At 41.1% G+C, this 72,089-nt stretch overlaps 1 protein-coding gene across 1 annotated transcript; it reads right to left on the bottom strand.

Moving 5' to 3' along the window:
* Nucleotides 1–37,429: 37,429 nt before the first annotated feature.
* Nucleotides 37,430–44,986, bottom strand: btbd3b (BTB (POZ) domain containing 3b). The gene is made up of 4 exons (XM_026189324.1): nucleotides 43,541–44,986; nucleotides 42,534–42,624; nucleotides 40,694–40,812; nucleotides 37,430–40,020 (listed from the first exon to the last, which is right to left on the bottom strand). The coding sequence occupies exons 1-4, from the start codon at nucleotides 43,849–43,851 to the stop codon at nucleotides 38,988–38,990; spliced, it is 1,554 nt and encodes a 517-aa protein (XP_026045109.1). The 5' UTR covers nucleotides 43,852–44,986; the 3' UTR covers nucleotides 37,430–38,987.
* Nucleotides 44,987–72,089: the final 27,103 nt, after the last annotated feature.

Raw genomic sequence — 72,089 nt, 5'->3', positions numbered from 1 at the left:
TGTCTGTGATATCTTCCCCGAGTCTCCCTGTGTTTCCTCCGTGGTCCTTCCTGTGTTCCTTCCTGTGTTCCTTCCTGTGTTCCTTCCTGTGTTCCTTCCTGTGTTCCTTCCTGTGTTCCTTTGCATGCCACTATGTGAGTTTTGGCTTCATGTATTTAGGTTTTCCCAGTTTAGTTATTTTAGTTAACCTCTGCCTGCACTTGGATCCTCACTTTATCTCCACACGGCCTGCCGCGCCAGCCGTGACACTATACCAGTTTGTTATGCAAATATTCTTTTATCAAGTCTTTTGAGTTTCACAGTAATGTAACATATATAAACAAAATATATCCAAGCATATTATTAAGAATAAGCCAAACGGTGTTAACCATCCAGACCTTATTATAGGCACAGTTAACTTTTTACATCTCATCTCATGTCCTACTCTTTTAGTCACACAGTACGTAACTCTATACGAGCCCTGTTATGCTTTACTGCTTTACGTAACTTGCACCACTTCTGTGTTAATCATAATTACAGCGAGCACTCTGAGAATCTGATTTCAGTCTGTAAGTATGAAAGGCTTTTTAGGAAATTGTTTTTCATATTTCAAATGGTGTTAGGAAGCGATGTGATGAGTCAGACTCTCATACCCATGATAAACAGTCAGGATTCCAAAGTGTGCAAATTAATGCGATTAAAACATAACTCACAGTTATGTTCAGTTCGTGTCGTCAAGTAGCGCCATTCTCAAAGAGACGAGGGAATATGGTGTGACAGATGATTCTAATTTTATGAAATACATCCAGTAATTCAATGAAGGATGCATTTGGTGAATAACATCCCGACTTACATAATGAACATGATAGAAGAGCACTCGCTCCTTTCTCTTGAAATCACTAGTCATAGACTGTGGTTGTGTAATTACTGTGTTCTTAAATCATTAATTAATAGAAAGTTTGGCATGCACATAGTTCTGTGATTTAATCTATTAAGCCTTGGATTTCAGAGTTAAATCGCTGTGCCGTGAAACCACTTTAAATTTTAATTTGTCCTTACACAAGCTGTTGTTAGCGTTTACATCTCCCCTTCTCGCTTACTTCGTCTGTCTCTCTTTAGTTTGGGTTTAATGAAGATTTTGAGGCTGGAGCTGATGACGAGTCTATTTTGCTGGACTTGATTCAGCTGTTTCTCCATCTGGCGTTTGAGCACCTGGGGTAAGCCTTCCGCTGCTTTTTTCCCCGATACCAGTTTTTATATGCTTTATATTTCTTATCGCTCCCTCTGTTTTTGTTTTTGTTTTTTTCATTTGGTTCCTATGCACTCTCTGGTAGTTCTTAACCCTATTGTGTGTGTTTTAACCATGATATTAATATAATGAGAAAGCATGACTTATTTATAGAAAATAGCATGAGCTCTCCAGGGAACATCAGTAGTTATTTATGAAAGGATTCAGCAAAGCGTAAACTGGATCTTAATGAATTTACATTACATTTTCTCTTCTAAAATTAGTCTAAAGGCTATTCAAGTTCAATTTTTGATTTGTCCCAACATGAATCTAAGCACTGAGCTCTGGAAACTTGCTTTGCATACTGAGCAGCCTGGGAAGTCAGATTTGTTAACACAGGATAGCACAGGGCTCCTCGGCTCTAATGAACACTACAGATGTGTCAAGCGGGGGAGGAGGGGCATGCCAAGGGCGGTGTAAACATCAGCCAATTACCTGCCTGGATGACAATTCTGTACTCCTGCTTAGTGCACGTGAAGAGGCCAGCGCATCTGTTGTGTGACGCCAGCAGCAGTGTACCACGAGCACTGGTAACAACCACAGATCTGCTATTAGGTACGTTGCACATAAGCATTCTGTCATTGTTACTGGTATAGTTCTGTTGGTGTGAAGAGTAGTGACGAGCCAAACATGGAGAAGAAGACAAAATAGAGAAAAATGTGCTGGGCGGGTCCTGATCAGGCAAGATTTGCCGATATGAAGGGCGGCTCAGCCATAGATACCATCTAGCTTGGTTTTGTTCTGGTTTGTAAAAGTTATATAAGACCTTTACTCAAGGTCCTCTTGATTCCACTTTTGGAACCACATCTTGAATGTTTCATCCTCCTAAAAAGCTTAATGACATGCAAATACATACACCGTTTTTTACATTTAGCAGTACTTTTTGCTTGTAAAATCTATGCAATTTTTCCATTCAAAGGTTTGATTTATTAGTTCACTTGCCAAATAAAAAGAAGATCATCTTTAAAAATTAATGCATCCAAATTAAAAATGACTTAAATAGTTAATAAATTTAAGTTTTAACATTCGATGCTCTTTCAGGGTGAGACATTATGCTCAGATAAAGCTGCAAGACAACTGAAATCAACTCAGTCCTGTATACAATCTCAAAAAAATGGAACAGTTATATGCATAGCACCTGGTATTCCTTTTCTCTTCTCCATTCTCCTCTCTAAATGAGTTCCTTATACATGCACATAAATGCGGAGATGTTCATATGCAATTCTGTTGCACAATTTTTCTTGTTTTCCTGGCTGCCTGCATGCAGTTATCTAGTTGTATTTCATTTAAAGTGCCTGAAAGGCAGCATAGCTTTCATTTCGTGTGGTCAGGCAGTAATGCATGGTGACGGGTCTTGACTGAAGGGAGTTCATTATACCGCAGTATAAAATATAAGAAATCAATGTTAGTGATGCCTGGATTCCCACCAAAGAGTAATACAATGCTGCAGCAGTCCTCTCACTTTCATGTTCACAGTGCAGTGCGTTTAAAAAATGGAAAATGTGACACTTGGTACAGGTAAATTTAAGTTATATGGCTTGAGAAAATTACAGTGTGCTTATCAGCGTGGAAGGGATGTTTGCTGAGATTCATCTGTTTGAATTCAGTGAGCTATTATTGCAGCAAATGTGGTATTTTGTCCTGCAAGGGAAAGTGGAGCTAGTGAGTGCGCTATTGAGAGATATCCTATGTGACAGCCAAAATATCACTGACAGAAGGAACATGCCTCTCTGGAGTCCATAATCATTTCTCAGTGTAATATGTGGTGATTCTGATATTATGTAAGCCTGATTTGTGCTCCTAGGCTGAACAAGGGCGCCACTGTCTCAAGGGTGTCCATACTTTATGATGCAGAAAGCCTAAATCTCATTACCTTTGAGTGCTGTAATACTGAGACATAAGTTGACACAGTCTCTGCTGTGTGTGAAGCCAAACACACCCAGAACCGAAGTGGCCTGACTTTGTTCTGCTGGGACAAAACCCAGTGCCCAGCCAAGTCTCCCAAGGGTTTAAATTAGTTACACCCCTGGCCTCTGAAACTCTTTATTTTTTACTGCATAGGGTAACACTGCATCTCTAGTGGCAGGTCTGACTTAAAGCCCAACCCACATACTGTACTAAGACATGAGCTATCTTTGAAAATAACCTTGAGAAAGTAGGGCTGAAGGGGAGGGTTTTGGTACACTTGATTTGTCTCCTCTATAATAAGACTACATGATTTGGCCTCTCCAGAGGGCCCATCAGAGCTTTTGAAGCTGAATGCAGCCTCCTAAAAGTGTTAGGGGGCAACAGCGCTTTAAAGGCTTGGCTTAATATTATATAATGTGTGGGTGACAAGCAATGTTATTAAACTGAGAAATATTTGTATTTTTAAAATGATTTAACAGGATCCAGTCACAGTAAGCAGTATGCTCGGTCTTCATAAGGAGGACTATTTTAGAGAGAAGCTTTGCAGGGGACTTTTTGTATAAATGGACGTGACGGGTCAACATTCAAACCGCCTTATGAAGCCAAAGAATTTTTCAGAGACTTTGTTTCTGCATTAGATAGTTTATTACTCTTCATATGGTGTGCACATGCCTGTTTATAAACTGCCCATACTACTGTATGAATACTAATCCCCCCCACCACTCTATCACCCCACTCTACACATGCTTTCTTCTGTCTATCAGAGCTGCCCTGTGGCCAGCACCGCTGTCAGTTCTGTGACGTTTGACATGAAATATTCACTATACCATGAGTCAGGTTCTGACCGCAGGGAGAACTCTGCTTACTATCCTGTTCCCACATCAGACCTGGCTAAGAGAAGTCACTGTTCACTTTGATCCTTTGCAAGGCCTCCAGACTACAAGCTGTCTCTTCCCATGCTAAGCTATTTCCTTAAACATCGCTTCCTTTCTGTGATGCTATGAAGGCATCATACTTATATCTTACTTCAGCAGTGACTTGTGGCTGTGTTGGAACATTCCTGGATATTGTAGGGTGTTGTAAAGCAGTAAGAAGCTTTGCTGTCATGAAAGCAACTATATTAGCCCTTATGCCTTATTTATGTCCAGCCCATCTTCTTGTTGCTGAGAACATTTGCTAAAGAGGCGCCTAAGGAGCCGCGCATGATTAGTGGCAGAGTATGTACAGTATGTGAGAGGCGTGATGTTGGTTCAGGGTCTCAGTGGTAAAGAGACCATAAATTACCAGATACAAAGAACATCATCCCCTTCAGCAGCAGTGATTAATCTCACTTTAGGCTTTTAGCTCTGGAGCTGGGTAGCAGCATGTTCTTAAGTCGGGCGGCATTTGCTTGGCCATTTATTCATTAGAGGGCCCCAAAGAATACCCAGAAAACACCTCAATTGCTGTTGTTGAAAAAGCGGCTCTTATGTTTTGCCCCTCATTAAATCCACTGCCACATGGTATTTAAGTTACGTCATGCATTTGAAATTCACATAGAAACTATTGCATAGACAAGCACTGGCTTTTTATAACTTACCTTTAATAGTAGAACAGTACTGTACATGAATGCTGCCGTGTTGCTGGTGAATCGTGCACACAGCTAGGTCCAAATATACTTGGACACTTACACAATGTTTAACATTTTAGCTCTGCTCCCAAATATATTAAGGTTAAAGTTATACAGTGATATATATATATATATATGGGCTTAAAGGGCAGACTTTAAACTTTAATTCAATGGGTTGAACAAAAACATTTTCTTAATCACTCAGGGAGTTGCAGCCAGTCCAATATTTTCAGGGGCTCAAATGTAATGCACACACAATTCACTCACTCCAATAGCTATTTCATAGACAGGTGTGCTCTTCATTTGTTCTTCATAAATGACGGTTGTGAAAGGTCTGGGGATGATTCAAAGTGTGCCAATTTGTTAGAGAAAAGGTCAAAGCCTGCAAAAAAAAAAAAGAACCCACAAAAAAAAAAAACAATTAGAGAAATAGCAGGAACAGTTAAAGTGTCCAAATGTGCAGTTTTGTGCATTATGAGGAAAAGAAGAAAGATTTGGCATCATAAAAATGCCTGGGGTCTACAAAAGAGTGCACAGAATGTACACACCTGCACGCAGTGTTCAATTTATAAATGTGCACACATGAATGAGCCTTATATCCTGCCCTCTACACTTTAGAATTTGTTGATTTGTGAGGCTGGTGATGAATGGTTCTTCAGTTGCAAAGTTGTGTAGTGATCGCTATCATAAACTTTCAACTTTTGCATAACAAAGTGGTGTAAGCCTCTTTCAAGTGCTCTTTTGTGCATAAGCTACATTTGCAAGTAAAACTGCTGGGCACCTATAAACGACAGCAATGGTGGATGATCACAGAATCCTTTCTATGGTAGAGCAACACAAACAAAGCTTCAGGACATCCAGTTGAATGAAGAAGACTGCATAGCAAGGCAACATTTTCAAAGTTTACCATACAGAGAAAACTTGATGAGAGCAAAAAGAGAAAAGAAAAACACCAAACAAACCAAAACAGACCACAAGGTGTAAACAATTCACCAGTATGCAGAACAGAGAGGATGGATTAGATTCTGCCAGGAAAGCATCTAAGAAACCAAAAAGCGAGACTGTCTCTGAAACATCGTTCTTTGAACAGGTGAAACAAAGTTTCATGGCGGGAAGATAAAAGCATGAGGAGGCTGAAAGCCTTTGAAACATAATTTACTTTTATAATCAAGGTTTCATTGTTTTCCTTCTTCAAAATAGGAACAATCAAACATACAAAGACAGACACATGCAGACGTGAAAAACATCGTTGTCAACATTGTCTGTGTGCATCAGTATCAGTGTCAGACTTTCATATTGTGATACATTCCTGTGTTTTACTTTTCATCATGTCCAAATCATGTATTACCGCCACCTGAAAAACAAAAAGAAATTTTGGATTTTATCCTGTTGTTGTTATTGTGGTAGTGCTGTTATCACTTCATATGGCTTGCTTATTCTATTATTCCCCCCACCTGCTCAATTCAGTTTTCAGTGTGTTGTGCTCTCAAAACAGTGCAGGCACAAAGTCCTGCAAGGACAAAACAGGAGCACCCGGAGGCTTCACAGACAGTATATTTTTTGTCCAAGATAGTGGGCTAATGACTACTTTAGGATTAGATCCAGGCAACCTTAGTGTCTTTACAAAAAGTCCTCTACCTTGTCAGCTCCCATTTGTGAACTGGTAAAGGCCGGCAAACTAATCAATAGAATTTTCTCGCTGTGTTTCTGTGAGCAGCTGTGTGAGTAGGTATACTTTCTTGCTAATCCTTTGGTCTGTTGTGATATGTCCTAATGTCATGAAATAAAAATTGATTCTGATTTTCATTCTAAGCCCCCATGAAGAAGAAAAGCTTTTATTTTTTTGCTTTGAAAGTCAAAACTTTTAAAGAACACTGTGGCCTTACTTTTTTATCCTCTGGTCTACTCTGAAAAAGTGGCTGATATTGACTTTTAGAAGAAGAATGTCAATCAAGATGAAAAGAAGGAGCTTTGCATGCTTGCGACATGCAAAAAGACACTCTAGCCATGAGAGCAGAGGGTGGTTATTGAACCTGGCACTTTCATCACAAGAGAATTGAGATGTTAGTGCATGCTGTTAACAGACACTCCTAATCAATAATGGACAAAAACCAGCAATTCCCAGCAGGGGCTTTGACCAAGCAAAGACATCTTGTGATGTCCCTCTGAACAGAAACAAAAGACACCTTTCAAAACACAGTTTAAAATCATTCTCCACACCGAGAATACAATTAAAACTCTAGGGGTATGGTTAATTTGACTTGATTTTTAAACCATTCCCAAACTTGTTTGAATTCTTTAATAGCACATAATTATATAAGTGTCCTTATATTTGAATGGCCCTAATGAATGTAATTTGGAGCAGTTCTCCTGGCATCAAGAGCCTGCGCTGTTGTTCTTTCAACACCTGCTACCCTCGGGAGAAATGGGAAGCCCTTTCCAAAAACGCTCTACTAATAGAACCAATTAACTAGTTTGACAAGATTTTATAGCAATCACCAGTAAATGGTGATTGGGTAGCACTTAAACTCAATCAAAGAGACAGGGAGTTGGAAGTTGAAAAAACCATTAAATGTTAGCCTTTAGATGGACTGACGGTCTGCTACAGAGTAGATCAGAGAAAAATGTAATTTTGACCAGTGGAATATAGTTTTATATAAAGATGGATATTTTTTCTTCTGTTTTATCTTCTTTTTCGCTATCTACTTTTTAATCTATGTAGTAAAAGCATACAGTACTGTGCAAAAGCCACCCTGCATTTCTTTACAGGGGAAAAATGGGTACGCTGTGTTTTAGTGACATTGAGTGAACATTTATGTCCTCCATAGAGGACAAAAACAGAGTTTTTAAAATTCGGAGAAACCTGAACGTGAATATTTGATACCTACTTTTATTCTTAAACACAGCATGAACTCTCTTAGACAAGCTTGTAATTCTTGAAAGTAGTCTTTAGAAATAGTTATTAAGGCTTCATGAAGGACATCGGAAGCTCTTCTTTGGATCTTTACTGCCTTTTGTTCTGTTCTTGTAGAGATTATCCCACACTGCTTCAACAATGTTGAGATCCGGGCTCTGCAACTCCGCACTCCTGGTCCTCTCTGCACATGTTGAGAATGATTTAAATGAAAACTTTAGAATTTGGATTCATTACTTGACTTTGTTTTTTTTTTAATTTTTTATATAGACATGACTACCAGATACTGTTCATGTGCTTCAGGACAAGTTTTTCAGGACACATTGCATCCTACTCTGAGATATATCCGTTTTTGACTAATAGTTCTTTGGGAATCGCTTAGTTGGAGAAAAACTACTGTTTGGTAACAGATTTTTTTGTTTTGTTTTGTTTGTTTTTTTGCAACAGGACGCTGGTGCCCAAGTGTCTAAAGATACAATTTAAAGTTGATCATTACCAACCAAAAATACCAGGCCTGACAAATGTGGACAGCAGGAAAAAAAATACAATCTCCTGTCTATGATTTCTTATTTTATTTTATTTCTCTTTAAATCCTTCATTTTGAGCTCAATGTGCTCTAACTTTAAATGTTATCTATAGCTTTTTTTAAAGCATTTTTTTTGGCATTTGCATTTTATGTAATCTGTAAAATAGGAGAACAAAGTTCCCTCAGAGAAGCTGATGAATTAAAGCAAAGACATGGATGGGAACAAAAGACGTGCTCAAAAATCCCTCAGAACTCCAAAGCATGACAAAAAATAGCATCTCCTGATACGCTATGAAGGTAAGTGACTTTAAGGCTTAAGCACAGCATGATGAAATTAAAGCAGAATAGATTAAAGCGACAGAATAAATACATTTTGACATAAATAATGCCAATTCATTCCTACAAAATCACAAAGTTTACTCTCTTTTTGCCCCTCTTACAGCTAAAGGTAACAAATGCTCCCTGTAAACATTCTCAGAATGTTATTTGAAAAAACGTGAACAATATATGTTGTTTCTTTCTTTTAACTCGTATGCATGACTATAACAGTTGCAGTGATCAAGGTCAGTACTCATCCTCCAGACCTGACTTTTCTTGTCGGTATTCCAAGCACCTCAGAAGATGCTGGCAGCACTTTTTACTTGGTAGATACCTCCCCGACCCAGTAGGGCACATGGATGAGACGCACACTGAATAGTCGATTCTTCCAGCCTATGGTCAGCATTCCACATGCGTCCCTTGGAGCTAAAAGCTCTTCCTCTGCTCTCCTTTTAAGCACACTGACAGGAAGGATGTGATATTGCACCTGGCCTCTTTCAGGGCTCCCTACCCCCTCGCCTCTGCTTGTCATGGAACTGTTCCACCACTCTACACTAATTGTTCATTCCTTCTCTCCTACTTATTCCGCTCTGACACCTCCTCCCTGTAGAGCTCCACTGCTCACGCCTTATGAAAAGAGGACAACTCGTTATTCAAACTGTTAAATAGTTCATAGGCAAAACAGCTCAGCACACTAGCACGCAGAAAAATAAACCTGCTATAAATCCGCTTTGATCTGGGCAGCAGTTCAGTGCAGCAGTCCTTTCTGATGCCTGAGTGATGAGCATAAGATTTCTCAATAAGTCAGTGTTGTTTAATGAAGCCCAATCAGCGGGAAAAACCTGGAAAATATCTTAATCAAACCTCATCTTCTTACATAATGACTCCCTGTGGGACTTACAGGTCCTGGCCTGATGCACCTGATGGGTCTAGCTCCAAATCTGTCTTTTCTAATGAGGAAGGGCTTGACTCAAATGTGAACCGCTAATTTGTGCTCATTAAACTGCACTAAATCAGACAAAAATCACACGCAAAGTATGCTTTGTTTAGTTTTTAGGTAAACATTTGAATGGCAGTTGAAAATTGTTACTGAAGTCAAATGAACAACAAGAGCTAAATCCTGTTAAAATTGTTGAACAAGCAAACATGTGAGACAGTTATCCATATACTCCAAATACTTAAAACAAATCACTTAAAATTGTTCAGGTGCCTTTTTAAGACTAGTTTTCTGCACCATTACACAACCTTGGTAGTAATGCAGGTGGATAATTAATTCTGTTTTTTAGGTCACGGTGAAGTCAGCACTAATGTAATTTGTCACCTTTAAGTGTTTGCTTCACTTTAACCAGATGCTAGGACAGTATTTAACATTCATTAAGCAAAAGTAAAGTAGCAATGTTATAATTATTTCTAGATCTTTGTATTAAATGTCTGTGATCCTCCTGCCACATACGAGACCGATTAGGGATTTATTAAAACATGGTCTGTCAGTGCTCAGCCTGTGTACATATGTGCAGTGGATCAATGCTGATTCTCCACCAGCACGGAGCCTGGTCTTGTCATGTGGAGGTTGGGGAGGGGTGGGGGGGCTGCAGGGAAGGAGCGGGCAGATTAAAGCAGCTTTGTCTGTGCGTAAGTGGATTATCAGCAGGTAGAGTGCTCCCTGTGTTTCTCTAGCAATTGTGTTAGTGCACTTCCTCCCTGGCCACAGAGAAGACCATCTGCCATTTAGCTCTGATGGATGGTCCCGAGCAAACGTCAGTCTCCTTCACGCAGAACACCTGCTGAATCCTGATCAGACATTTGGCTCATATTAGTAAAGCCTATCGCTTTGTCACGATAGCATCCGCGTCTTGCTGCTGAGGTTCAAACAGCAACAACTGCAAACAGACACACACGCACACACACACACACACACTCTTAAACCTGTAAAACAAGGTAAACAGATTCAGGTGCTTAATCCACGTGGCACTATTCCAACTCATACTCCACCAGGCAAACATATAAACAAATCTCATTATGGACAGCATAATATCCATTGTTTAATATATCAGTGAACAGACTGTAATATTTTGACTGGCATCAAATGGACGAGGCTGTGCCAATTTCTAACAGGATTGTGTGTTTTGAAGCAGAAGCTCACCCAGTGACAAAGTACAGTGTGTCTACTTCTTCACATGAAAGAGAGAGCGAGAGAGAGAGAGCTAAAACAAAAACCAGAAGGGGAGAAGGAGAATAAATATAAACTCCCATATATTAAGAGAACCCTTACTATAACATTAAAATATCGGATTATACAAGGGATATCAAAGAGACACATTTAGCCCACAGATCTGACCAGCAGATCATTCAGATAGACACCAGAAAACTCAAAAGAGGAAGAAATAATGGCCTTTCATGTGACAAGCTTAAAGACATGAATGAAAAAAAATCCTTACATATTTTTAGAAAAGAGAAAACATTTCAAAGTTGAATTCTTTGATGGCAAAAAACTATCTCAGGTTGCCAAGTGACCGTCAACAGCTGCAAGATGGAAAAAAATGTACAAATGGAAATCTTTTTACCACCCAAACTTTGATGGTACACATTGTGATACAGTAGTAGATACCACTTGACAGCTTATTTATCATAAGAATATGCAAAATACTGCATATTCTGCTCTATAGCGCTGTATTGAGGTCCTGTCATCCAGATACATGTTTGTTAATAGATAAGAGTGAAAGCTCTAAGGTGCTACGATAATGTTTTCTACCACTGTCACATTGATTAGTTTCTTTCAGATTATCCAATATTTAATACATTTTCAATTTTCACCTTAAAGGTTTTTTTCCTATCAAAAATCCTCAAATCCTATTTCCCATTAAGACATTGATACTCAGCAGGAACTATATATGTGGTGACTCAGTGTCAGTCACCGAACAAAAACCGGTTTTGTTGCAGTTTGAGGGCTATTGAACCTTTCAGTGTGACAAGCATTGCTCTCAGCCAGATCCGAACCCCTGATAGCCACCAGAAGGTACAGAGAAGAAAGAACGTGTCTTCTCCTGACAACCTCCTTTTACCACGTGTCACTTTATCATCATCAAGCTTGACAAGGAATAAATGGGAACACACCAAATGCGGGGGAAACAGAAGCCGTGTCCTCGGTGACACGCGTGTTATTGGCTGACAGTCTTGTTTTGCTATAAGTCAATAATTTTATGCATGTGCATTTTAAGATTGTTGACAGCCGGATGCACACTTTGGATGTGATATTGAGATGGTGCTGCCTATTCAAAAATGATATTCCATTATGTTGATGTGATCTAGTGAGTAATTTCACTTTTCATACATGGACGCGGATTTCATGGGAAAAAACTTACATCCTTGTTATGAAAGTCACCTTGAACTGCTTGCAGATAAAGTTAATAAATAAATAAATAGGAAGAAATACACTTCTATGACAGTAGATGTTTCAAAATAACATATTATTGTTATGTCTCCAATTCCTCACAAAGTATAGTATGAAATAATGTGACCAACGGGAAGAACAGAGCTTGGCAGGTAGCGGTGTGGCTGGTTAACGAGACGTACATTTAGCAAATCAAGTGTGATGTTCACTCATTTTTGCCCATTAGGCACCGTTAGAGTAATCAGGTATGGGTATTTTTCCTGCCCTCCGGCTTCACTGGGTTGTAATGAGCATCATTACAGCTTATTGCAACAGAATAAGGCAAAAGAAAAGTATTTCAAAGAAAAAAAAAAAGACTTTAAAGAAATCTACCTGGCTTTTTCAGCAACTTGCTAACTTACTCGAGCCTTTCTATGAGGAATTAGAGATATTCATGTTTCTCAAAAACATTCAGAAATAGTGCTGAACAATTACCATCTAGTCTTTTTTTAACAAATGCATAAAAGGAGAAGTATAAAAATGTACACCGTTACTACTTTTACAATTGCTGGCTAGCTATATTAGCACTAATGCTGTTCAAAGTAAATAGACAGAAGCACCAGCTGTCTTTTACTTCAACATCACTAAACTGGAATTTCAACAAATTTATTCCGAGACGTTCTTTAGCAGATTTGCGTCATTAAACAGAGAATTATAGAAAAAAATTAATAAATATCTGTTTTCATGTTAAGCTAATTAACCCTAACAGTTTAACTATGGTCTTACAACTGTCTACATTTTTTGCACTTCGCACATGTGTAAATGAATTGAATGAACACTTTTTTCTGTCTACTGCAGATATAAATTGTTTAACTATGTAAACTGTGTACACGGCCTAGACTCTGCATGTCTTATATTTCCACTATATTTGGTTGGAGACTTAGAAGGCTGGGTGATCTCTAAGCAGACCTGCTTTTAAATTTAGTCACGACAACCATCATGATGTGAATATTAATTTATTAAACATATTTTCATCTGGAGGCAAATTCATAAGAAACCTCAAACCAGAAGGTGAATGTAGAGATTCCTTACAGCACTCTGGCTTCCAGCTGTTCCTGTAGCTTTGTAAACCTGGTCACCCACACTCACAATAATAATTTCTTCTCCTTCTATTCATTTCCAAATGTTGTTTATTTGACCAGCCTGTGAGGGAAATGTGTTTTATTCAGTCCAGCTAAACAAATAAGTCTGGGAACCGAAATATCCACTCATGGATTTTAGCTTTCTTAGCAACAGCATGTAGATAAGAGGACGTTAAGTAAGATCATGAAAATGTCCTTTTTTGTGTGTAGCTAAAATGATACAGAACAGTGTTTCAGTGTCTTTCTGATCAGACAGTCTGCGTCCTACTGACCATTTGTGTACTCTGTACACCTATGGTACCATCCCAGAATGCAAAGCATACCTGGGTGCAGAAAGACAGGAAAGGCATTTAGCTCAAACTTGCAGCATACACCTGCTAGTTGGGTCAGATGATGTTTGGAGACAAGGTTCAGCAGAAACCCCAGACCAGAAGGTGAATGTGCAGACTCTTCATAGCACTGAAGATCTCAGTAAACCTGGCAACCCACACGCACAATAATAAACTCTGTAACTGAACTATTTTAAATTCAGGGAATTTAAAATAGAAAGTAGCTCGTCCACAGAAGGACTGGTAGCTCCCCTTACGATAAGGGTTCAGATCGCGCGAACAGGTGTGAAATGTGTGTGTTTAGTTAGTTAGTTTGTTTGCTTGTTTTAATCAATTTTAAATCATGCTTTTTATTTGTTTTTGTTTCTAATGTCTCTGTAAAGCACTTTGAATCACCTTGTTGTTGAATTGTGCTATACAAATAAATTTGCCTTGCCTTGCCTTGCCTATTATTTCAGTCTTGTCATGCTTATCTGGTGCAGCAAAGTGATTGTAACTCCGTGCAATCAATCCTGTAGTGGAAGTCTCCTGTCTCACACATTTGATATAAAATCTATACCTGTGTGTCTGCCATTCAGTCAAAACCTTATATCTTCACTACAGCCCTCCATTCAGCTCTCACTGCCTCAGGCATTTATATTTTCAAATATGAAAGTAAGTAAGTTAAATTTATTTATAAAACACAGCATTCACCAACCAAAGTGCTGCGCCGACTGTGTCACACGAACACAAGCATTTAACTGCATTAAAAAGTAAAACGTGCATATTTAGAGTACACAGTCGAAATGGGCCTGTTTGGTCTTTCGCCACCTGCTGTGCTTTCCACTGCCCTTCCCATGAGGACTGTGGCATTCATGAACTGACGTACACACCCACTGCCGTAATGACAGACCGCTGGAACTGGTGACACTGTATTCCGGTAATGTGTTGAACTGAAAAGTGCAATTTTACTTTGTTGCCCCATAATTCTGATTTCAAGTCATCCCAGAGAATCAGTGAACCTTTTGAAGCTTAACCACAAGAGTTCATGCTGAATGGTGAGAGTCACACCCAGCCAGAATCTGAAACCAAAGGGTTCTGGGTCTCAACCCTCCCCCCTTTCCTCTTTCTCCCCTTCCATCCCTATTTGACCCAGTGCTGCTTTCATCTTCTTCCTCCCAGTACAAAGTGAATGCTGTGCTGCTGCTGGGATCCAGCCAGCCAAGGAAGGACTCTACCACGCAGACACTACAACCCCCCCACCAACTCCGCCCGCCTCATCTCTGTCTCGCTCTTCTTCCTCTCCCTGTCTCTCTTTCCCCAAGCTCATAAATGCTCAGGCTTCCATTTTACAGAAAATACATTTTGCTGTAACTGCTGTGCTGTTCGTTTTCAGGGCTGCAGGATTACAGGTTATATCCAGGCCTTCAGATATACACTGGCAGACCAGTGTCCCACTGACCCTCCAAAGCCTGCAATTTAGCACAGTTATTTATGGAGCGAGGAGAACACATCCTTCCCTCCTGCCCCTGTCTGCTTTCATGATGCTGGACAGCCGCAGAGGCGTTCACACTTGTGCCTCAGCCCTTCCCTGCATGGTAAGCATGGCACTTTCTCTGTGAGTCACAATCCTATTACCCCTCTGCGGCCTCGTGGTGGGGCGATAAGAACGGCCCGGTGCACTGCAAGAGTGGCAGTGCTGAGCCTCCTTTAGCTGCGGTAGGTGGCTTAACCATGAGAAGAATGCTCGTCAGAGCTTTCAGTGGGAATTAGCTTTTTCAAAGATGTCCGTATGTTTGTTAAATATGAAACCGCGTGGAGAAAAATTAACTAGAATACGGCTGTCAAAACATCTGTAGCATAAAGATAAAAATAGGATGGGAATCAGCAATGTTGGTGGAATTGCTTTTCAGTTTGCAAAAAATAGAGCAACATTGTGGTTGAGGAATACAGTGGAGCACAAAAATCCAAGAGAATGAAATACAGTTCATTTTTCATTGCAAATGATGTGACCACTTTTCATATGAAAAATACATCAGATTCAAGGGAACATAGTACTTATTTTCTCCTTTTCGCTGGACTGGATAAGAAGTTAAAGCCTAATAACCCATGATATCCTAGAATGATTTTAAGTGTAGTAGTTTCCTCTTTTGCCTAAAATGTGAAAGATTCCCGATTTGATCCCAGGAGAAGACACAAATCCCTTTGTTTAAAAATTCTGCCAAATCAAACATGCAGAGGTACCCACTGTGGCAACCACTTGTGAAAAAGGGAGAAGCTGACAGTAGTTTTATCCTAGAGTGATTTGACAGTTCATAAAGAGCTACTTAACATCTTGGGAGTACTTAGGTTTTGGGGGTCGTTACTGTATCCATAAATAGTCCATGATTTTTAGGTCAGGTGAGTGCGCTGGAAAGCCAGTGACACTTAGTTCTTCCAGTGCCTTGAATTGTGTTTGGGGTCATTAACCTCTTCTAGTCCTTCTTCTCGTGGATGCATACCACTTGCTACTTTGTTAGGGTGGCTTTGTGCGACTCACAGGTAAAAATAATCTTATAATGGACCTTTATACAGCCCTGCAGTTTAGCAATTTTTTTTGGGGGGGGAACAAGCCATTAAATGTCTTTTCTGGCTTTAAGCCAGGTTTCTTCTGATAAGGGGTCACTTGCAAACAAAAGGTTGGGTGGGGCTGCTCTGTACATAGCCAGAACCTTGTGCCTGAGAAAACCAACCAAAGAAGTAAAAACGCCGCCTCAAGCCTCATCTCCTGAACCGATGATGTCTGTAAACCTGCTTATTTAGTCTCGATATTGTTACAGTCACCAGATTAGACAAACGACCGTGCCATCTCTGGGCCAGCTAGACAACAACAACATCTATTTATAAGCTATAACATTATGCCAGCTACTGCTTACAGAGAGTCTTTTTACATGCAGTGACTTCATTATGTGAAACTTTGGTCATGAACATTTACCATGGTAACAGAAAAGAAGGAAATCCATAAGAAGCCTGCTTTTGATTGCTGCTCCAAAAATAGTGCAGAATATTTTCTTCCTTGGTTTAAATGTTGCATCCGTTCACTTTTTAAAAAATATTTCTAAATAATTTTAGAATAAAAAAAAAAAACAGTATTTAACATCAACTTATATATATTTTTTGAGCAAATTTGTGAGACAAAGACAAAAGGTCGAGCAAAGACAAAGCGTGTGACCACGTCTGTGCAAATGTCATCAATTTCTGTCAAAGCCCTGAAAGATACAGTGGACTGCACCTCCTCATGTGCTACAGGGGACAGTGCTATAGATGTATTAAAAAAAAGCAGACTGCTTATCTCACCTTCCTATCACCAACCACTAGGAAATTAATGTCACTAACTGAAACTAGCGCCCTTATTTGAGATGCCTATATGCTATCTTGGACTACCCTCTGTTCCCTTCATTTTGAAAATGCACCAAATGCAGTAGACATTGATCACTTTGAGATATCTTAATGCAACAATGCATGTGCTGTCCCAGTCCATATTAAGTGGTCTGTCTATATGATTAGTATGCAGGTTTTAATTGCAGCTGACCTTGTGATTCTTTATAACATATGTAACTGTGAGAGTGCTGACGGTGCTCTTAACTATCTCATCAAACCCCATCTTTCCCCTGAACCTCTTCCCCTCCTCCTCAGTCGGGCCTTTATGTGAGCATCAATCCCTGTTCAACCATGTACATTGTGCCTAATTATTGCAGAGGCCAGCATGTGAAGCAGAAGCAGAGCCTTCACCATATGACTGTAACCCTGTCAGAGCAAGAAAAGGGAATAGGAGGAAATAGGCGGATAATTAGGAATTTGGTTCGTATTCCTTTTCCACTTTCACTCCTCTTCTTCTCACCCTGCTTCATCTGCATTTTTCAGAAGGCTTCTCCAATTACTGAGGCAGTACCCCCAACCATTTCTCCATCCGCCACCAGGGTGGAAAGTAGAAGGGTGTGTGACGAGATGAGAAAACGATGGGTTTCTGGGAACAGTGTGAGTTCAATTTAATGGATGAAATTAGCAATTCTATAGGATAAAGTAAACCTGCAGGAGAAGGATATCTATTATATACAACTTGCAGAGTTAGTAACAGAGTTTGAAGATATTTTATCATTGATGGCTTGATGCTGTCTGGGAAACGTCTTGAATGCACTGCACTTTAAGTGCAGCTAAGTGTTGCGTAGTGTTGTGTAAATGTAGATATACATTTATGCAGGTAATTCATTTGTATGTAGCACTCATTGACTATCTAATAAATGATTGGTTATCGGTGTGGACAACAGTCATTAAATGGCAAAGCAGTAAGTTCAATTATATTCACTGAGTAGAAAGGTTTGAGTTTTCAAACACTCACCACCATATGTTTAGGGAGTAGATTACTACACAGGTAGACACACACACACACACACACACACACACACACACACACACACACACACACACACACACACACACACACACACACACACACACACACACACACAGGTGGAACCACCCTCACGTCGTGTCTCATTTCTCAATTTTGCAGAATCAGCTGTAGTAGAGCTGACATTATCATAGTGGTGAGAAGAGGATGGTGTAGAGGAAAATGTAGTCCTGGACAGTGTAGTGTAGTTTTCACACTTACTGGATTAAGTGCTAATAAAAAAAAACCCCTCATGAATACCAGCTTTGAGCAGCAGTGGCTCAGAAGGTAGGAGGCCGTGTACCAATCAGGGAAAGTCTACGTGTCGAAGTATCCTTGGGCGAGATACTGAACCTCGAGTTGCCCCTGAGTGTGTGTGTGTGTGCCACTGTTAGACAAGGTGTGAAGGTAAAGAAAAAGTGCTTGTATGAATGTGAATGTGATTGGGTGACTGAAGATTGTAGAAAAAGGTGCTTGGAGTGGTCAGCCTCAGAGTAAAATCTTTATCATTTACTAGTTAAGCAGTGCTGCCACTTCTTTATGAATCAAGGAATTAACAAAGCTAACAATTGAAGTTTTGTTCATTTTTAAATAGAACGATTAAGGATGAAGGCACGACAGCAAAATACAACGTTTTTTTTTTTTTTTTTTTACAACATCTTCAATTCTTTCCCTCATTTCCCAGCCTTTAAGTCCAGCCTGGAAATTCTGGATGTGCCTAAAAAAGGAATTAAAAAACTGTTTTAACAGCCAATTATTACACTCTATTAGCCCTAGCTGTTTAAAGTGTCAGCTTGGATGGAAAATGGTTCTTTGATGGAAGAGTTAGGTGCACTAGGCTGAATGATAATAAAGCATTTGTGGCACTAAGCATTATCTTACATTTTCACCTGTAACAGATTCGTACATGTATCCGGTTCTTTTGCTCCAAATCTGGAGTCATTGTTTGGCCCTTTAGTTTGTGCCTTAAAATAACCTCTGTAGCTAATGCACTTCTTCCTCGTTGGGCAGTATCCCCCACTTCCTTGCTGTGCAGCTCATTTCCAGCAAAGATAAGGATTTACAGCATGAATTCACTGCTCTTTCAGTGGCTCCAGTATAAAATGAACAAGTGTGATCCCTCTAACCAGCTCTGCTTGCTACACATCCACAGATACCATATCATTTTATAAAATTTCAGTTTACCCCATGTTGACCATGATTTATACCTGAGAATTGCTACATATATCCCCTCTGCCACTCTGCATTCGAAAACAGAAACCAAAGAGAGGCAATGTTAATTATATGGATAACATTATAGAAGTTTCATTTCAGCCATGTAATGTTGCTGTCATTCCTGCTTCTCCTAGCCCAATGTGTACCTCACTGGAGCAACATCCCCCAGATCCCAGGTGAGCAATCTCATTCTCACACAGCCATAAGTCGTGCAACGTCCTCAGAATATGAAATCAGGCACCGGGGATGGAAACAAAATTGCCACTGGGAGGGTATCCAAGGCAGTCCTGTTAAAAACATACTGTGGTCATGGGAGGAGTTAGTGTGGTTACAAGGTCATGGTGGGGAAAAACTCATTTACTCTGGGTAGTAAGGTTGACTTGGAATGAGCTGCAGGGTCAGGCTCACAGTGCCTACCTTTCAGTAGTGTGAGAGAAAGCATCTCCACTAAGACCTGAATATCATGGCATTACTAACTGCTAAATGGCCTCTGTGGTAGCAGTATGGATAATGCCCTTTTACAGATTTGAACCTAATAATTGAGCCAGACAGTGTGGCAATGCTTGGTGCTCTTATGTTAAAAATAATATGTTGCATTACAAGAATTAAAAGCTTAAAAAAAATAAATGTCTAGCTCAACACACATTCAGTTTGTTTTTCACAACAATGTCTATCTACAAATGTGAAATAATAACACTTCTCATAATATTGATATAATCACCATGATGTTACCCATTTCTTTTTTGGATTTCTGTGATGGTTTATGGATTGTTATCTTCTGGCTGAAGGTATTTCCTGTTTTATTTTGTGATCTTTGGTCCTTGTCTGTTGCTGTCAGTTTCAGTCCTTTGGCGATTGTCCACTTGAGTTGTTTCAAGCCTTCTAGCGCTCTGTGTGTTCCCAACAGTTCCTTTTAGAGTTCCCACTGTTACTGTTGATGTGTTTCTGTTTGACCTTTTGGACTGTTTTACAGACTTTGACTTTGCCTGCTTCTCTTTTGAAATTGTTTGCCTTGCTGGCAGCTTTGTGGTTTTGACCTCTGCCTGTTTCTAAATAAAGGTTTGGATTTATTTTATTTAATTGTGGTTCCAAGTGTCAGGCATTTGGGTTGTTTCCCTTTGAGTTGTCACAGATACGTCGCACAGCTTCCATTTCAGCTTTATGATCACCATCATCTTGGTTTCTTGAAACCAGAAGTGACCACATATGAGATTAGGGGCTGAAATAAAACATAATCATTTAGAAAGGTACAGCCACAGACTAAAGTGGTGCAGTTCACATGCACGGATAAATACGAATAAAACAAGCACTCCGAGAGTGCAAGCCTCTGCCAAGGCAGCTCACTCTCTGGGCAGTGTTTACTTTTAATAGTATTGTATTTTAAAAATATTCATTCTTTTTCTTTTTAAGTGTACTTAAATAATCAAAGAAAGACAAATCTAAAATGTAAAAGTGAGATCAGAAGTCAAATGTGATATGATATTTGTACGCAAATATGATGTGATATTTAGAATTCACACATATCAGGATCATTTACTAAATGTTAACAATTCAAACAATAGTAGTAAGAACCATCGTTTTAAATACCTCTGTAGCATTATTATCACTTTGACCTTCAGCTCAATCTATTAACCTTGAACAGGAGTCAGAGGTCAAATGTGACATGTTATACGACATAATCTTCATACGGCATTTCCTATATGTTGACAATACACATCACACTTTTGCCAGTTCAACCTATAAATCATTCAGTTGACCTTGAAGAGCTTGTTAGACATAAGACATATTTTAATGGATTGTTAACATGACCCCACTCTACAGCTCAATATCAATATTCATTGAACGTTTTTTGAGTCATCATGTTTACAGACACATGCAAACACTAACAAAAATACTAGAAATTCACTCACCAGAGCTATACCCCAGACTTCTTGAGTTAGCTTTTAGCTTGGTTAACTGCACAGCAAGTCATCTTAACGATTAACTGCAACGAAAAAGTATGACTCTCCAAACCAGCGGACTTGAATTAGCTAAGGTGATGCCTAGCTATAACTATTGTTAACTGCAGTTAGCAACCTGTCAATAAATCCTCTTAAAACGACTTAACGTTACGCCTTAATACAAATTAAACAGTTATGTTATACAAAAAATACAAAATCCCTTCTGCTATTAAACATTCTCTCTGGAGACCAAAACAGGTTTTTTTGTTGTTGCAGGTTTTAAGTCTGTTCTGATGGACATTTGGACATTTTAACATGGGAGTCTTTGAGGATTGACTTGCTTCTTTAGTTAACCTCAAGTGACCATTCAAGCGTTCAGCATTTCCACGCTGGCTTCTTTTTTCACCTCAAGAGGTGCAGACTGATACTTCATTGACCAAGGGACTGTCCTTTCTACTGTCTCACTAACTGAGCTACTCGTGCATGCTGATACTCTCCACGCAGGACTGGATATCTCCTGCTACGCAGATCTGCTAAGAAATAGGAGAGAATAAAATGCAAAGGTGAACAGAATGCAAAACCGTTGACCTTTGCAAAGGTTCATATGTATATATTTCATATATATTTGGTGGTTTAGAGCAACAAAAGGTTTAGGTGAATGTGGTAACATGTTAACAGTCATTGCCTGTTCACAAGTGATAAAATATAAAATAGCAGTTTCCTCAACTGTAAAACTACATTAAAAATGGAATCTAAGTCCTTAGAAGTGGGTAACCTCCAACATGCCACTATGTCAGAGCAGCGCCAGCATATGCAGTAAGAAAAAATAGTGAAAACCACAGAGAGGGTTAGTTTTAGACAGTGCAAGAGATTAACAAAGCACCATATTAACCTTCAGGTGCATCTAATTGTTGGGAAATTGAATGCAGCTCTCAGTGAAGGGAGATCAATATATTGACCTGGCCCAGCTTACAACCTCTAATCCTGCAAATCTTCTTGAGGACCTGAAGTGGTGTATTGAATATCTTAGTGACTTGGATAGCATTGCCGAAACGCAATTTATATAATACATCTGCTGTTTCTGCGTTCGTTCCAACTGGTTCTCGGTGATTTTTCAAGTTCAGTCAACCTTTACCTCATCAGAATAGATTTAGCTGCAGTACTCAATGAGGCTGTGGCACAAAAACTTTGGACTTTATTTGCTGCTTGTCAAGACGATTGTGTCCAGGCCGTCTGAACTGTTCAGACCTTATCTGGATTACCTTTATCTAAATAGTAATTTTACACAGCTACAGCTACACATACAAAGCTTATGACCACAGTTGGTTCTGCAACAGAGAAAAAAAGAAACCCAATATGGCACAGAGAATCTGGAATATCTCATTTCTTAAAAGCTGTGCAAAGCCTGCACATATGCTCTACCTCTCATAACCATAATGGTTAGCATGAAAACAAACTGCCGCTTCTCTTTTTAGAAGCTGCACTGGTCCACTTGCTTCTCTTTTCCTACATTTTAAATGATAGAAATTAATTTCAAATTTCTGTTTGTTCACACACATTCGTATCTTCGCGCTCCTAAATCCTCTCATGGTTTGCAGGTTGACGCTTTCCCAAATCCTACTGTCTGTCCCTTCAATCACAGGTTAGCCCGCCACTTGTCATCTGCAGTCAGGCCTGTTATTGAGAGGCTTCCCTCAGGTTCGCTCTTTGTCTTTAGTGCCTCGATTAAATTAGAGTGACACCTGGCATGCATCCTCAGCAGTAATGGTCCTTCTTTTCATCCCATCCCTTTTATCAACTTAATATACCTCTGATGAAATATTGCAAACCTACAGCCTCTTCTCTGTGCCTGACTAAACTCCGTGTGAGGCAGAAAGAAACAAGTCACTGGTTAATCAGGCTTTAATGATATAGCATGTTAAAAGGATGTATTCAAATAGGTATGAATAACATCAAGAAATAGTAGGCTGTCATCCTCACATATTGTATTCACCGGATGAATTACTTTTGAAATTACATGAGCACTCTAATCACATTAAATGTGTGGTTAGTGACTCATGCACATTGGTGGCGGTCGTGGGTGGTGATATTTTTAACCTGAGTAAGGCAATGGCAACAGAGTTTGATTCCATTCCCGAAAATAGACGAGTGTTCTGGGGTAATCTTCTTGTGGTGGTTTACAGTTACACTTATATATAATGAATTTTATACACCTTTGTTATGCAAAAGAGGCATGATGAAAAGGATTTCATCTTTGAGAAATGAAATTCCAGCTGCCCCTCCTCCTCGGTGTTGCTGGAGGTGCAGCACTGCACACTGGAGGAAAATCCCCTCCACTCCAATCTCTTGAGCTCTGACGTCTTTGGCCTTTTGATATTTCATGTTGCTTTTCTGTGCACTGGAGGGATAGATGGGAAGATGCTGAGGGGGGGAGATGTTCAGAGCTGGCAACCTTGCTTTAAAACCCATTTAGTGTAATGGAAAACTGAGAATACAGAAAATGTGTAAGAGAAGAAACTCCAGGATGCGCCTTTTCAATGATCCCAATATTTTAAAAAGGGGGGAAAAAGTACTTTATTAGTATTAATTGCTCACATTTTCCTTGTACCGATGCACATTTCTGGACTGTGCACATTTTTTTTCACCTTTATTCACAAATGCTAATTCTGAAATCGGCAATTCTATTTCAGCAGCAGATGCTGGCAGATGTTTTGTTCTTGCTCTGCTTGCTTTAGTGCTGCCTTGGGTGACAACACAAGAATTGATACTATGGTGGAACAAGATGCATTGCTGTTTGGTAGATATTACACATGACTGCATTGACTTTGTCTTGCCTTTGGGTGGACAAGATCTTCTTCAATACTGAGAATCCAAATAATTCATTCTGTTAGGTTGAAGCCATAAGCAGAAGCAAATCTACAAGTAGTAATTATACTGTATACAGTACTGTGAAAAACCTTTGAACCCTTATTTCTTTACATTTTGTTTCCAAACAGCCAGATTTTCTTATATTTTTTAAATGTCATGAGTAGTTCTCAAGGCTTTCTAAAGGTCTTTCAAAGTTCAATCCGGTCCTTATTCCTGACCATTTTCAGAGAGATGCTTTGAATTAATGTTTGTTAACCCACTTAAGACTGACCTATGAATCACTGAAGCATCGCTGAAAAGGCCCCTAACTCAAGGGATGAGCAAGTGTTGTCTACGCATGACAGACAACTTAGCAAAGAACCAATTTTAAATTGTGTCTTTAGGCACTTTGGTACTAGCAGCCTGTCACAAAAACACATCATTTGTTGCCATTTCTCAAGTTGAATCTATGATAAATGCCAGTGATAGCACAGTTTGACGGGCATAACAATCATTTTGCAGTAATTTTAACCATGATACTGTAAACCTGAGAGTTTGAAAAACGTTCATAACATAAATTTAGATCTCACTTTACTCCTTGTTTTATTTTCTTTCGTCCAACTTGTACTTTTTACTTGACAAGCATGACATCATCGTGGGTTCAGCTGACATGCAGCTGAAGTGACATCTGCCCACAATCTGACAGTTACATATAGTATGTTCAGTCCTTTACAACCATGTGAAAAAGCATCTGTTCATCTGTTCTGTGCACATGTATGATTGCCTGCCAGCATACAGTAAACATGCATTACTCACATTCATGGGATGAACACTTCAAGTCAGGGTCTGATGCTCTTTATATGTCTTTCCTGTGTAATTGCATTGTCTTTGTAGGTCCTACAGTATGAAGGCCTGCATTTATCAGAGCTGTCACCTGCCTTTCTTTTGTACAAAGCATAAATAACGCATTAAACTAAGGGTAGACAGCCAGGAGGAGAATACAAAACACATAGTCAAGGAGGAAAACTTCTACAAACAACACTCACATTCATCTCATGTCCTGTGATTATTTCCAGCAGCTCACACAGAGAAAAGCTTTGGTATCTCAAAGGGAAGTGAAAATAGGAGGAAGGTGAGGCACAGCAAAGCTTAAATTGAGGCCATTATTGAGGGCAGAGCGGGAATAGTTTCAAGTTTTACTCAAAAAAAAAAAAAACCTTGGGAAAAAAAATACTTTTAGTTAGGTCAGATGTACGCTGATGGCAGATGCTCTAAATCTCTGGAATGATGTATAACACTGAATTTTCCCCATTACCTGCCATTCTGACAGACATCTGGTGAAGTGCAATAATTGAATATCGCTGTGCGTTTAATCCTTGCTGATATCATTTTTCATCTGACTTGACACAAAGAAATAACTTATGACAGCTTTGAAACGGGTTTTCTTCCTGACAATCGAGGCAGCTGCGACTAATGATCTGCGTTAACGCTAAGACGAGAAGCGATCCTTTGCTTCGCCAACGTCGGATTCATCACCGGCTTGACAATAAGGCTCGAATCGTGCAGCTGCGAGGATGTTCGTGTAGACACAATACGTAAATGTGGAGCAGCTGGGAATGCGGGTGTACTGCTCCCAATCCTCTCTTTGATTGGATGCTTCAAAGTTTCAAATGGATTGTATGACACCAGATTTTGAAATTAGACCATATTTGTCTATGTTATGCCTTTTTGAACTGCTAATCGCACAGATTTTTAGTCCCAGTCACTGGTGCTTCTTGCAGTAAGCAGGACATAAAGAAAGGGCAGAGGAGCAGGAGATAGAGCAGCGCTCCACTTCTTAAATTAGGCCACAAAAGCAGGCTGTTAAGGCTAGGCTTCTCTATAGGTGTTATTGTACTTTTTCCAATAATTCAGATGAAAATTGCCATTGTTGGAAAATGTTCGGTCACTTAAAGGTTGAATAGTGAGAAAAACGGGCATTCAGTGGATATAATTCACTCCTGTAAAAGGATATTCAGGGATACAAAATGTATTCGAGCGATACTGTTAAATTGTGCTGACTCCCAGATGGTTTGATAGTTCTGATTTGTTTGACAAAAGAAATACCTTGTTGCCAGTATAATGTCTCTGTTGATTACCAGGCTTCCCGCTGCCAGGTGATAAGATCCTGGAACAAGATAATCACCGAATATGAGAAATGGCAACGTTAAACTATTACCCTGACAATAACTGCAGAGAATATTTCTATTCATGTGTGTACAAATGCAAACCGCGAATGCAATCATTTAAAATCTGTCGCTTCACGATTTTCTGGGGAGTTTTTTGTTGTTTTTTTGTGCATGCAGGAAATAATTAAACTGGAAATCCAGATTTCTTGTGTGACTTCTGAATGGATGCACATGAAGCTAGACTACTGTGCCACTCTGCACTCTTTCTCCATCTCTCCATTGCTCTCTCTCTGCCACGCATTAAAACACATTAGCCCTCCAACCCCCCCAACCCCCCATGCGGCGCACAGGAGACAGAGCGAGAGCATGTGTACAAATGAATCAGCGCTGTTTGTTGTACTGTTTCAGACTCGAGCCATTTCGAGTAGCTTATTTGAGAGAGCTGCAGATCATGTTTAGTAAGCTTACTCTCATTATATCAGACCCTGGGGAGAGGAGGGCCCTCTCACTCCATACTATCAAAGCCACGGAGCTGCCTTAGAGGACATGCTTCAGTGTGAATAGAGGCTCTAGAGTACACACAAAAAAGTAGCATGCTCAGCCCACATCACCTCTCTCGGTGGGAAGCTGCCAATGTGGTGGATCATAAATTTGATTAGTTTTGAAGTTGTACATCTCTGTTCCTTATATTTCATGTGATGCCCTTATTAATGTTTTATTTGTTGCTTTGACTGTTTTCGAATAGAATATGCAGTGGGAATATAGAGGGAGATAAGCAGTGAAAGTTTTGCCTGGGTTGATTGTGCGTCGATCCATTGTTAATGCCTCAGGGCTCCAGTAGGTGGGTTCGCACGCTGCCTCCTTCACCCAACACAGACGAGTGAGAGTGAGAGCTGCGTGTCTGTGCCGTTCTTTCACCTCTCCTCACTATTTCCCCTGTTTAAGGGCACAACATTTGGAGGCACCGCTGGGATGATTGATTCGAGGACCATCCCTGACCTGTAAGAGAAATCCTCTCGTTGATCATCCCCCCCCAGACGACCCAGGTATCAGAAAGGAGCATAGTAAAGCAGCAGAGACATCGCTAGACCTACGTTGGTATCTGTATCCTGAAGTGAAAAAGTGGCCACTAGGGGGCAGTAAAAGCCAACTAAGTCTGATCATTTCTCAACTGACTGCTTGTGCTAACTCCTCTGACAACATGGAGTCTGAATTAGAAAAGCTACAGCTGGAGATTAAAGGAACACTGTATCAACTGACTTTAGAGCAGCTGACTAAATTATGTGATGTACTTCAAATCTCAGGACCAGGAAAAGAGTTTGTGATTAATAGAACGCGCAGTCAGCTAGTCTCGCATTTAGTTAAGCACCTTGAACGCACAGAGCTGGCTACCCGTGAGGACGAAGGTATGTCAGAACTTCTTAATGTCCAGGACATTATAAGTGACATACAAATGGATAAAAAACAAGGTGTGAATGAAACAGTGGATCCAGCTGTTCAGGACCAGGAAAGTAGCCAGGAGGAGATAGAGACATTAAGACTGCTCTTACAACAAAAAGAGGGTGAAATGCATGACTTGATGAGGAATAGCATGAATCCTGCCTTAAGTCCTCGCATCCCAGTGAGAAACATTGTTCCAACAGCACCAAACAGTTCCATGTGGCGCAAAGATTTTAAGATATCAGGCCAAATAGGAGAGCCGGGGCAAAAAGACAGGCTGACATTCTCCAGTCTGGCGAGACAAATTGAAAGCGGGATCAATAGAGGCTACCCAGAATCAGAAATCACTGATGCTGTAATTCGTGCTATCACGCCAGGCTTGCAGCTAAGGAGTTATCTTGAAGGAAAAGAAAACCTCACATTACCTGCTCTTAGGAGAATCCTCAGGTCTCATTACCAGGAGAAAGGTGCCACAGAGTTATACAAACAACTTACCTCTGAGGTTCAGAGTAGTAAAGAGACACCCCAAAATTTCTTGATCAGGACAATGGACTTGAGACAGAAAATCCTGTTTGCTTCTCAGGAAGTTGAGTCCAGTCTAAAGTATGATCCAGCACTAGTCCAGAGCCTTTTTATGCATACTGTCCTGACTGGCCTTCAGAATGACAATATTAAAAGTGACCTGCAACCTTACCTCCTGCAAACAAATACTTCAGATGAGTTGTTGCTCGAGAAGGTAAATATTGCAGTCGCAAATGAAAAGGAAAGACAGGACAAAAAGAAACATGCCGCTCCATCACGAGTAACAGCTGTAAATACTGTCCAGTCTAATGATTCCCCAGTGGGAAAGAGAAGCACAGCTCAAGAGAAACCAGCTCCTCTACCCCCTGATCTTCTAACAGAAATAAAGGAAATGTGTGCTGACATGGTGCTGCTGAAAGACTTGAGGGCTGAAGTTTCCCAAATCAGAGAAACCATTCAAAAGACAACCCCAGCACCTCAGCAGCCTTTCCCCATTAAGGCTGAACAAAACTGCATGCCATTTTACCACCAGCACCCTCCTGCAGCAGCACAGGAACACCACTCAGCATATGGACCTGGGCATGTGTATGGGACAGCACAGTTTCAACAAAGATTCGCACCACAGCGATATTATCCCTCACCAAGTCACCGTCCCAGATGTTTTGCATGTGTGCAGGCAGGTGAGGCATATTGCCAGCATTGTTTTAGGTGTGGGAGTAGTGAGCATTTCCGTGCAGGTTGTAAAGCACCTAGACTGACAAAATCAGATAAAGGGAGCCCTTTAAACTAAGGGAGGTTGCTCCCACGGGACATGGGGCAACCGACAGCATTGAAAAGTCCCAATATTGTGCTAACTGTGAGGGAAAGGAAGAGAGTATGAAGTTAAAATGTTGCTCTGTTTGTAAAATAACATTGTACTGCTCAAAAGACTGTCAAGAGACACACTGGTCTGTGCACAGAAGGTACTGTAAGCCACATACATGTTCATCTATTAAGAAACAGGAAACACAGTCAAGTTGCAAACCAAAGTGTAGGAAAAGAAGTAATCCAGTGAAGATGCCTACTGTAAAAGAGCTTGTAGGAGAGAAATGTCTCATTCAGTGCTTTCTGCACAACCAAAGAATCCAGGCACTTTGGGACACAGGTTCACAAATTTGTGCTGTAGATGCGGCCTGGAAACAGACCCATTTGCCTGATGTCCAACTAAGAGATATAGCAGAACTAGTAGACCCACTTGAACCACTGCAACTTGAAGCAGCCAATGGGACGGAAATACCATATATTGGTTGGCTCGAGGTAAGCTTCAGACTTACTGCTAATGATAAAGATCTGCTAATACCTGTGTTAGTGTTAAAAGGCAACCAACAGTCATGCCCCATAATTGGCTTCAATGTGATTTCACACCTAGTTGCAAACAGAGTACAGGATAAGACAAACAATAAGAATAAAGAGAAACTCATGAAAACAGTAAAAGTAGCTTTTCCTCACCTCAGAAAGAGTAGGGCAAGAGCTTTTGTTAATGCAGTGACAGTGGGACAGCCATGTGAGCACAGTGTAAGAACAACAAATGAGAGAGTTGAAGTGCCTAAACAGAGTTCCATCCAAATAGAGTGTCGTGTGCAAGCCCCGCCTTTCAAAGAAGATAGAACCCTGATCTTCGAGCCTCATGAGAACCCACAGTGGCCTGAAGGACTCGAGTTCTGTGATACCCTTGTTTTAGTAAAGGCTGGTATGACACCAAAAATTGTCATTAGTGTACAAAATCCCACCAGCCATGACATCACACTGCCAAGTAGGACTGTTATCGGAAATGTGCAGTCTGTTGCATCAATATATCCTGCTAATGTATTCAAAACTGACTGCCTCCCTACTGCATCGGTCCGTCCCATCCAGGCTAAGAGCTCAGGTGAGAACACACCTAAAAGTGAACAATGGGACCCACCTGTCGACTTGACTCACCTGAATGACCACCAGAGACAAGCTGTTAGTCAGCTGCTAAGAGAAGAGTCAGAGTCATTCTCTAAATCTGATGACGACATAGGCTGTGTTGAAAACTTGCAAATGAACATTTCGTTGAAAGATAATGAGCCAGTCACACGGACTTATCTCTCTGTACCAAAACCCTTGTATCAGGAAATGAAAAACTACCTACAGGACCTAATAGCTCAGGGGTGGGTGAAAAAATCAAACTCATCTTACTCCTCTCCAGTAGTCTGTGTGAGAAAAAAAGACGGTACATTGCGCTTGTGTATTGACTACCGAGAGCTGAATAGGAAGACTCACCCAGACCGCCACCCTATTCCCAGAGTACAAGACATCATGGACAACTTAGGTGGCAACACTCTCTTTTCACTACTGGACCAGGGTAAAGCATACCACCAGGGGTTCATGGGCAAAGACAGTAAACACCTAACAGCTTTTGTGACCCCCTGGGGCCTGTATGAGTGGGTCAGAATCCCATTTGGACTGATGAATGCTCCGGCAGCATTTCAACGCTGCATGGAGGAGTGCTTAGAAGGGTTAAGGGATGAAATATGTGTGCCTTACCTCGATGATGTCCTTGTCTTTAGCAGAACGTTTGAGGATCATGTTGAGGATGTCAGGAAAGTGCTGCGCCGACTCAGGGAGTACGGAATCAAACTCAAACCAAGGAAGTGTGACCTGTTTAGGACAGAAGTGAGGTACCTTGGCAGGATTGTGTCAGCAGAGGGAAGCAGGATAGACCCCGCAGACACTGCTGCTGTAACAGCTTTGAAAAACAAACGGCCAGGTACTGTTGGTGAACTAAGAGCAATGTTGGGCCTACTAAGTTATTACAGACAATACATCAAGGATTTTGCCAGAATTGCAAATCCTCTGTATGACTTGCTCAAGGGACCTGCAGATGCTGAAACCCAGCGAAACACAAGATTAAAGTGGAAAACAAAGCGAAACAGGTGTAGTGTCCCTTCGAGTACACCTATTGAGTGGACCGACATGCACCAGTTAGCACTAGAGCAGCTGATAGACTGTCTAACTCAGCCCCCTGTTCTAGGCTTTCCAGAATTTTCACAGCCATTCACCCTTCACACTGATGCGTCAAACCAGGGATTAGGTGCCGTGTTGTACCAAAAGCAGAATGGAAAGCTTCGTGTGATTGCTTATGGTTCCCGCACTTTAACTGCAGCTGAGAAGAATTACCATCTGCATTCAGGCAAGTTAGAGTTTCTTGCTCTCAAGTGGGCTATCACAGAAAAATTCCGTGATTACCTATATTATGCACCATTCTTCACCGTGTACACCGACAATAATCCACTTACCTATGTACTGTCCACTGCCAAACTGAATGCAACAGGGTGTCGATGGGTAGCAGAACTGGCAGATTTTCACTTCACAATTAAATATCGCCCTGGTAAAGAAAATGTGGACGCAGACAGCCTCTCCAGGATGCCGGTAGACATGGAAACGTTTATGAATGAATGCACAGAGGAAATGGCATACGATGCAATTGGAGCAACCACACAGGCAGTGGAAAGGCAGGATGACTCCAATGTGTCATGGTCCATGGGTGTCTCAGTCAGGTGTTCAGCCATGGCCACAGATGTTTCCATCATTCCACTGACAAAAGGCCAGATCAAACAGGACCAGAGAAGTGATCCGACTATTGGACCTGTAATTCAGTGTAAACTAACACAGGAAAAACCATCACGTTCAGAACTAAGAAAACTCAGCCCACAGGTCATATGTCTCCTGAGGGAGTGGGACAAATTGGAGATGGATGAGAATGGGATCTTGCACAGAAAAACAGCAAACAGAAAACAGTTGGTCCTACCAGAAATACACAAAAGTACTGTACTAAAGGAGCTACATGATGAAATGGGCCATCAAGGTGTAGAGAGAACATTGTCACTGATACGGGACCGGTTTTACTGGCCCTATATGCAACGGGAAGTAGAGGATTATGTGACCAGAAGGTGTGTTTGCATAAAACAGAAGAAGCCGTGTCATGAGAGCAGAGCACCACTGACTAATATTGTCACTACTCACCCATTTGAACTTGTCTCAATTGATTTCCTGCACCTTGACAAGTGCAAAGGGGGTTATGAATACATCCTTGTAGTCATTGACCATTTCACACGCTTCGCCCAAGCGTATGCCACAACTTCCAAATCAGGTAAAACGGCTGCAGACAAAATCTTTAATGACTATGCTTTAAGATTTGGCTTTCCAGCACGAATACATCATGATCAAGGTGCTGAATTTGAAAATCATCTGTTTACACAACTGAAAAACTACTGTGGAGTTGCTGGGTCCAGGACTACTCCCTACCATCCCCAAGGGAATGGACAAGTGGAGCGATTTAATAGGACACTACTCCAGATGCTGAAAACACTCTCAGAGAGTCAGAAAACTAACTGGAAGGACTCGCTTAACAAACTGATTTATGCCTATAATTGTACCCGCAGCGAGGTAACTGGATTTTCCCCTTTTTACTTGTTATATGGACGCTCCCCACGATTGCCAATCGACATGCTGTTCAGCTTGACCTCAGAACAAGGAGATGGCAATCATCATGACTACATGGAAAAATGGAAACAAGGCATGGAAGAAGCATATGAGATCACGAGAGAAAATGCTCATAAAGCAGCTGTAAGAAGTAAAAGACATTATGACAGCAAGGTGAAGAGCTCAGTATTACAGCCAGGTGATCGTGTTTTAATAAGGAACATGACACCTCGAGGAGGTCCAGGCAAGCTGAGGAACCACTGGGAGGATGTGGTTCACACAGTCGTTCGTCAGGTCAGCAGAGATATCCCAGTTTATGAACTCAGACCTGAGAAAGCAAAAGGGAGATCAAGGATATTGCATCGCAATCTTCTTCTGCCATGTGACCATCTGCCTGTTGAAACTGAAGTGCGACCACGAACAAGAAAAAGAGCCGTGGAGACAAGTGAGGAAGTGGAACAAGCTGAGGAAGAGGATGACGATGATGAGTACTATCCAGTGTCATCTCAGCAGCCATTTGAGCCACTTTATCCTCAGACACTGAATCCTATGAGCACTGATGAACCAGCCAAACATCTTGAAACAGTGGAAAGCATGTCATCTGGGCCAGAGAATGAACATGAAGTACTGAACCAATGTGAACAACTACCTGACCAAGAGGAAAATTATGTCGAGGAACCATCAGTGGAGGAACCTGTTCCTCCACCTGTTCCAGACAAACACAGCAGGACCTGTGAGCAAGAGCATCAGCGACCGAGTAGAGAGCGCAAGCCACCAAAGATCTTCACATATGATCGGCTTGGTTCACCAGCTTGTTATAACCTGAGAACACCATCACATCATACACACTTCATGGTTCCACGGACTATTCAGGCATACTGCCACTGATAACTGTATGGACTTGAGTGAAAAGAAACATTGTGATCACACACGAAACACATTACTGAACAGAGACAATGTACTTACACTCCACACCAACCACAAGGAAATGGACTGTTTAACACAGAATTCATATTCAAAGTGACTTTTGGACATTGAACTGATTCATATTGTGCTTGCAGCTTAACAGACACATCCAAAGCACACCACATGGCTACGGCCACTTGTATCACTCTCATGGACATTTGTCAAAGGAGAGAGTGACTGCTTTGACAAGCTGCACTAAAATGACTTTGTTCTCAAGCCAGCAGCAGACTGTGTTAATGTAACTGCATGGACACTGTAATTCATACAGACTGTATGAGAACACTGAAAGACTTTGGGTAATAACCCACACTAAAGAATGTATGAAAAGAGTTCCAGCTTGTGAAACTATTTTTGTAGAGTACATATAAGGTACAAGAAACAGTTATAGTATGCAATGGTTTATTGTATGTGGTTTTGGTGATATTAATGTTCATAACTCCACGTTTGTGCTAAATGTTAAACATTTGGATGTTGAGGACAACATCTATTCTGAGGGGGAGTATGTGGTGGATCATAAATTTGATTAGTTTTGAAGTTGTACATCTCTGTTCCTTATATTTCATGTGATGCCCTTATTAATGTTTTATTTGTTGCTTTGACTGTTTTCGAATAGAATATGCAGTGGGAATATAGAGGGAGATAAGCAGTGAAAGTTTTGCCTGGGTTGATTGTGCGTCGATCCATTGTTAATGCCTCAGGGCTCCAGTAGGTGGGTTCGCACGCTGCCTCCTTCACCCAACACAGACGAGTGAGAGTGAGAGCTGCGTGTCTGTGCCGTTCTTTCACCTCTCCTCACTATTTCCCCTGTTTAAGGGCACAACACCAACATTCAAGGTTTTGATCAGGCTTACTGTAATGGCTGTGGGTGACAGGTATACGAAACCACAGTTGAGGGAATAAATAGCTTGATTAGCATAATGCATCACCAACAAATTTAGCTTTCAGAGCCCGTGAAAGAACTACTTTCTTTTTTGGCCAACTGCAGCATTCACATACCTTCTGGGATCCTGTTTCATAGGAGAAACACAATTACATAAACAGGTATTTACCTCCGCGCCATTGGAAACTAATAAAATTTGCTTCCAGCGTGTCGCTGATACACTCGCCGCTGTTGTCTGTTATTTTTGCCTACTTTGAATAGGCTCTGTGTCTCCCATTGTCCACTAAAAGCACATTTCTACTCTTTTCAGCAATCATAATTAACTTGATACACATATAGCACTTACCTCCAGAAATCCAAGCTGTATTGATCCATCCGGAGCAGAGCAACATCCCTATAAACAGGCTAATCTAACATAAAACGTGGCCTCTCCACATCCTGGCCTGTTGAAGCGATTTAGCTCTGTCTGGTGGCAATGAATAAATAAATAGATAAATGAAACCCACTGGGGCCCTGCAGTGCATCCCAACCATGTGCGTCGGGAAGCAACAGCTAAGAAACAGGAGATTATTTGGCGAGATATCCCTTACACTTCTGCAGGTCTTCAGCACCACAGGGTTGCGAATGGCTACAAAGTGACAGCAACTATCATCAGTCAAACGCCTGCCTCGACCCGCATCCTCCATCTGAACTTCGTGACTTTTTGCCATTCTGGCTTGTGATTAATTACGACTTTGGCTGCTTGCTGATAATCTATGTGATAATCACCAAGGGAATGACCACATTACTTGAATACTAGTCAGACCACGTTTGCTGCTTGCCTCTGTTGCCTCCTTTCCATTCCTCCTTGTTTGACTTCCTGCCAGTAGTTTGAGATTAGACCAGTAAGGGTAGTCGAGGGCTCAGATACCCTTATTTTATGTCAGGTTTACAAGCAGTTCGCTGTAACCTTTGCCAAATGCTCTCATTACACTTAGCGGGCAGCTTTTGCACCTAGAATCGGGCAGTATGTGGTGAAACACAACCTGCTCTTTAAACATTGTCTAACATATGGTTTAAGGGGACGTAGGGGAAAAGAGGATTTCCTGAGAGATTTGTTGAATTAAAAAACATATTTTTAAATCATTTTCTTTGATGAATTCTTTAAACCCACAGCTGTGTTTCCCTCCTCTCTTTGGCCATTATTAATTCATTGACATTTTGCTGGGATGGAAATTATCAGGATGTCGAGGATTGGATATGTGATTGCCTGCAGTGAACAGAGCAATGTTTGATGCGGTGCCACAACTCAATGTGCTTTCTCTTGCTATTTTCTTTCCTTCTCGTATGTTTGAATTGCTGTTTTTCTTTATTTTTGTCTTTTTTTTCCCAGCGGCGTGGGTTCGGGAGGCTTTTCTTTCCTATATAGTTTCACACTACAAACTGCACTAACGTTCACAAAAGTCAATGAGGAGATCTTTTTGGTGAGGCATGTTAAGCGAGCGAAGAGTAAGAAAACAGCACCATCCCTCTTAAATGCTGCATGACCTTTTGGTTCGTTTCTCAGGCATATCTGCACTTGAAACAATCAATCTTAGAGAGCATTAAGAATGTTGATCAATGGTAATCCACAGTTCTCCCTCAAGTCAGACCGAATCTTTTCATCCTTAATTTGTACTGAACAGTAATTAAACCCCGGGAGGTTTTCCTGGGCAATATGTGCCCAGTCTGAGTCAATACCCACCAACCCCCGTTTTCCCTTTTTGCCTTCCCACGCTGAACCGTGTTTTTAAATTTTTGTTTTGAAAATTACAGTCAATGTTCTGCATTTATATTACTGTGTGTGTGTGTGTGTGTGTATATCTATATATATATCTATATATAGCAAGTTCTTATCCAGCATTGTTTTTTAGCAGTTTGCTTATTTGGATGAAAGTACTGAGTTGCTTATCAGTGATATGTTTCCCTCTATTGACAAAGTCATCCTAATTAGAGGCCTAACCATGCATTTTATTCTTGGCCAAGTAGGATTTAATTGCATTTCATTCTTATAATTAAAATGGGTTCCCATAGTAATTGTCACCTCCCATAAAATAAAAATATTGTTTTTATTAAACATAGCCTAAGCGCATAAGGAGTGCGTGATAGATTTATATCTTTGAGGGTTTTGAAATATATAGCGTGCAATTGTGAGTAATTAGAACCCCTGATTCAATTGCTGATTGAAGTCTTGTTATTGATCCAGTAGTCGTTTTTGGTAATGTGCGCCACGTAGAGCAGAGGTGTTCCCACCGCAGCTCTGGCAGTGAGCTGGTAGCCTCTGGCAGATCTCCTGCCATCTGAGCTGACTGTGAATAACTCCGAAAAAAAAAAAAAAAGCAAATTGATGGGCTTGAGTAGCTGCTGTTCCAGGAGAACAAAGTGAGGAGAGCTCTCTCCAGTGATGTGGGGGTTTTGCTTTTGCATCGAAGGTGACACGAATTCAGTAATCCCTGCACTGGGGTTGTTTGTGTTATAAATGTTAATTAACATTCTGCGAAATCGAAAGTGTACTTGAATTGTCTTTTTCATCAGCCGATCTGTCACAGTTATAAAGTGTGTGTGTGTGTGTGTCGAATGGAGGCCAGGAGTCCTGGCACATTTTAGTCCCCGACCTCCTTTAATACAATTAATGATTTTGCTTACAACATCAGTGCCACAGTCATGAAAAATTGCACTAAAGCACCAAGCAACCCCAACTGATTTAGCTCAATTCATCAAGAACCTTATGCTCATTGCCAGTGTCAAACCTAGTCCCGGTATTATCGAGTGCCTTTGTAATCAAGTACCTGCCCTGAGTTCCCAGGAGGGATTATCATTTTGAATGCACAGCTCACAAAGATTTGCTTATATATATTCCACCAATGACACTTGTTTGGGAGTTTTATAGCATATCAGGCAATCGGAGAGAATTAAAAATCTGCCTTTACTTTATTGTTTTATCATCTATTAAATTTTTGGGTTCATCTCAGGAGACAGATGCTTCAAGATCAACTCTGGGTCAAGCAGCCAAGCTGTGAAAGAAAAACTTTGGTGCTTTGAGATTGTTTTTCGATTTGTTTTCTATCTTTTGAATCATGAGATGTGATGGCCTTAAGGAGCCATTCTTTATAATGGCAGGCAAGATGGCATACAATATTGGCTAAGCTGTGAGGTGTAATATTGCGTGTTTAATCAGGAGACGGAGTTAGTTTGACAGACAGGATGTAAAAGTTGGATGAAGACAGGCATCATCAATCAACAGAGTTCTTCTTGGCATTGTAAATCACTGCAGTGCCGATGGGCATCATCTGTCGCCCCTCCTAATTTCAGGCAAAGTACGTAGCTTTATCACTTTTTACAGATGGGCTACACAGCCAGCACGCACCACTTCTTTTTGTTTATTTCCATCATCAACAACCATACACATTCGTCGGTCTCCCAGCACTGTAGCACGTAAACACAGGACATGAACACCAGTTTACCCGTCCACTGTCATCAGCAGGCGAATATTCAGTAGCACAGCAAATAAGAAAATAAAATCAAAACAAACTCCCTCGCTGGAGTAAAACAAAACAAATTCATTTACAAACCAACATCAGTGCAATTCTGTAGCATGTACAGTATGCTTCTGCAAATACTGATACTGTACGATCACATTGGGAGGGAGTGCTCAGCAGTTCAGAGTGCGCAGGGTTTTTAAGGGAAGTAAAAGTCCATAAACGGCTTCTAACACAGAATCAATGTTGATCTTTTTCACTGTAAACAAAACCAAGGCGCCAGAACAATTAGTAGTACACATCAGATGAAATGGAGCCGCTTTGCCCATGCTGTAAGTACTCCAGTGCAGACAGGTTTAGATAGAAAATCAAAGAAATCCCTTGGTCTACCATGTAGTAGTGAGTAGCCAGAAGTCCTAATGTTAACTGTAAAGATAATGGAACCTCAGTGGAGTGGGTGTAGGTGTAGAGCAACATGCTACAGAGGGGTTGTGTGGCTTATATCTAGTGCTCCCTAATCTAAGACCCCTTAAGCCCTCATTAAGTGCCCTGTTACTACAGTCAAAGAATCAATCAAGAGTCAGATTGAAACTTCTCAAATGGTTCGTACATACAACAGGAATCAGTAGTGCGTTTTTTGTTGTTGTTGTTGTTTTTTTTTTTTGATGGAATCGTGACTTGAAATTTGGTGTTGGTTTTGAATGTCACACAGCCACTTTCACTTCCTTTGTGATGCCGATGATGTCGTGACATGAAATGTTCATCATACAATGTAGAATGTGAAGTATTGCTGCTCTATATGTGCCTTCTATGCAAGCATAGAAATAATAAACATACTGTAGCGTATTCATTATATATGATTTCTTTGTGGGCAGCACTGGCCACAGTTGTGGAATTATATATACATTTCAGAATGTACAATATATTACTATCTACAGGCACATTTAGTGCAAGATGTCTGCTTTTTTGTTGTTTTTTGGGAGGTTAAGACCAGTTCATTGGTGTATTTGTGTAAATCCACATCTTGAAACATATACAATATATGGTCCTACTCAAGTGGACCACTTGCTAAATTCCAAAACACATAAGACCCTTTCACAGGTCTGAGATCTGATTTTTTTTTTCCTGCACAATAGTGACAAAAATAAATAACAGAAGGTGACACTATGCACAAAGTGATACATTTCCATTTTCAAAAGTGCACTGAGAATCAGCCAGAAGGTTAACCAGGTCTCGTCAAGCATAGAAGATAAGTTCTGGGATCTGCCCTCCTTGCACCCCAGTGCCGTTAGTGCTGTCTGACGAGCACTGGAATTGAAATGTTACTTTCCCGCACTGTACTTCTGTCATTCCTTCCTGTCCAAAGTAGCTCAACTCATTCCCGTCGAGAACCACGCTGGCGGTGTAGAAGGTATCTGGCTCAATCTGGACCGGATACTCAAACCACACCGGGAAAGTGTTGCTGGAACCGTCAGAGAAGTATTTGCTGAGGTTTTGTCCAAGCAGTACTCCTTGACGTTTCAGCTCAATCTTGGCGCTGTACTCTGCTGAGCCACAGCTAGATCCATACAGTCCAAACCCAGCAATGAAAACTCTTTTATCCACTGCAAACTGTATACTGTCACAGCGGCCCCGATAGCGCCACTGATTGCTTCGGTAGGCACAGGACTGGAATCTGTGGCAACGCTGGGGGGTGAGGCCCTTCCTAGGCTGACTGACAAACTGCATCTCTGGCTTCTTGGCAGCTGTATACCATAGGAAGATGTCATTGGTCTCATTAAGCGTCAGCACGCCCGACTGGGCTGCTCCATTGGCGAAATCATCCAGAGCCATCGTAGGGATACGTATCAGGTACATGGCCTTGCCCAAAACCTTACGCTTGTTGTCAGTCGATGAGGTGAGCTCTTGTCTCTGACACTCGGCCTCTGCCCAGCTAAGTGCAGCCTCAAATACCACTATCTCTTTAGCGTTGAGTGTTTCCCGCTGTAGGATACTCTCCAGGGTTTGGGCATCAATGTCGCAGAAGCCCTCTGAACGTAACGCCAGCTCGGCCTGGGCATCAATCACTTCCCAGCAGCGCTGCGTCAGCTCTGGCTCCTCGAACAGGCAGCTCTGAGAGAGCAACACGCAGGCGTTCTTGGCACTCAGGCTGGTCTCCAGGAAGTTGACACAGGCACGTGCCAGGTGAGGGACAATGTACTTCTTGGCAGCATAAAGAGTGGCCAACACTGTGTCAGCACTCAGGTCAATTTCATCACAGTAAATGTACCTGTTGACATAAAATAGGAATTTCTCAGCAAACACCGGAGAAATGACAAGAAAACGGCACGGTGTAAATGTGTTTTCTATGATCGTTAATTTAGATGACATGATTCAAACAATAATGCATTTGAGGTTTATTTTTAGTTTCTTATGACTGAAAGTGATTGACATTGAAGTGCTGTAAGCAAAACTTTCCTGTATCTGTTCAAAAATATTTAAGAGAGGAACGAAACGAGATTCTCGCCAGATAAAAAAAAATCGCAGCGCAAACTTATCAAACTGGCCAACATAATAGTATTCCTCCTACGTCTGTGTCTACCACCTATCACAGTTTGCCTGCAAGGACAGAGAAACAAAACTCAGAAATAAAAGTGATGAAAGGAAGGCAACGAGGAGGTAGAAAAAATATCCTGGGATTCAACAGGAAAATTTGAAAGTATAATGAAATGAACAAGTACAACAGACAGATATAGATTCTGTCCCTGAGATATATAAAGAACACTTCATCTCATTTGTCTGTCAAGGCTTACTTAACAGTTTTATCTGAGATTTGCCAGAGAAATAGATACAGATCAGTCTTATCAAATTATTCTTTTTTTTTTACCCATGGACCGCTTGTTCAACTAAAGCACTACGAGGTCAACGGGCCCAGTCGAAGGAAGAATTTAGAGAATCCTTACTTCAGCATTGCCAGAAATGCTGCCGGTTCCACATCTGGTATGTGGATTTCATCCTTGTTCTCAGCAAGTTCACCGTAAAACATGGCATGAAACACCGAGCTGCCCACAGCCAACACATACTGTTGAAAGAAGCAAAGAAAACAGAGTGACGGATGGGAAAAACCAAAATGAAAACAGTTTATCTGTGACGTCAGTGTAATTCATGTGACATGTACTAACATCTGGAAAATGGAGGAAGATTATTTGAAGTGGGGAATCTCAGTGCATTCACGTAACAACACAAATCCCTTTGTGCGTTGGCAAAATCGCACCTGTTGATTTTCTCAGCGCTGCTTAGACAATTACTGTGTCCCCTCAGGGCACGGATGCAATTTTCTAATGAAGAAGACTTGTATTTGCTTGTGACACTACTGAACCGAGTGCAGCAAAAGTTCAATTTCTGAAACTAATGAGTCATCTAAATGTATGATGAAATCACATGCAACTCAATATGACTGTGTGACTAATAGTTTATTAGACAATGCTATGAATTCTGTTATTAAACCTGAGTTTAAGGTCTCTGTGTTCATGCCTGTGTTGTGCATACGTGTGTGTGTGTGCGCGGCACAAGTGTGTGTAGGTGGATATGTGGGTGGTATAAAGAACACAGAATTTCTCCAAAGTGAACTGCATGCGCACTAGTCGAAAATAAACCTTGCAAATCTAAGGGTTTTTGGAAACAATGCCGTTGTTTTTGTGGCTGTTGTCATACTCTGAAATTCATGCTTATTTTCATTAAGCAAGGTCAGCTGAAAGACAGATGCTCTTTGATGTGCGTTTAGAGACAAGAATCCATACGCTGCATATTGGAATAATATTATTCTCACCTTGCGGCTCTTTATTTTTTTAAAGATATCGACATAAATGACTGTTTCTACTTCCACCCTCCATCCCACTATGATAGAGCTGTTAACAAAAAGCAGATCATGAGGCATATTCAATCTCCTGCCTACTGGACACGATAAAGATTGTTGCACTGAGTGTCATATCTCGTTGCCATAATGCCTCAGCATAAAGCACAGTCGAGTCAGTGTCCTTCCATAACTGCGCTCTAAAGTGTACAAAGTGCATTGCAGCTACCATTCATGGATTACACATTTTGGTCCCATGTAAAGAACATTAAAAATGACCCGTGCAGAGCCATTCGGAGCCTGTTGATGTGGAAATTTGTGCGCTTACAAATTCATGCGACTGTTCTAATCACAATCAAACAGCAGAAATGACTTTTAAATGATTTATGCGCTAATCATAAAAAAATAATGAGGTCAGATGGTGGACTAAACAGTCCAACAGCTGTATTTACACTAGAAATTGCATTGTCGCGTCAAACCTAAAGGATACTCGGTTAAAGACAAAAGTTTGTGCAGGGTGCGAGGCGCACACATGGACGTGCCTCACTCTGCGTCTGATCATTGTTACGGTGTGCTGTTGGGGGTGTTTGATTAAAAGTTGAGTAATTGCAGAGCATTTTCATGAAAAGCTGAGCTAAAGCGGAGACAAAGACGCTCCATCCTGCGCGAAACGACCGCTGAAGAGGATAGCCCTTCCTCCTTCGCTCACTCTGTGCCTCCATCCTTCAGCCTCATTTACATAAATAATTGAGGACTGTCTCGAAAAGACACATGGTGCGGAAGTGATGGTGGAGCACAAAAGGAATCAGTTTCATTATAGCTGGCAAAGAGGAAAGATGTTTTTTTTCAAGCTTCTATGATATGAGCAACAATGGGCCAGCCTGCGTGGCTGCTTGTTTGTTCATTTTCCAGCCTTTTAGTGCAACTTCACTTGATGCTAAAATTCTTACTCTGTGTCCCGGAAGTCGCTGGGTCCTTCCAGGCTGACCCACAACAAAGTGAACATCTGCCATCAGCTCATTGTTGAACATCACAGAATTTCTACAAAGGGAAAGAAAAAAAAAAAGGAGGGAGCGGGAGGAGGGTACAAACAGAAAATTAGGTGATTTTAAGGCACATTAAGGATTTTCTTTCTGTTTAATTTAACCTTTTACCAAATAGGGATTGTAGCTTTTAGCAGAAATTAAACCAAATATCATACATCACATTTACTCTGATCTTTCCTGTTATTCTAAACACTCTAAACACAAGTTTTATGAGTGTGCAAAGTGTGCCAGGTGCTTAAATTAAAATTTAAGTCTCGCACAGAGCAATGAAAGCTCATCATTTTTATCCTTATGTTCTTTTATTCATTCTTTCCACATAAAGACAGAGGGAGAAGATGATGAAGTCAGTGGAAAATCCCCACCGTGAAAGAATGGGACCAACAATAAAGCTGCGTTCATATATTATTGAGCAGTGGAACATGTCACAGGGGTGGGTAAACAGCCCCATGATGTTCTGGAGAGACAACAAAGCCGGGTCAGAAAACACACATTTTGCGCTGGACTGCTGGGATCCTTTACTGATAGGCCAAGGTAAATATTTTGCTTTTAGTACAGATCGGCCCTCCGCCTGTTGTGCATTAAAAAAACGCACTCGCTGTGACTGTCCGCCCTCTGTTGTGTCAGAGCGGCAAAGTCTGCAGGAGGCAAAGAGGGTGTAAACAGAGTTCCCCTGTCAGATGGAGGGCAGGGCAGAGATATCACCCACCCCTGCTCAAACCTACATGCACTCACAAACACAGGCACCACCCGTCACGCCTACTACTTTAGTAGAAGTGTTTTGTTGTACATTTTTAATCGTAAGACGGGTGCAATTCAGTAAACCAATTAGACTTTATGGGACATTCTCAAATTTAATCGTCCAATTCATCTTTTTGATCTAAATGTTAATAAAACTTGCAGATTTTCCTTACCTCTCTCTTATAGTGGAGTAGAGTCCCTGCCAGTTACAGTTCTGAATTGTGTTGTTGTTGTTGAGGTTCTGCTGCTGGTACTGTTGCACTGTGGTGGTGGATGCCGGCTTTTTGGTGGGGAAAATATCCGCTGCCATCTTCTTCTTTTTCTTGCTCCTAAGTGTGATTATCTCATAACAGACTGGGGGCAGCTTGGAGCTGCCACTCGCATTCCCTTTCTTGGAGCTTTTACTTGACTTGCTTTTCACTGACTCAGGAAGCATTAAGAAGAAAGTCAGACATTTCATGTTCCTTCCCTTGGCATCGACCATGAGTGTGTTCAACTGCCGAGCAGTGAGTGTGCATGCAGAGAAAACATTCACCGGGAGCAGGCAGGTGCGATGGGGGAGCGAGGACAGCGGAGACTTGAGCTGCACTCAGCAGCGCAGCAGTCAAAGATCCTGTGCGAGGTTTGTATGACCTTTAGGGAACTAATAGAATAACTCCCTTCTCTCCTCTAAAGAGGCAGGTTCACACTGGTGATTGAAAGGCACTTTTCCTGTGTGAAGTTTGATCTGCTGACGGAGAGGCTCTTGTGGGTCCCATCCCTGTTAGTCCAGAGTGATGAGATCAGCTCTCTAAATCACTTCTTTTTCTCTCCTCTGCTCGCCTCTCTCACTCACTGCTTCGCTGAGGGTTGGCCTGACAGCTCCAGATTTAGTATAGCTGCAGTGGTCCTCAACAACGCTGTTTAATCAGTTCCTTTCATTTCGCGCTCTTACTCCTTCTGTGCTTTCCCTCCCCTCTCTGCTCTCTTTTCATGTGTTGATCTACTCGTTTTTCTCCAACACGGCCTCTTTCCCCTTCCTCTCCTCCATGGAGCAAGAGTCCTCTGCAGGATGCTGTAGCCGTGGATGCCGTGTTGCTCCGCTCTGCTCAGCCTCTCATTCTGCTGACTACAGAGGTTGAATGAGAGAGTGCAGAGAGAGAGGAGGAGGAAGAGGAGGCGGAGGAGACCCCCCCACTACCACCACCACTCCCCACCCTCTCTCAGCACAGTACATGGCTCTCTCCGGAGCTCAGCCAATGGCAACACACAGCATTCATGATTGGCTAATGCAGCCTATAGCAGCACATACTTGAATATGCAATAGTGAATGTCAATTAAACTCAATTAAAGTGACAGCCATGCCCCATAACAATGATATATTTATCTCCGGCTTTACTGTCTGTGGTTCCTTTACATGAAGCAGCAGCATTGAGTCCAGTAAATGGAGACTATGTTATAATGCAAAAGAACAATGTAAAGTTACAGGGGCTTTTTAAGGGCAGGATTTGTCTAATTCTTGAGTGGTCTGACAATCACTCGTTATTTAAATGAGGTTTCCGTACATTTACACAAACAGTTGAATTTGAACTTCATTTTTCACCTGGGCTGCTTTGATGAGACTTCTTACCTCTGCAAAACCTTAGTAGACTTCAATCAGTAAAAGATTTACAGCATGCCCATTCATGCCAAAAACCTAGTTATACTCAGGATATTTTTGTTTGTAGAATTTGATCTTGTAACATGTTACAATGTGTAAATATCCCCAAAGCATTTAATATTTCAGTTTTAATTAATAGCTTTTTTTCTTTGCTTTTTAGTAAGAACAAAGATCTTTTCTTAGAGCCTTTTTTGTTTTGAAGTACTCAAAAGGCAAATATGTGCTTGCACTTAGGCTTCCTTGTTAGGTCATCTCTTCAGGAGAGTACATGAATCTCTGAACTCTCTACACAGTGTACAACATGATGCATATTTTCCCCTCTGCTCTTTTACGCTAGTTAGACCTGAGCACAGTGGGGATTCTGTTTAAACTGAAGGGAGGATTTAGCCGCTTGGCGGCGGTGGTGGTTTAAAATATTTCGCTGACATTCAGTATTATACAAAAGTCTTAAGCCAACCATCATTTCTTCATGTTTTGCTTCCAAGGAGCCAGACTTTCTTATATTTAAGTGGTTTTGAGCAGTAGTTCTCCAGGCTTTCCGAATGTCTTTCTTATGATTTTCTTTGGATGTTGGTTGGTTGTTCACTTTTTTTCAGTCCACTCCTGGTACTTGACCATTTTCAAAGAAATCTTTCTTTTATTTGTTTAACCACTTAATACTGACCTATGAATCATTCAAGCATAAAAAAAGCACCTAACTCAAATGATGAACTAGTGCTGTGTCTAAGCAGAACAGACAACTTAGAAAGGATCCTATTCTAAATTGCACCTTTAGGGACTTATTTCCAGCAGCCTGTCACAAAAACACATAATTTCTTCTCATTTCTTTGGTTGAATCCATGAAAAATGCCAAAGACAACACAGTTTAAAAGAAATAAAAGATTGTTTTTGCAACAAAAAAGAGAACTATTAGCAGAAAACTTGGCATATCTTGGCACAGTGTGAAATGTGTTCTTAGAAAATCTGACAAAACTGGACTAGTGGAGAACAAAAGAAGAAATGGTAGTACTAAAAACAACATCTATAGAGCCTGAAAATCATGTCCTTCCAGTAAAGACCTGACACAGGACATGAGACATCCAATGGAGCATCATCAGAAATTATTTCATTGAAAGGGTAGCTGTCAAGAAGCCATCTTCAAAGAATAGTAAACAGTAGATGAATTAAAATGCATGACTCATATTTTTCCCTGCTTTTTTTGGTTTTGTTTAGTTAATCCTGAGCACAGTAGGGATTCTGTTTAAACGTCTGGGACGATTCAGTAGTTTGCCGGTGGTTTAAATGGCCTTGCAGACATATATTGTGTAGCGATCCGGCGTTTAATTTCCTTTATTTCATAGCATGTTGCTGTTGCCACTCCTGCTACTGTGTACACGTACATTTATAACAGTACTATTTTAGGCAGCGCTATCACAGCTATTAAATGCTGTTCATTGGTGTAAAATAACATATTATATTTGTAAGAGTGAGAATAAAACTGACAAAAAGAACAAGATAAGGTGAATAGATTTAATAGAGAAAGTCTTCCCTGAACCACTGTCACTGTATTGATTTTTCCATAAACCTTAATTAACTGTCTTAGTGTTTGTTGCGCTGAGGAGCATTAGCCCACTAAGTCCCCTCTACAGTGCACCCTGTAGAACACAGAAAATTTGCTATGGTAACATGGAGCCAGCATTACAGGGCAACATACTCTCAAATTGCAGGCCACTAGAGATGTTACCCTGGTAACCACTTCCACAAGCAACAGCAGGACAGAAATGTAACATGCAGACCAACAATAGGGACAGTAAATGAAAAGGTCTAATGTATCTGTGCATCTTTTGATTTAAATATTTCACAGCAATCCAGTGTCACCACTAAACGCTACATTAAAGCTGTGTAGTGTTTTTAGGAGGCAATATGGATAACCGGTGACAGAATACACATGTTAAAACTGACAGTTTTGTGATTTATCTGGCATCGTGGTGAAGCAGCCGTACAGTACACGATAAATAGAGTGTCACTATATATCACCTTAAATGGCTTCCTGCATTCTTTAATTACATTTTCCCTCCATTCATCAGCAGAAAATGTAATCTTGTTATTCACACATTCAGACTGGGAGTGAGAGGAGGAAATAATGATGGTGTTTGTCACAGCGTCAACATCACCTTTTTGTCTCACACTTTCTAATCACACAGTCAGCCTTTTTCACAGAAAAGGAAAACATTAACGTAGAGCAGCAATCAGCATTGTGGACAAAAATTTATAGCAGTTCTTGAATCACCGACGATTAAATGTTGATGATTTTACTCAAGAATAGGCTGACACTACAAGTCATATTTTAATCTTTAATAATTAAAAATAATTACTGATAGAGCCAGTGCCAAACGTGTTATTCTTGCGTGTTTTTGAGGTAGTAGTATGAAAGCAGTGCACTTAAAGTATTAAATCGTCTTATTTTCTTCATGCAGGTATGCGGTTTAAACATTTCCCTCATATTTTCAAGGCCCCGCGTTGCTCCAACCTCGGGTTTATCAACTTCAAAAGGCGAAGTTAATAAGCAGCAGAAGTCCAGCTGTGCCTTTGTTGATTGCTTCTTGATGACCGTACTCAATGCAACACCTTTATCTTCAAAGTAGGTATACCAGGACACCTTCATCTTCTAAGAAGTAACCGGTGCAGCCGGTGTGCAATGCATACAAGCCAGAAAAGCTGGACAAAGTAGAAACGGATACGGCAGTTGTTAGGAAGATACCTAAGTATTTGAAAGTTGCTCTTTAGCTTATTTAAATTTCCAAAAAGTTTCCTATACAGAACAAATAAACGAGAAGTGATGTGCAGGGCTACATTTTCAGAATGTAGCCAGACAACTGCATGCACTTATGCAAGAGACCAGAGTTGTAAGTTTTCGGTGTTAAAATATTAGTGAACATGAGTGATATTAATGGAGTTTTGTGGGAGGATCTAAGTATAATTTCTTCAAAACTCACTGAGTACTAGGGTCATTAATTATGTTGCGGAAGTGGCTGCTTGCCATTTGTGAGCTGGAGCACAGAGATGCTGTTCCGAGTAGTGGCAAAACTCTTCTGCAGAGAGACACCTGCTGAGAGGCTTGGCTGAGCACAGTGGAGGAAAGAGGAGGCTGCGAAATGAACTGTGATGCACGCCTGGCACACGAATGCAGGGACAGGATCCAACAACTCGTCCAGTGCCTCCCCCCACATTCCCAGTAGCCTTCCCCCTTCTGCTGCCACTGTTAAAGCAGGCAAGGGCACCTGACAGGTGGAATTGGGGGGGGGGATGATGGCGTCTGCCCAGAGATGGGGCTTAAGGCTCCTGAAAAATAGAGCTGCTAGTCGGCGGCGTCCAGGAGTGAGCAGGCAGTCAAACACAACACAGTTTGTGTGCGTGTGTGCGTGCAAGTTAAAACGCAACGTGATGCGTGTTTATGAAATTAAAACGTGTCATTTATCGATACCCTCTTTCTAATACTGCACTCTCCAGTTTTCCCTGCTTCTTCACATCGAGCATCAGAGGATTAATTTTGCCTGTCATTCCAGATTTAGCCTCTGTTGCATAATCAGCTTGTCAGAATTAGTTTTAACAATGGCACATAAAAGATTTCTTTAGAAAAACCAATCAACGTCGATTATCAAAGGGAATTTTTAACAACGTCCTGTCTAACAAATAGCCTAACACACCAGAGAAGACAACAAGACCATAGATGAGATGATAGCCTCTCCTTTGGCTCACAATCAATATGTCACAGGCAGAAGATGTATGGGGGTAATTTTACTCGCCTAGAAAGCACAGAAATACACAGAAACTGTTGGTGGGCTGGAGGAGCCAAAAGACTCTTGGATCACATGCACAGGAACAGCTGTTTTAGCATGGATACATTCCCCCACACATTTCCACTATCTGTCTTTTTCTATATGTATCTGCCTATCCTTATGCATCTGTCCCGGAGCTATGCGATTGTGTGTCTGTGCATGTCTATTCGTGTTTATGTGCACGCGCTGCTACTGCTGAGTGCGTGGACACAGTAATGACAGTGTAGAGAAGACCTTATAACCCTGGCCCACCACATGCTCACACGCTGACTCCCACACACTTTCCACCATTGCTCACTCATAACCCTCTCGCTGCTGTCACATAAAACCCAATAGCCATAATTTTCATTGTGATTAAATGTTTTGCATGTGATGTGAGATGGTCTTCGCAGATGTTTTACGTATTGTGCCCTTCGGGTAATTTGGCAGTGTAGCTCAATCACGGCACTTTTTATTTGTTGTCTAGACCATTGACCTTGCAACTTATTGTCGGAAACTGTTACTGGCTTGTGTGTGTAAACCAGCTTATTGGCGCTGCATGTATTAACACTGGCAGTCCCAGGCTTCTACCTTTCTACCTTTAAAACCCGCCACCAGCCAAATGGCTGGTAGGCTTTTAGCTAAGCTTTAGCTTCAGGCAAGTGGAAGCTAAATTGGCTAGTCATTCATATGTAAATTGGGTTGTTACCTGGGAATTCTGGAGGGAGGGGAGTGGGGGTGTGTGGATGAGGGGGTGGGGGAGCTGCTAAAAGCGGTGAGCTTCCTTTTGTTTCATCTTGATGCATTCTCAATCATCCAGGGAAACAAATCTCCAAAAGTCACCAACTTGGAGTGTTTCAGTTTGCCATCTTAGGGAGAAATCAACACACATGGGTGTAGGTCCTTTGTTGCTGAGATTTATTGATAAAAACAGTACAAAAAATCAACCATTTGTACACATTTTTACAAATAATTATAAAAAGTGAGTGAGTACATTTCAACATTTTCAGCAATCACTCACAATCCTGGCACTGCCATGGTATCTGTAGTCTGCATTTACCACATGTGTATCTGTTGCAGTGAACACATCGCACAGTGGCATGATTGTTCTTGCAATTGTGTTTGACCTGACACATGGCTCTTTTTCCAGGGCTCGGTGTGGAGGGTTGTGTCAAAGGCAACTGTTCTTTTCTTGCCTTCTTCGCAGCTACATGAGAGTGAGCTAACTCCCTTGCAAGCTCCACCAGGAAGTCCACCCGTCTTTCCTTCGTCCCGGAGCATGCTTGATACAGCACATGTGCATTCAGTGCTGCCATGTCAATCATGTTATAAAACACGGCAACTGGCCAGCGCCGTGTTCCTCTGCGGACAGTGTACTCCCGAACCATCTGGTCCATCTGGACCATCTGGGTTTTGTGCCTCGCCCCGCGCTGAAACACAAAAACGTGCTCCCCAGGATGGAAGCTGGCTCCAGCAGGTTTGTGAGGACCTCAGAGCTCAGCTTCAGGGCCTGCAGGGGGATGTCTGATCACAGCTACAGCTGCAGTTATTATATGATATAGCTGTTTACAACTAACATTTAAACTCTCCATTCCTTCAACCTCTGCTGCCACGCTGACGGCGTATGCGGCCAAACGGAAGAAGACAGTCTATATTCTTAGCAGCATGCACGGCGTGGTTCAGACTGATAACACTACCAAAAGGAAGCCAAACACTGTCACCCTTTACAACAAAACAAAGTGTGGCGTGGATGTGATGGACCAGATGGTTCGGGAGTACACTGTCCGCAGAGGAACACGGCGCTGGCCAGTTGCCGTGTTTTATAACATGATTGACATGGCAGCACTGAATGCACATGTGCTGTATCAAGCATGCTCCGGGACGAAGGAAAGACGGGTGGACTTCCTGGTGGAGCTTGCAAGGGAGTTAGCTCACTCTCATGTAGCTGCGAAGAAGGCAAGAAAAGAACAGTTGCCTTTGACACAACCCTCCACACCGAGCCCTGGAAAAAGAGCCATGTGTCAGGTCAAACACAATTGCAAGAACAATCATGCCACTGTGCGATGTGTTCACTGCAACAGATACACATGTGGTAAATGCAGACTACAGATACCATGGCAGTGCCAGGATTGTGAGTGATTGCTGAAAATGTTGAAATGTACTCACTCACTTTTTATAATTATTTGTAAAAATGTGTACAAATGGTTGATTTTTTGTACTGTTTTTATCAATAAATCTCAGCAACAAAGGACATACACCCATGTGTGTTGATTTCTCCCTAAGATGGCAAACTGAAACACTCCAAGTTGGTGACTTTTGGAGATTTGTTTCCCTGGATGATTGAGAATGCATCAAGATGAAACAAAAGGAAGCTCACCGCTTTTAGCAGCTCCCCCACCCCCTCATCCACACACCCCCACTCCCCTCCCTCCAGAATTCCCAGGTAACAACCCAATTTACATATGAATGACTAGCCAATTTAGCTTCCACTTGCCTGAAGCTAAAGCTTAGCTAAAAGCCTACCAGCCATTTGGCTGCTCTCCGGGTTTTAAAGGTAGAAAAGCCAAATGGCTGGGCTCTGGGCCTTCCTAGTGTTAAATTGGTAATTAAGCTGAAAGATCTTGACATTTGTGTTAGCAACTGGGAAACCTTGAAAGACCTTGATAGATGGTGTTTGGTGTGTGCGCGAGCTATGCTGCAGGATGGGTTTTATTACTATCTGATGTTGTATCCACCTGATTTCTCTACTGTTTTACTGTACTTGAAGTTTATTTGAATTAGCTGTTTTTCGTGACTCAGTTTTCACTCATAATAAAAGACATGTACATTTGTTTTTAAAGTTTCAGTTGTGGCCAGAAGTTAAGATAAACTAATCATGGGCATGAGTGTCCTAGTAATTTCAATCTTTTAATTATTTCTTTGAACAGGGTGGAAAGATTGTACAGCATAGGTCTTTAATGACAATTTGATGAAGAAATGTGGTTCTCTTTTGGATTTTATCCAACCCACACAAAGTCAAAATATATATACATACAGGATCAAATATATCCATGCACCCCCACTAATATTTGGTCAAATAGGTAGGAAGTTGTGCATCGACTGGACCCTTTTGGTAGCCATAAACAAGCTCCTGGCACAATTCTGGTTGGATATTTTTCTACGCGTCTTTGCAGAATTAGACTGCTTTAGCTATTCCAAAACCAGTTTTGGTGTGTGTTTGGGATCAAACATCCAGTTGTGTCCAAGTTTCAACTATCTGGCTGTTGATCTGATGTGAAATTTAATTATTTGAAGGTAGTCCCCCTTCTTCATTATCCCATCCACTTTGTGCAGTGTACCCTACCACTTCCAGCTAAACAGCCCTAGTGCATGATGCTATATACGCATAATTGACAGCTGATATAGTGTTCTTCGGTTTGAAAGCCTGACTTTTATCAAACATACTGCTTCGATGTGACCAAATAGCTCAAATTCAAATTTTATTTGTCACACACACACAACCATACACAGTATGACATGGGGGTAAAATGCTTGTAGCTGTACAATGCCCGACCATTAAATGACAGAAAAAACGTTTTACAATATTTACAATTTACAGTTTACTACAAAATTTACAAATTAACTTAGGAATTTACAGTAAAGAATGTGCAAATAGCAGAAGAGATTATAAAGATTATAAATTATAGGAATTATAGGATTATAGGAAATGTGTGGTGGTGCGTGTGGTGATGTGTGTGAGAGTCCAGTCTTATAGTGACGTGTGTGGGAGAGTCCAGTCCTACACCTGGTTCAGGGCCCGAATAGCCTGGGGGAAGAAGCTCCTCCTCATTCTCTCTGTTTTGGCCTTAAGGGAGCAGAAGCGCTTCCCAGACCTCAACAGTGAGAAGAGTCCATTGTTGGGATGGGAGAGGTCCATCATAATCTTCCTAGCTTTGGACTTGCACCGCTTGGTGTAGATGGACAGCAGGTCAGGGAGCTCTGATTGAATGATGCGTTTGGCTGAGCGCACCACTCTTTGCAGATCTCGTCTGTCCTGCTTGGTGCTGTTCCCAAACCAGGTGCAGATGTTTGCCGCCAGGACGCTCTCGATGGTGCAGGAGTAGAAGTTCTTGAGCACCTTCAGTGGCAGATGGAAGTCAAATAAGTGACAGGTCTGAACTTGTATTCACATGCAGAATTGTTTAGAAATGACGCCACAAGACGTTCACAACTTATATAAAGCTACAATTCCCCTTTGTGCATCTTCACTGAGTTCAGTCTACGCAATTAGTGCTGTCAAACTAATCTTTTTCAAAGAAAAAGTACCATGATGTTAATAATCTTTGGTCTTGTCAAATTAAAATACATTGTGGAACTTTCAGCTCCACTTATTAAAAGATGATATGTAGATATTTGCACCCGTATCTATACGTTTGACCCTGTGGGGTTGACAGAAAATCCAAAATAAATACAAACGTGTGCAAATCTTGTTTTTTTAGAGTAATTAATGCTGTACAATAATTCCATCCCAGAGAAAGAACAGTTCAAAGAAACTATTAAAAGCCCCGAATTACCATGAAATTTATGCCTGTGATGAGTGCATGTAAATAATTGTAAATACAGAGGTTAAAGAACAATCTAGCATATTGGATTAATAAGCATATTGGATTCATACATAGAGTTTGTTTGCTTCAGCCCGGTGTTCCTTTCAGCTGATGACATCGAGATATTTACACATTATAAATCAGAAAATAATTACACCCCCCCAGTTCGATCCTCACGCTTAACGCGCATCATTTTTTTCCAGCAGTAGCAGCACAGGTCAGCAGTCCACAAAGAAAACAGCATCTACAAAGAAAACAACACACGGAGATTTGTATATTCCTGTACAGGAAGACAGAAGATTTGTATACCCTTTCACAGTTTCACACTTTCTTTAATACACTGTACTTGCAAATGTGAACACATTTGCACTTTCCTTCACACAGTCACAAATTTACACATATTTACAAAACTCTACTCAGGTGCATAGTGAGACACCGATTTAAAACTCTTCACACATACTTTGCAAATATCTTTGTTACAATAATATGTCTGAAATAACTGAGAATGTCAAGTGGTATGTTTTCCGCTCCTCACTCGACCCAGTGAGAAGTTGTTTCAGATAGTAATGAATGTGTTAAATTAAAACCTAACGATTCAATTTAACTTAAGACTGCAACGACAGTTAGGGACATCCTGACCAAAATGTCTCATCTGGAACTCGTATTCTGGCTTTCCAGTGCAAGCTTGCAGCTATTGGACACAGAGTAGCAGGTAGGCTGCAAAAACCAGAGGACCGGCTGTTCCACAAGTGACAGCTCATTATAGGAAGAGTTCAGGGGGGTAATGGAAAAGGATTTTTAGTTTCTGATTTCTAAACCTTAAAGTGTTTTTGTTAAAGTGTAGTGGGAGTCAGGATATTACTCATGCTGAAATTTGTCTGGGGAAAAGTTTTTAAAAAGCAGAATGTACCTGAAAGTGCAATCTCAGTCTAGTCGGTGATGCTGCAGTGTGGCGCTTCTGTAAAACCCTCTTTCAGTTGCATTTAGTGCTGGCAGACAGTTGGAGCAGTGAAGGCTTTCACTGGTAATTTTCAGCAAGTGTAGTCCTGTGAAGATCTAGATTATTTGTGATTATCACTGGTCATACATCCACACAGGAAGTACAGGATTTCTTTCATTCACTTTCTAATTCTACTATCGTTTACCTAAAATCAATATTTGAATTACAAACACTTTTGGCAGCATTCTGGAGCCTGACTTAAAGGATATGCTTCCTCGATAATTTATGAGAATCATAAAGCAGTACTTTATGAGCTCATATTATTCATTAAAACCACTGACGTGGAATGTGCTAAATTACATAACCAACATTGATTGTCCTGCAATACTAATCCAGTCCGGACACAGCTTATCTGCCTTGCATAGATCACTGAGGCTGTTAGAAAGCTTTGCAGCAGAAATGCTTAATGTTCTCTCAGCGTGATGTTCCTTAAGATCTCCATGAAGAGATGCTTCTGATGTGTGGGCGCTGAGGCCGCTACAGGAAGCTACCCAGGTCTTCTACACTCAGAGTGATAGCTGCCAGGTCCTTGGATTGATTTTCACTGGCTGAAGTCCAGGCGCTGCCACGGTTTGGAAAGTATCCTTTTCTACCTTGTTTCAGTTTGACCGCAAATATGCAAAGATGGGGAGAGACCCCAACGCGCTGTCTGTTTTCTCTTGGCAAATATCTTTAAAAGATTTATTGTGATTAATTGTTACATGATGCAATCATAATATATTAACAGGAATCTAATCTTTACCCCAACACTGATAGTCACACACAACTTTTAGTTTTTCCCAGCATTAATTTAACACTGAAGTGACAGCTCATGTCACTGGACACCTCTGCAGAGGTTTTGGTAAACCCGGCAGGAGGAAGGATATTGCCCAGAGCAAACAGACCACACTCAGTTTTATATAGACAGCAATGCAGCCTCCAGTCTCTGAAAATATCTCTGTGAGTAGTTCTTGAAGCAGTGTTGACTTTTGATTTTTTTTTTTTCATTCCTGGCCTGTGATGATCATGATTGTTTGTGGATTTGTTTGTTTATTATTCATGTAATTTTTGATTCGGTGAATTAAAATTATTCACCGCACCTCTGCTTGTCTTTCTGGTGTCTCCCAAATCATGAATCTTTCATTTAGTGTAATATCTGTTATTTTTAAATGGTTAAAATACTTCCTCACTGGTACTAGAAAGCATGCCTCTGTCACCCCCGTTTTTGCTGATTTGCATTGGTTACCCATAAAATATCGTATCGAATTTTAAATATTGTTGCTCCCCTTTAAAATTATAAATAATTTAGCCCCTAGCTATCTTGTTGATCTCCTGTCCATATCTCCCTGGGCGAGCCCTCAGGTCTTCAGCCCAATTACTCTTGGTTGAGCCTAGATCTAGACTTAAATCTAGGGGTGACTGTGCTTTTGCCCTGGTTGCACCTAACCTGTGGAATAACCTTCCCATCACTATCCGTGGTCAGACTCCCTTTTATCTTTTAAATCTCGTTTAAAAACTATCTATGTACTTTATCTTTTAGTTATATCAGTTCTCAGTAACTTTATCCTTATATTCCCTTTACTCCTGTATAATTAGTGCCCTCAAGCTGTTGACATATGTGTTACTTTGTCAATATTCTTTTCTTTAATCATGTCTTAATGTTCCTGTTTCTACTGTAAAGCTGTTTTTTTTAAATGTGCTATATAAGTACAGTTGTATAGTGGGTTTTCACCGTGCGTCATCAAACCGGAAGTCAGCATATTGGAGATACTGGATGTAAACAAAGCGCGCGCACTCAAACAGATTCCAAACGTCGAACAAAAGGAAATGGTGAATTATTGCCGTGTTTTTGGCTGTACCAATCGGTCAGACCGTGAAAAACATTTGCAGTTTTATAGACTGCCAAAAGTTATTACAAATCAGGGAGAACAATGCCGAAAGTTATCAGAGGAAAGGAGGCAGTTATGGTTGGCGAAGCTAAACCAGGATCTACAAGGCAAAATTCGGACAACATCCGAATTTGTTCTGCTCATTTCTCTTCTATAGTTAAGCATACTTAATAAAATATACTCGAATTACACTACTTTTTGATAAGGGATGATATCATACAGTTAAGGTTTGGTTGATTAAAGATGTTATTCACAACATATCTGTCGCTGATGACTTGATACTGCATATCCCTCACCCATCCATACACCATCTGGTTATAGGCCTCCAAACCTTTATAAGATTTAAGGTCTTCTGCTGTCTTCTGGGCGAGAAAACCAGGTCGTTGACGATATCAGAATACGCAATAGACGGAAGACTCTCCGGGTCGTCATTGATCCAAGATGAAGGAGCCAACTCGTTTGGATCTGCACCACCAATAAACCTTAACTTTTCCAAATATCGTGCCATTTCCTGCGGAACAAGTCCTGCCCTGTATGCCTTTGCATCTATAACGCATTTTGAGGAGCTTTTCTGTGGTTTCGGGCATTGATCCATTGCAGTGTTTACCTCCGAGTGCCTCCAATATGGCCGCGCATGCAGGTTACTGCCCAGAATTGTATTGTATTTGTATTGTATTGTATTGTATTTTCATTTCATCATTTTAAGCTACCAAACAATGTAACCTCATATGCTCATTATCAGGCAACTACGGTATCCAAGACTTCTAGTAGGTCAGCATTGGATTTCTAATCCACAACCTCACCTGGACAAACTCCCCTGCACATCACGCAGTTTCTGATTTCACTTAGTGACAGCTTAACTCAAACAGGCCGCAGTTCCGAGCTAACCTCACATCGGCAAATGATTTCACTGATTAGCATAATGTCAACCAGGCAGGAGGTGGTTGTCAAATAAAATCAGCTGCTTAGTGATCTTTAGGTAAAGCCTGCATGCTCTCTGGAACACAGATGCTTATTTCTGCAGTACAGTACCAGACTCTCCGATACCTAAAAATATGGAAAGCAATGTGTTGACGAGGCTGCTACGATGGTGGTGGGAGTCCCATCAGCGCTGAAAAGGCTGAACATATGGCTCATCCTGTGATGTGATTTAGAATGTCTGCAACCCAAGCAGATGCAGGAATCAGAGTATTAACACAAAATGCCCAGCCATCATGCAGATCGTAATGGATCGTCTGCTAATACGTATTTGAACTGCTCATTATTTTAGCACTTCTACTGTGTTAGACGGTGATAAATACTGTATGTGCATTTGCTAATGTAAACAGGCTTCATATGTATTCAAGCTGCACCAAAGGAGCTGAGTGCTGACAAGGCACATACAGGCATGGAGAAAACAAAGAGAGCGCGAGGGGAAGAATAAGGAGACGAAGAAAAGGCTTGTAATGAGGATCCTTTTGCTAAGGAAGAAGGGGGCGTCTCCTGGCTGTCTTAATAAAGCAGGAGGGAGGCAGCAGTGGGACAGTATTAATGATGTGCTCAGCTGTCTAGATCATATCTGTCATGTTCATACAAAAAGAATGAGAGCGAAGGGAGGATGGTGAACATATCCTAAACATGAAAATAGACATTTATGTGTTTTAATATCAGTTCAATGTGATTATTAAACCGTGTGATATATTTTAGGTTGGAGGAAACTTTAAATTGATTTACTTAACAGTAAAATAGTGTAATCGAGTTGTCGTGTGGTCAGATATTTTAGCCTCCTGCGATATGGATGCTGTCAGGTAATCCCAATGTTTTATACTGCAGCATAAAACTCTATGTGTGTGTATATGTTTGTGGTCCACATGGTGCTTATCATACTGGGACCTAAATCTGTTTACACGGTCACATTATGGAGGCTTGTCATCGTTATTGGGACATAAAGTAAGTCCCCGTAACATAAATCATTAAATTTTAAGTTGAAGACAGCAGATATTGCTGGGCAAGAGAAGGTCAGAGAGGAGATTGAGTTTTCTGAGTGAGAACAGTCCCTATAGAAACCAGGAGAAAAGCAGAAAGTGAGATATGGTTGTATGGAGCACATGGGAAAAGCCCTTCAAAGCTGCTTCCTAATCCTCTTCTATCCCAGACCCCCTCCCTTCTCCTTCTCTCAGTTTAATCTCCGACACTGCATTAACATTTAAATTTTTCCACAGCTATTTGAATCTATCCTATGCTGCGACCACCTAGATTTATGCATTTATACTAATTACCTACTGCTGGGGTGGGAGGTGGATGGTTTAACCTTCTCACAGCTAATTTCTCATGATTTCTCCAAAGCCTTGACGCAGCCCGCAGGGGGGGAAAAATGACCTTTTCTAATTTTATTATCAGCAATATAAACAAAATGACACTAATAAGGATAATGTGATGACACCTTTAAAAACATCTCATTCCATTTCATTTTGGAGCATCAGATGGTAATAATGAAGCTGACCAAATATTTGATTGGCTTTTATTTGCAAAACATGATTTGCATATTTTTTTTTTAATCTCAGACATATTTTCTGAAACAGGATGGATGGTAGGAAAATATAACCATTACCAAACCAAATGGAATTTCAGATCCGGTGTGCCTGTTGTCAGGACTTCCAAAACACGGTTGATTGCGAGATTTTGTATGACATCTTGGATTAGCTCATTCCTCACTCCTCATAGGTTTTAGTCCATATTGACATGACAGCATCACACAGTTTCTGGAGATTTGTTGGCTGCACGTCCATGAGCTTTGTACCATGGTGCATTATCCTGCTGGAAGCAACCATCAGAGGATGGGTACACTGTGGTCATAAAGGGATGGATAACACAGTGGTGTTTAAGCAACGCTCAATTGGTACTAAGGGGTCTAAAGTGTACCAAGAAAATATCCCCCATGTCATTATACCACCAGCAGCGGCCTGATACGAGGCAGGATGGAGCCATGCTTTCATGTTGTTTATGCCAAATGTGAAGAAATCACGATTTATCAGACCAGCCAACGTTTTTCCAGTCTTCTGTTGTCCAATTTTCCAATCCAATCCAATCCAATCCAGCTTTATTTATAGACCAATTAAAACAAAACAGCTTACTTGATCAAATTCCAATTAAAAGACAGAATTAAAATAAAAAACACATATTAAACAAACATAAAAAATAAGACAATAAAGTAACAATAAGTTTAAAATAAATACAATTAAAAAGTCTTTAAAAGGTTTTATTAAAAGTAGAAGATTAAAAAGTGTCCAAATATTGACTCAAACTGACTACAAGCTAATTGTCATGGAGAAAATGTGTATTTTTAAATGTGATTTGAAGACCTCAAGTGTTGAAAAGCAAACAAGTCTTTAAAAGCAAACAATAAAACTTCAAGAACAACAATGAAATGGACAGGCAACCATTATGAAGAGCCAAGCACAGTTGTAATGTGCTCATGTTTTGTGAACTGAAGCCTTGGTTTCCTGTTCTTTGCTGACACAAGTGTTCTGCTGCTGTAGCCCATCTGCTTCAAGGTTACATGTGTGGTGTGTTCAGGTTTCCTTCCTATCAGCCCAAAGCAGTATGGCCACTTTCCTCTGACGTCTGACATCAACAAGGCATCCAAACCCAGAGAACTGCTGCTCACTGGATATTTTCTCTTTTCAGACAGTTTTTTATAAACCCCAGAGATGGTTTTGTAGGAAAACCTCAGCAGAGCAGCAGATTCTGACACACTCACACTAACAACAACGGCAAGGTTTACTGCCACTTAATTCACCTTTCTTCCTCATTGTGATGCTCGCTTTGAACTTCAGCAGGTTTTCTTGGCCGTGTCTATGTGTTTAAATACACGAATTACTGCCATGTGATTGGCTAATTAGATATTTCTCCTAAAGAGCAGTTGGCAACTCTTTCAAGTGTGCCTAATGAAGTGGCCAATTAGTGTGCACTGTTTTGAGACATTTGGACAACGTTTGTTTGTTATCTGACCCAACAACACCGGGATCGGTGTCACTGTGGGAAAAGCTGTTAGCAGTTAGCAATCCGCTGGATCTCTAGTGGGAAGGTTTTTCAAGTGTTCAGCAAGTCAGCAGCGACACAAAAGTTCAAACCACAAAAAAATGGTAGATGTTAAAAAACTAGTGAGAGCTCAATGACTTTTCAAGTTGTTTTAGTTTCTCTTGGGTTTGAGAGATGCTCGGGTTAGAGGAGGAGGAGGAGGAAGAGACTGTTGTTTTGGTGCTCTGCCACCAAAAACCTTATCTGCCCTGCTGCGAGGCTGTAGTGGAAATGAATGTCATCAAAGCTCGGCTTGGATAATGGCCACAAAATAGCTATCATATTATGGTTTCAGCTGTGCTAATGAAAAAAATACCCTCTCTGAGGCCATAAAAAAAAAAAAGGTGTCAGTTCTACTTGACAGTTCAAAACAATATTTTTTTTTCATTGTTGTGTGTGCTCGCCCTTTGGGCATCTGGTAATTTCTCAGCACAATTAATTCAAGTAGACTTTGTTAAAAGGTCAATAGTGAATGATAGATTATGTTGTTTTTAATTATATTTTTTTCTGTAACACTGCTGAAAACGAGATAACGAATGAATTCGAATACAAGCCCTTTTTACTGTGTGTGCTACCTGCCAGTGAATGATAAATAGTTCAGGTTAATTTGCTCACGCTGCATGTATCATTCCGCTGAGGGTTTATAAAACTTCACTGATGCACATTTAAACATCTTTTTATACCGCTGACTGCAAAAATGATTCGAGGTACATTAGATAACAGGCGTCGTACACCTGAGCAATGTCATATTTGTGAATTTACATTCTCAAAGGTGCTGACGTCAATCAAGTCCAACGCCATTATGAGGGAAAAAAAATGTTGAGACCTTTTACATCTCAATTTGTTTCTGAAGCGGAGCCAAAGCTCACTAATTAGAATGATACTGCTTTTGGAGCTGCATGCCACAACTATGCTTTCTAATTTCAAATGTGTGTGACGGTGGTGCGGCCCATGTGGGTGGTGTAAATCCCTCTCAGCTCACGTTCAACACCGCCGAGAGAAAAGGCCGAACATCACTGAACGTTGTCACTGAGTAACACGATATAAGACCGTTTTTGTCTTAATGCGTTAAAGCCTTCAGCATCAACTTGTCATTCTTTTGATTTTTAAAAGGTTGCAAAACAGCAAAAATATAACAAGCATGCATGTGACTGATTTTATTATGACAGTGATGCACACTGTGTGAGAAAAGCAGGTGATGGTCATGATTCTAAATGTTACATTTTGGCCAATATTCCTGTATCACTAGCACAGCACGACAGATATATGGACATACAGTTTGCTGCAGAGTACCTATGCGGTACACTAGGTGTGACACGGCTTGTCGCTGCTCTATTCCACCCCTGAGTGCTGTGAAGCTGATTTATAAGTGGGAGGAGCCCGCGAGCTGCAATCAGCCCGTTTTCATCAGCATTATAGCTGCCTGACAACATCCAGCTGTCCCCGATGTGCCACAGAGGGCTGATGGTGCTCATCGCAGCTCTGCAATATTACCACAGCACTCACTGTGATAAAAATATATAGTCGACACACACGGATACTTTCCTAGAGTCAATCATGCAGACAGACACTTGTAGAATAGCTTTGCTTTGTTTTTGTTGTCTTTTTATTTATTATTTTTCTTCATCTAATAATAAAAATAATAATAATGTCGTTATTATTAATATTTTTATTATTCTACAACTTGTTTCTTAATATGAATCTTAATCTTGCATAGTTTGATTCTTGTGGGTTACACTTGATAGTTGCTAGCAGCTTGTGTCAAGGGACTTGGAACAAGTGAATGAATTTTACAAAATGATGCTGCAATCTACTTCCAGGATGAGAGCACACCTAATCAAAGCCCTGACTCAACAATGCATCAGCGTTAGGCAATCTCTCTCTCTTCCCTTTTTCCTGATGCCGCCTCTCCAGCTGCTCCCACTAACTTGTGATATAATGACATTATACTGTAACCTGATAAATTGTGAACCCAGCTGGCTATATCTGGTTTTGCTTTTACAACAGCTGGGATGCTACATGCACCGGGCGCTGCTGGTGCAAAGCGCAAAAATCAACAGAAAACATCCAAGCACAGCTATAAGTCTTCGTTTGAGCCGAGTTTGAGAATTGACGATGTTGTTAAATCATTAAACAGTGTCGTTTGTTTGGAAAAAACAAAACAGATCGGTCCTGTTTTGTACGTGCTGCTTTCAAAAGTGCAAATTATGGTCCTGAAATTGTTTTTATGTCATTATGTCCACTATGTTTGGGTACAGTTTTGGTTAATTGTCAGGGTGCTAGTGTGAGCATTCATGTTAACACAGACAAAGCTGCACTGTCTGAGGTTGCTGTCAGGAGGTCCAGCCTCTGGTTGCAAAAGGAAGTCTAAAGATTCTACAAATGTACTTGTACTTGTATAGTACTTTTGTACTCTAACTGAGAATTCAAAGTGCTTTTTAATGTTAGTCACATTCACCCAATCACACACATTTATACAAGAGCTTTTTTTCTATGCCTAAGCGCCTTGCCTAACATTCACACACACACTCACGCTCATAATCCAGTGGATGCATCAGGGAAAACTCTGAGTTTAACATCCTAGCCCAAAGATGCGCCTGAGCTTGTAGGCTGGAGGAGCCAAGGTTCGGACCACAGGCCTTCTGACTGGTGCCCTACCTCCTGAGCTACAGCTACCCCTGAAGTCTATGAGAAAACAAACTTCCTCCTTACTTGTTTGAGACCCAAGGGGGAAAAACTGATGATTTTATGGTCTCTGGCTCTGTTTAACAGAGAGAGAGAGTTGGAGTTAAATAGACAGCAAACAGAATGTGCTTGTGGACATGGCTACCTCGAGAGTGACAGTATTCTCAGTCCGGTCCACCCTTTGCTCCCGCGTGTGGTTTAAGAACTGAAACCAAGAGCACAACAGAGAAAATGCCAAAATCAAAGCTTCAAAAGGACAGTACAGAAAGCAGCATCCAGTGTCAGAGCAACTATGTCCATCTTTTGTAAACACTCCCTGTTTTCTTCAGCGCGTTAAAGGAACTAATTCTTACCATAACCTGAACTTTAGAATAGCAGGTTAGCTTGTTACAGTGAATTCACAAAGTATTCCCACTCATGCAGATTTTGTCTACTTTATTATCTTGTGTATTTAATTCTAAAATGAAGACAGTTTTTAAAAATGGTCATTTTCTCCAATCAATATTTTATGTATGTGTTCCAGTAAAGCAAGAGTAGTATGATATGAACAGAGGGTCACAGCAGTCTGATTTTGATTAGACTGATTTGTAAAAGCAGCAGTTACAGCTTTATGTCTTCTTAGATTAGTCTACAGGTGGTTTATTTCATTGCTGATGTGAATGCAAGTGTGGTTACTAACTCAAACTATATAATTTCTTCATGTCAAACAAAATTAATTCATATGAAGGTTATTTAAGACATTGCGTGGAGGACTTCCTGACTTTAATCATTAAACTGTTATTCTTTCAGAAATATGTAGACAAGCTAGATAAATTCTTAATTGCACGATACAATGATGGTATGTAGAATTAAGTAGAATAGGGCTTTGTGTGGCCAGGAGGATGGCCACACAAATGCAAAAATGCCTCAACTTAGCCATGGTTAAATTCTGTTTTCTTGGCAAATTAATTTTTAGACAGAGCGTAAAATAAAAAAATATGTTTTCCTCTGCTAGGCTGAACAGACATTTATTGATTTTTTTTCTCTCCATCTAATGCATTCAAGATATAACAGTACCGCTCCGCTCAGCTGAGGAACAGTCTGCTTTTGTTCTATCAAGCATAACTAACAACCGTCATTTGTATCATTGTTGCCGCAGCTGGATGACGGTTGTCTAAAAGAAGCGGCTCTGTCTTTCCTGCACAAAAAATGCAGACTTGTTAATGTGCGCAGCCCTGTTACTTAATAGATTACACTTTAAAGCGCGCATACAATCGTGGCTTTATTTGCAGGTAAATGTTGTCATTAGTGATTGCAGCAGACACCGAACTAAACGTGTTTCAAACAGATGCGCCTCTATTGAGATCAAAAGCAACAAACAGAAGTCAGTAATTTGGCACACATTTAATGCAGCGGGCTTTCATAGCGGGAAAATGATAGTAATTGAAATGCGGTGTCACTTGGCAAACTGCTGATGTGAGAAAGGTAATAAATGAAGAATCAAATAGTCCTTAACATCTTCCCCTCATTGTCATTTTGTCTCCTGTTATCATCCGAGAGACAGTTACCGCTTTGTTGCTACCCAGAAGGAACCCTGTTTAAAAGTGACGCCGACGTTCCCTTGTTCTCGAGCAGAGGGCTTCAGATCTCGGTCTAATCAGATTTAATGGACGTAAAATGAATCAGTGGAACCACAGTATCAATCTTTCTCTTTCTTTTCATCAATATACCAGAGACTCGTCGCTTTGGCGGTAGGACTTGAGTGCTGGTGAAACATCCAAACCACTAGGTAAACAAACCACTGGTAACAGTGCAGTCCCACTGAAAGAGGACATTTTCTCTAAACTGTTTTGTTTTTTTTAAACTATCACGTTAAGGATGATAATTTGAGCGAGCACACATGTTAGACTCATACAGTGACAGAAGTGATGATTGCTGCTGAAGATACAGACACAGTGACCTTTCTCTATTTTCTTTTTAAGGACATAAGAGTGGAAATGATGGAGCATGCTGTGGGAGAGGAAAAGGCCACATACAGCCTCTGGGCTCCTTCATGCCTCCTAGAAATGGAGCCAGACTGATCAACATAAACAAGGATCAAATTATTTGCGGCTGTCTCACAAAAGTATGTAACTGATCGGGTTACTCGGATGATCACAGCATAGACATTTCACATCTACCTTTTTCATTGCTGTTTGCCTGATGTGGTCCCGTGTTAAATAATGCTCATTAACAACAATGCTGGGTTAGTTTCAGCATTAAGCAGAGATTTCTGTCCGTTCTTCGCTTTCACAGCACACAGTATGAAAAGAGGATTCATTCATTATCACACCACAGACAAATTAACAGGGGTGTTTCTAAATACCCCGGGTTCTCGCAAAGACACCCAGCCCCTCCATGCATTGTTGATGTTGTTTGGGCTCAGTTCGTCTGTGGCAGATTGGCTCACGGGGAAGCTTGCAGACATTTGAATTAAAGCTGCGAAACTATTAAAAATGTATGGCCCTGTATGAATGCATGACCTATATTTTCCATGCAAATAAATAAATAAACAGGGTTTAGAGGGGATGATGCAAATCTTCAGAAGTGGGACACAGGATGAGCTAATGACAACAATAAAGAGTTTGGATTTCACACTGAGAGCATAATGGAGACCAATCCTGTGTTACTCATTCCCTCACCTCCTCTCTTTTGCTTCCCCCATAATCAGGCTATCCCACAATGCACCCTGCAATATCCATCCCAGCGTGGTAGTGTTTGAATTGGCCTCTCATGGTTCAAGTGCATATTGTGACTCACCTCTCTCTGGCTTTCATGCGGTGTGTTTTTTACAGACTTGACATTGACACAAGGTGGTTGTTGGAGTCTTTTTCTTATTGACGGTGATGCGGCCTTTCTCCTTTATTCTGTCCCCAGATCATGTCTGTCTGTCTTCTTTTTTCTGCCTCTCTTCTTCGCTCCTCTCCCCTCGCCCTGTCTGCCTGCCTCTGTTGTCTCGGTAGATTTCTTCTTCACTGCCATTCAGACGATGTCAAGGACCATGGCAGGGAAAATAAAGGCCACTGGTTTCTTGCTTCATGATGGGCTGTCGTCTTGTGACTGAAGCAGCTTCTAAAATTCACTGTAGGGGGAAAAAAAAGGTGGTAAACAAATGCATCAACCATCAGCCAAAGAAAAAAGATCTGCGTGACACTTTCTCTGCTGGGTTTCTCTGCCAGCCCAGGGTTGCAGCAGTGTCTCTCTTCTTAAGCGAAACCAAAAAAAAGCCTTACAGTTAAGAAGAAGACTAAAAGGCTTTCGAGTCAAGGCATTAACATCAATTTGTCGTTTGCGTACTGTAGATGAAAAGGTCATCTTGTTATCTCTCACATGGTCTTATGTGACATTAGTGTTCAGCCTGAAATCTGTCTATAGACCATTGAACCGGGGACGTTATACTGACTCTGTGACAAGTGAATAACCTTTTACCTTGTGTTTTTGGCAAAGGCCATCCTGTCTCAGAAGCAACTCTGAAGCTAGCACTCCTTCCTCTCAGTAAGTTTGTGCCTGTGTGTATCAACTAATGTGTGTGTGTATGTCTAGGTTTAGGCAAGGCTGTGGGCTGTTTACACGAAGCATAAAAGTGTATCCATGCTGAAATGACTAATTGGGAAATACAGTGCACAACCTCATTTGAGGCACCAAGCAACTTCCTTCCTTTGCATGAATAACTGCAGGCTTGTGCCCTAAATACAGTACCTATGTGAAGCTTCCTACACCATGGCAGCCAGTAGAGTATTGATCTTATGAGCACTGCTAGATGATGAGAATCCCTGCACGACATTGTGCTTTTTAGCCTTCTTGTGTGCATTTTGGCTTTCACTCCGAGGGACTTTTCACCCCGCCTTTTGCACCTCTGCTCTGGCTTAAGCCACAAGACTGGCATCGAAGGGCCAGTAAAGAAGCTTCTTCTAAATAAACCTGACAGCGAAGCCAAGGTGTGGTGACATGCAAATCAATATTTCACAACATCAGCCACCGGCTGGTGGAGCACGGAGGAGGGGTGACAAGGTGCACCCAATACTGTCAGTGATTTAGACCGCAAGGGAAGTCAAGGGAATCCAGTTAGTGGTTGCATCTTGGTTACAGTTGCACTACACGCAGTAAATATAGTAGGGCAAATCACAAGCCAGCTAGCATGAAGTCATTTCTGGTTCAGCACCCAGTCCACATTCACCACTGCTTTTGCAGCAGTTTAGCTCCCAATTTACCGGAAGATAAGCTGGAAGTTGTTGATCACACTGAAATGACATCTGCGCTTTGTTTATCCACCATACGTGCCATAGCTGTTTGCAGTCTCATAGTGGAAAGAAAGGATCAGCGAAAGCAAAGCAGATGGCTCGCATATGGATGCAATTGCTCCGTCGTTGAATTGTACAATTTAGTTGTACAGATCGGCTAAGCGGCATGTCACAACACAAGCGCTGCTGATGCAGCTTGGCAGCCGTTTGAACGGCAAACATGTCATTCAGTTGTAAATTATGTTTCACGCAAGGTCACCTTGTGTAAAGGTTGGGAAGGAGAAGGAAATGAGCTGAGGGTGTAATTCATCTCTTCACGTCAGAGATATATATATCACAGTTAAACTCCCAGATAGCACCAGCACAAACTCAGCACAGATGTCTATATTTATTAGCCTTTGGAGCCATGCGTCTAAATAGTGTCAATTCAATGTTTATTGCTCTAAATTTCCACTTTAAACTTTTCACTGCAGCGCTATAAAAAGTAGGCAGATTTTAGCGGTGATTGTGTGCTGAAGAAATATCAACGGATGTAAACGTGGCTCTTTACACAAATTTATGTAAATGCAGGGCTGTGCGTCATCCAGGACTTGTAGCTGGTATCCTTTTATTGGCACTGCTAAATCTCCGTCCTTGTGTGACATTCAACTCCAATCCATGCTCCCTCAAGGATACATGTCTTAGCATAATACAGACAGCTTAGGAGTCATTGAGATGTGGCCCATCTACTCCAGTAGAAAGACACTGCCAGGCAAGGGACCCCCCCCCCCAAAAAAAAAAAAAAAAGAAAAAATGCTCGTTGCCAGCTTCATGCCAACTCTGTGCCTCTCCAGCTTTGGCGCTCTTGACCGCTCACTCAATTTCATTCACACCTCCCCTCCCCCACTCGCAAAGGATGTAAAGAGACAGCATACGGTCCACTTTGGCTGTCCTGTCTGGTCACATTACATTCAAATGCTACGCAAGAGGTCACCTTGTATTCTCTAATAGAATTGCCTATATTTTTTTCCCAATAAACCACATGTTTATCGTCAACTAATATCATCCTTGTGCTGAGTACTGTGCCAGATACAGGGAGACGGGCAAGGTCAAATCCCTCTCTACAGTCCCCATCTGGCACTAACCCCAGTGACAAGGGTGTCTGGGAGAGGGAGCGAGTTTCATGCTGGATGCACAATTTGTCCACTGTTTACTCTTCCGTCCATTTGCATCACTGACAGTAGATCTGAGTGACATTAACACGAAGCTACTGTCAGAGTAGTGCCGCTTTCCTCGTACTTGGAGATCATCTCCCAGATTCTGCATATGATGCTTCCATGATGCAACATGCAACTCCACATGTAAGCTAGACGCCTAAACAGCCTCGAGCATCTTAAGAGATCGGTTCTGAGAAATACGATGAGGGGGAAAATTGATTCTCAGCAAAAAAGTGGAGCAGAGTTTAAAGTATGAATTTTACCCAAACAGTGTGGAGCAAAGAGTGGACTATTTCTTTACAAGCTGCAGTGATTATCCCAGAGCCATGCCAAAAGCTAGCACACAACAGGTTCATTGTACAGTTAAATAAAAGAGACACAACTTGTACATTAGTGGGCTTTAGCTTTTAACCTTTGGAGAGAGCTGAGCTGCCTGTTTCCCTGCTGTTTCCCGACCAAGCTTCCTACCTCCTTGCTGTTGCTTCTCATTAGCGGAAAAGACAGAAATAGGAGTCGAATCGATCTTGTCGGTAAGGAGGGGAAATATGTGAAAACTCAAACTGTTAAAGCATTTCTGAAAATCTAAAACCAATTTCAAAAGCAACTGCAGACACATTTTGAACCAAACTGTGAACTGAATATGTGCGTCTCCTCACTTATACAGGAAGGTTATGTTGTGCTTCAGACATGCATCCTGAATAAAGCATCAGAAAAAGTCACTGCAGTATATGTAACTCGTTTAGGCAGATTTTCAGGACACGGCACTGTGAAAAAAGCTGCAGTTTGTCAGGCTTGTTGATTCCAAGAAAATCCATTGATTACAAACAGCTGCCTTACAGCTTTTATGTCACTCCAACATCTTTGTTTTCTTTTTCAAAAGATCAACTTATTAAAGAAAAGAAATGATCTGAGCGTATAGCTGGATGCGCTTATTGTACATTCAGGTGGATTGCTGAGAAGTGCGGTCCTGTGTTATGTATTACATAAGCACAACAGGGTTCCTCAACCCTGCTAGCGAATGAATAGTCACACCTGATGAGGAACAGAATGACCTGATTTCCTGTATCTCCAGAGACATCTGTGCAGATGAAGGAGCACGGTGCATCAGGCCTCCTTTTGCCTTTTTCTCCAACCTGTCATGGCATCAATCCTGCCTTTAGATGTGCTCTCCATAGGGAACTAATCAGAGAAGGTACAGTGGTTTAACCTTCTCTGTCGTTCTATTTCTAAACGTGAACATATCTATCCATCCAGCCTTATATTTTGTCAACCTTTCTCTTCTTCCTCCTCGGAGATTACGTTTTTCTTCCCTCCTTCTTATGCTGACTTTCTTTCTGCCGCTCCCTCTCTTTTTATCTCTCCTTGCCCCCCTTCCCCTCCCCTCCCCTCCCATGTTTTGGTAGCGCTGCAGCTCTTGGAGCTCAGGGACTATGATTAGGACAGAAGAGAACTGGCTGTAAGACAGAGACAAACTCAGAACTGGGTCATCATTGTTTCTGTGTGAGGGCCCGCTCTGCAGATGAAAAGCTTGAAGACAAGAGCAGCAAATGACGCTCAATACAGTACCGGGAGCCGCAGACATTTCTGTGCTACAGAAATACCCGCGCAAAGGAATATGAACTACGACGCAGAATTTATGTAATAAGAGTTAAATAAAACATCTTACTGGCCTGCTTTTCTATGTGCGAAACCTCCGAGTTAGTAATCGCCCGGCGGTCTGCTGTAGCCGCGCGACAGAGATGGAGCACAGTCACTGTGCTCGTGAACGAGACAGGGGAAACCTTGGTTGGTTGTCACAGAGTAATAGAATTTTGACACTGATCATCATTTTGCTCCTGCTGTTTTGTGCTCTCTCTGTCTCTCCTTCTTGTCCTCTCTGCAGCCATCTCTCTCTCTGTGTCTTCCACCCCTTTAGCAGACAGTCTGACAGGGTCTGTCCCACTGGCCAACCATTCAGCACTCATCATGCGCATCATTTCCTCTCATCATTCCCCCCGGTGTGCTTCTTCCATCTCTTCTGGCCTGTTCACTCGCCATCAACCACTCCACGTAAACCCTTTTATTTGTTCGTGTGTGTGTGTGTTTGTGCCTCAGTGTGCAGCCCATAAAATCACATTAAATAATATATAGTCAAGCACACTGTTTCATGCAGCTTGCTTCGTCACGCTGTCTAAGTGTGCATTTGTGAAGATAGTGTGTAATGTCAGTTTGAAGGAACTAGCTGGGGTTATATTTCATATATAATGTGTTAAAAGCAACAAGTATGTCACCAAAGACATCTTCTGTTGAAAGTTCACATCTACTGTTTTTAGCCTTTTGAGTTCAGTTGAATTTATTCTGAAACTAGGATGCAAACAGCATGTAGTAACTCTATTTAAAGACTATGTCTCTAAAATCAGTTACTTGAGGACGAAGAACCTTAACCTGATATTCATATATCAGAATGTCGGTTCTTCAGCTTGATATGTGGTTTTGTTTTGTTTTTTTATTCTGGCTTGTGTTAAACCTTTATTGCAAATCCGAATCAGTGGTGCCTTGGCCTACTTTCCAAACCATCGAGGAGCAAATAATCAGCTCGAGCTAAGGATTTGCCTGGCACTCTTTCAAACGTGGATGCTTGTGAAACATCCCTGTTTGCAAGTGTTGGGTTTCACTGAGAGACTTTCAGAGTGTTTGCCATTTCTTGTAGCTAACAGGGAGGATTTTGAGACCTCTACTGCCACCTAGAGTATAATCAGAGGAGGATCACGAGGGACTGAGCTGCGTGGCTAGACAGGATTTGTAATCATCTTTACAACACCAAAGTGAATTGCAATGCAGTACACGAAATCAAGCTCTTACTTGAATTATGCACATCACAAGTCATAACATGGACACCCATCATTTCCCTGTGTCGATCGTTTCAATACTGGATACTCTGTCTTTATTGTAGGATTATTTATGCCAAACACATGACAATTCCTGGTTTGGTTTTTTTGTGGATTTGTTTATTCACTGCCTCTCCTTTCCTTCCTCGATGAGCCTACTCACAGCATAGAAGTAATGCCAGAACGGTTCCCACTGCCAGAAATTGCCCGGAGGTTTATAAATGAACTATTTGTTGTTCAGAGTGTGGGAAGATATTTCTTTTTATTATACAAGTAAACCCAACAGCAGCGACTAAAAGAAGAGAGGAAACCACGGATCATCAGAGGCTTAAAACCCTTTTTATGTATTATCCACCTCATTTTTTTCATATGATTTCCTTCCCCCCTTTATAGTCTGTGCTACAATTCTTCTACACAATTCAAAATATCCCTGCCACTCATCCCACAATGATTTTTCTTATCACCAGCTTCATCTCCTTTTAATTAAACCTTTCACTGGACGGAGACACGGACCATTATGTTCTCTATATTTCAGAGAATAGATGGGAAAATGACTTAACACCTTATGCTGACCTTTCTCAATCACTGCCCGCTGGCAAAGCTACACAAAGCGATTTCCCCAACATATTTATCTCATCCAAAACACACCTTAGACTTAATCCTAATGGCCTTTTCATTACCCTTTTAATTAAGCTGCACTGTGAGTGTTAAATGTCTCTCGGGAGCTTATGTCATATCTAACCTATACACGGTCATTTGGGGTAGTTAA

The sequence above is a fragment of the Astatotilapia calliptera genome, chromosome 13 (assembly GCF_900246225.1).
Source record: "Astatotilapia calliptera chromosome 13, fAstCal1.2, whole genome shotgun sequence".
NCBI lineage: Eukaryota > Metazoa > Chordata > Actinopteri > Cichliformes > Cichlidae > Astatotilapia > Astatotilapia calliptera.
The sequence above is the reverse complement of the archived record's forward strand: the minus strand, read 5'-3'. Positions and strand labels throughout refer to the sequence as shown.

Excerpts from the sequence above, each read along its gene's own strand:
- btbd3b (XM_026189324.1), bottom strand. The coding sequence starts at position 43,851 with ATGGTCGATGCCAAGGGAAGGAACATGAAATGTCTGACTTTCTTCTTA. Across the intron at positions 42,625-43,540 it reads TACTCCACTATAAGAGAGAG|AAATTCTGTGATGTTCAACA; the intron begins GTAAGGAAAATC and ends TTCCCTTTGTAG. Across the intron at positions 40,813-42,533 it reads AGCGACTTCCGGGACACAGA|TATGTGTTGGCTGTGGGCAG; the intron begins GTAAGAATTTTA and ends TTCTTTCAACAG.